At 35.0% G+C, this 70,104-nt stretch overlaps 1 protein-coding gene across 1 annotated transcript; it reads right to left on the minus strand.

The window, feature by feature from the left end:
- Nucleotides 1-19,625: 19,625 nt before the first annotated feature.
- Nucleotides 19,626-36,361, minus strand: prdm2a (PR domain containing 2, with ZNF domain a). Its single transcript, XM_030139568.1, has 4 exons — nucleotides 36,260-36,361; nucleotides 28,941-29,008; nucleotides 23,491-27,749; nucleotides 19,626-20,384 (listed from the first exon to the last, which is right to left on the minus strand). The coding sequence occupies exon 3, from the start codon at nucleotides 27,681-27,683 to the stop codon at nucleotides 23,508-23,510; it is 4,176 nt and encodes a 1,391-aa protein (XP_029995428.1). The 5' UTR covers nucleotides 27,684-27,749; nucleotides 28,941-29,008; nucleotides 36,260-36,361; the 3' UTR covers nucleotides 19,626-20,384; nucleotides 23,491-23,507.
- Nucleotides 36,362-70,104: the final 33,743 nt, after the last annotated feature.

Consider the following 70,104-nt stretch of genomic DNA (forward strand, 5'->3'; position numbering starts at 1 on the left):
TGTAGCCGAGACTTTTTTTTTTTTTTAATGAAAGCTGCGTTAATGTGCACCTTGGGGAAAAATATCATATTAGCCTTAGCTTACCAGTTTGGAAGTTATGACTTGGTTTTGGGGAGTCGGGAAATTGTTCTAGTTTATTACCTCCGCCAAGGAGGTTATGTTTTTGCCAGGGTTTGTTTGTTTGTTTGTCTGTTTGTTTGTTTGTCTGTCCGTTAGTGTGCAACATAACTCAAAAAGTTATGGACAGATTTTTATGAAATTTTCAGGGTTTGTTGGAAATGGGATAAGGAAGAAATGTTTAAATTTTGGTGGTGATCGGGGGTGGGGGGGCCCACGGGGGGGGCCCATTTCCAACAAACCCTGAAAATTTCATCAAAATCTGTCCATAACTTTTTGAGTTATGTTGCACACTAACAGACAGACAAACAGACAGACAAACAAACAAACAAACCCTGGCAAAAACATAACCTCCTTGGCGTGGGGGGGGGGGGGGGCACTGATCAGCCTTGGCGGAGGTCTGCGCTCTCCGAGTGCTTCTAGTTGTGTAGCTAATCTCAGGTCTCAGACTATGTTAGCTATGCTTTATCAACAACAAATCATTGAGATCAACATGTTGACTGCAGTCCTGTAGGCATGCAGGCTGAACTACAGACTAAACAGGTCTGTTTTTCTAGTATTTATGTCGATATTTTTGTCAGTGTTTCACAGTTGAATGTTCTTGTGTTACAATCTTTATCTTCAACAATATATACAGGGTGGGGAAACAAAATTTACAATGAACATTTAGTTGTTTTTTCTCAGCAGGCACTACGTCAATTGTTTTGAAACCAAACATATATTGATGTCATAATCATACCTAACACTATTATCCATACCTTTTCAGAAACTTTTGCCCATATGAGTAATCAGGAAAGCAAACGTCAAAGAGTGTGTGATTTGCTGAATGCACTCGTCACACCAAAGGAGATTTCAAAAATAGTTGGAGTGTCCATAAAGACTGTTTATAATGGAAAGAAGAGAATGACTATGAGCAAAACTATTACCAGAAAGTCTGGAAGATACTATTAAAGAAGAATGGGAGAAGTTGTCACCCGAATATTTGAGGAACACTTGCGCAAGTTTCAGGAAGCGTGTGAAGGCAGTTATTGAGAAAGAAGGAGGACACATACAGGGGTTGGACAAAATAATGGAAACACCTTCACCTCAAGATGATAATGCCCCAATTCATAAGCTAGAATTGTTAAAGAATGGCATGAGGAACATTCTAATGAAGTTGAGCATCTCGTATGGCCGGCACAGTCCCCAGACCTCAACATTATTGAGCATTTATGGTCAGTTTTAGAGATTCAAGTAAGACGTCGATTTCCACCGCCATCGTCTCTAAAAGAGTTGGAGGGTATTCTAACTGAAGAATGGCTTAAAATTCCTTTGGAAACAATTCACAAGCTGTATGAATCAATACCTCGGACACTTGCGCAAGTTTCAGGAAGCGTGTGAAGGCAGTTATTGAGAAAGAAGGAGGACACATAGAATAAAAACATTTTCTATTATGTCAATTTTCTTGTGGCAAATCAATTCTCATGACTTTCAATAAACTAATTGGTCAAACACTGTCTTTCAATCCCTGCCTCAAAATATTGTAAATTTTGCTTCCCCACCCTGTAGCCTGATAAAAAGCCAATGTTTTATTGCTTTTTAGAGCTGCAGCTGAATCGCGTGTCCTCCAAACCTCAGTATTATGATACATTTTGATAATAATTTGATGACACAAGAGAAACAGCAACTGCATCACTCATAGCGACACAATATACACAGCCATGTTGTTGTTGTTATCTATGGCTACTTTATTAATTTTACATTAAGCCACATATTGTGTTATTAAGGCCTGAAAAAAATTTGGCGCACACGTACTGCCCTTTTGTGACTTTGAGCCCCTGCCCCTTTGTAATCCTGTGCACGTCCCTGCCACACACTGACCGTTTCCACTTCCTGTTTGTAGTTAAAAGCTGGTATAAGCTCTTTTTCCCTGCAGACTGTTTGGTTTGTTGCTGCAGGAAAAGCACAGGTGTATCTGATCAGATTAACCACAGTTCTGCTCTGCTTTATTTGTCCCAGAAACGGAATCCGAGACAAAGCAGAAACGGGTAAGAGTGACAATATGGCTGCAGAAAAGGCTCCATTAGCAACGAAAACTAGGGTAATATTTAAATGCATCAATAACTTGTAAATGTTTGAGGTCTTTTCTTTCTCCACGGCGCCTATTCTTCTAAATAATTGGATAAATCTGAGACTTTCTTTCACAAACTTACCTTTGAAGGTATTTGCAGAATCCTGTTCTGCTCATCAGGATAAAAACTCTTCTATTTTCTGTCAGCAGGTGAAAATCCAATCCCCCGCAGTGAAACTTAAACACTTCTGACTATTAATAATTGTCTGTACAAGGCCTCGGAGGTAAAGTTTCCAGACATGCACTTTTTTTTTTTTTAATTCTTTTCCCAAAAACTAACTTTTAACAAATGAAACTCGTGACTGGAATTAGATTCTTGGTTTAACGTTGGACTGATGGAGGCTTTGTCTTGTCCTCCTTCATCCAGTGAACACAGGTGCGTTTGATTTCCTCATCAGCTCCACATGGTTCCTTTTCATGGTTTGAGTATTTTTTTTTTTTTTTTTCTTGGAACTTTTTAATTTTCAGCTTCTTACAAATACTTAATGGATTCATCCCTTAGTTTTTTTTTTTTTCCTGCTGTTTTATCTTATTTTCTGCAACTATTTAGTTTTGATGAGTTGTTTTTTGTCGTCAGGTCAGTGTTTATGATAGTTATTGTTTCAGAGTTAAGGTCTTAGTTTGATCATAATAGACCTTTTTTCAGTCGTATATGTGCTTTACCTGCTTCCACAACATTTATAAGTTCTTAACTCTTAGATGTATGAGTGTCTGGACCCTACACAAACCATACATTGTTTCTGTTTTTATATTTTAACTTGTTTTATTTGATTTTATTGCTTCTTAATGCTTTTATTAATTTTTATTGTGTTTTTAGTTTTCCATACAGCACTTTGGTCCACTGTGGTTGTTTTAAAATGCTTTATAAATAAAGTTGGATTGGATAAATGGGTCAAAAATGACTGTTACAATAATTAAAAAAAAAAAAAAAAGACTTAAAAACCTATGTGTTTTTATGCTGCATTTGTCATTCTGTCATCTTAAAAATAATCATTTGTATGGCATTATTCATCTAATAAAGATTCACAAATATCTTTTTTTTTTCCTTTCTGTGCAAAAAAAAATAGAACGGTGTACTTTGTTCCAATGATGTCCTGTGTAATATGTTATGAGACTGTTCTGAATAAAAATTTGAATAATAATAATAAAAAAAAAAAAAATCATTTGTATTATATTATATTTTGGTCCACAAAAGAATGATTTCATGTTTGAAATATTTATGTTTTTATTGTTTTTAAACCTTTGTGTTGGATGTTTGCAGGTGTAAACCATCTGCTCCATGCTGTCTACACCTCCTTTGGTTTTGCTGTAAAATGTAGAATAAATGAATATAGAATGAATCAAAGGTTCAGATGAAATTCCATTGAAAATGGATGCAGGTCATTTTGACCCACTGGTTTGATGACCATCTCATCTGAATGATCCATGCATGAGGAAATGGATCTGAAGGAGGGAATCTGGTCTGGTCTACGAAGGAAGGGGTGACCACAGAAGGATCTGTGAGACTGAAAGACGGACATTATCTGTGGATCGATACCAATCTTTTTGCACATTTTAGTTTTGGTTAAAATGTACTTAACCCTGTAAAGCCATCCATCCATCCATTATCTGCTGCTTATCCAGGGCCGGGTCACGGGGGTAACAGTCTAAGCAGGGATGCCCAGACTTCCCTCTCCCCAGACACCTCCTCCAGCTCTTCCAGGGGGACCCCGAGGCGTTCCCAGGCCAGCCGAGAGACATAGTCTCTCCAACGTGTCCTAGGTCTTCCCCAAGGCCTCCTCCTGGCGGGACATGCCCGGAACACCTCCCCAGGGAGGCGTCCAGGAGGCATCCGAAACAGATGCCACAAAAATACAAAAATACTCTTTATTTGAGCACCCAAATTACCATGTGAGCAGTTAATGAAAATTTTGAAATTTTTACCATATCTTCATATGTTTCAAGATGTTGTGCACAAAATTTTAGCTTTGGGATAGAACTGGTTCTATTTTTAATATTTTTTTTTACTGCATGACTATATTTTCTTCAAATTGAATACAAACGTAGGTGTAATGTGGGTGCTCAAATAGAGTATTTTTATGAAAAATTGAAATCGACCCATTTTATTCATTGCCTCACAGCAACACTTTTCATGTAAATGTAGTCTTTTTGCAGTATATCACAGGTGTCAAACATGTGGCCCATGGGCCAAATCCGGCCCGCCAAAAGGTCCAGTCCGGCCCCTGGGATGAATTTGTGAAATGCAAAAATTACACTAAGATGTTAACAATCCTTTTAGTTCAGCTTCCACATTCAGACTAATTCAATCTCAAGTGGGCAGGATTCAGTAAAATACGATCATAATAACATATAAATAATGACAACTCCTAATTTTTCTCTTTGTAAATATAAACATCATGTATTTACACTAAAACAAAGTATAATTTCGCAAAAAAATTTAAATAACCTCAACAAATTAAAAAAAAAAAAACAAAACTGAAATGTCTCAAGGAAAGTACAATTTTAACAAGATTCTGCCTGTTATTAAATGTTTTGTGTATTTTTTGTATTATAATGTAAATGTGTAAATGATAAACTGAGGCAGAATATTGTTAAAATTACTCTTTTTTTTCCAGTTTGTTCATGTTACTCACATTGTTTGAAAGGATAGTTTGTAGATGTAAACCTTTTCAGAATGTAAATTAACTTTTTTCGCTCTTAAACATCAAGAAAAGTTCGGAGTTGACGTTATTTATCTATTATTATGTTATTATTTTACTGGTTCGGCCCTCTGAAGATCAAATTTAGCTGAATGTGGCCCCTGAACTAAAATGAGTTTGACACCCCTGCAGTATATTGTTGCATCTTGACCATAAGAATCCATGTAAAAAAAAAAAAAAAAAAAAGAGGTCTGTACATTCATCCATTCTGGCACAGTGCAAGCCTGAAGAGAGAGGACGTTTTGAAGAACTAGCCTTTTGGCCTGATTTCAAGGCCTCATGGACCAAACATGAAGGCACCTACAATTATTTTGATGCAAAATATGGTCTTTTCAGGGGGATTTCACCCCAGACAGTAAGTTTCAGCAGTGGGGCTTGAATACCTAAGGAGATATAGCTCCTCAAAGTTGGCTGAAAAGCAAATTTGCAAAGTTTAAAAAAAAAAAAAAAACATTAATTTTCAAAGGGCTGTATCTCCTAAACTATTACAGATATGACGTTAAAAATTTGGATGTGTTCGTTCATCTGGTAGGTGAACAAGTATGATTTTTTTCAGAATTTTCTGAGGGGGTCATGTGGGGCACTTTCTGAAATCTGGTTGATTTGGGATGGAATGACCCAAAAGAAACAAAAAATTACATTTTTTACAGTATCATGATATATCGTACCATGATCCTAGTTTTGTGATTTGTATCGTATCACCAGATTCTTACCAGTACGCACCCCTAGTTCTGAATGGACGACATAAACCATCTAATGTGAATGTTCTCTCATCATCTACTTATGCATTTAGTTTGTTAATTTTAACTCGGCCTCAGTATGCGATTATATAACAGTGATTAATGTCCCTGAAGGGGCTTTTGTTAATGACAACTATTTTAAAGCTGGTTTCCCACGCTGTTAAAAGAGCAACAACAACTGACAAACACACATTATTTAAGGTTTAAAAGGAAAAATTAATTATTTAAGTACTGCATTTGAACCTGCTCCATTTATTTAAGTAGAACATATGAGCCTGTGTGCTGAAAGAAACCTACAGGATCGTCACAGCTGGGTTCAGTTTACCGATTCTGTTTTGTATCTTCTTTAATTCAACCTTCTGGACTTTTTTTTTTTTTTTTTTTTTTTTTTTAGAAACTTTAAACTGTGTGAACTAGGGGTGTAAGAAAATATCAGTTCTGCAATGTATCGTGATATTTCATTTCACAATACTGTATCGATATTAAAAAGTATTGTATTTAATCAAATGCAGATATAGTGGAGGTTCATTTTAGTTTTATTTTCTTTTTTGTTTATATTTTATTTATTATTATTTAACGCTATTTTTTAAAATAATGGTTATTTGAAACACCCTAAAAACACTTTTTACAGTCTCAGAGGCAGATGTTAGTTCCTTTGTTGGGATTGCACAAAAATAATGTTATGATATTAGTTATGAACTCATAGAATATGAACATTAGAGCAGGATATTAATCTGTAATGTCTGTAAAACATAATTTAAGTTTTAACACAGGAAAATTTTGTGATATAGCATTAGATCCTGTTGTGATCAAATAAAAATGTGTTTAGTATTTGTGCAGATTTCAAGTGTAATTAAATTCTTAAAGAAAACAATCATTTTTTAAAAAGAGAGACAAAAAAATTGACTTTTTAACAGTATCATGATATATTGTGATATATTGTATTGTGATCCTAGTATTGTGATTTGTATCATATTGCCATATTCTCGCCGATACACACCCCTAATGTGATCCTTACAGTGCTTTAGTTTATAGCATCTGGTCAGTTCTACACAGAGTTAACAACACAACCATTCATTTATGCAAAATATATCAAACTTTATATGTATTCAGATTTAAAAAAAAACGTTTTTCTGTGTGTCGCAGTGAAAACAAGATGTGCCTCCTTTAAACACATGCAGCAAAACAACTAAAAAAGATGTATTTATATTTCCCTGAGCTCTTCTTTTGCATAATTTATACTTAAACAGAACAAAACCAGAAAAATTTCAAAGGTTTTGTGCATCTAATTGTAATTTTCTTCAGACACTGTTTTATTCTAAGAATTTTTTTTTTTGTTTGTTTGTTTGTTTGTTTTTTTTTACTGTCCTCATTATCAATTCCTTAATTCTGGTAGTTTTTATTTTATTTCTCTGTTGCACTTTGAGATTTCCTAAATAAAAAGTGCTTTATTAACTCCTATTATCATTACAAACAGTATCTTTGCATGATGAATTTTTTGCGTCTGCATTGGAAATGTTGTTAAACTGGAAAAGAACAGTTCATAAAAAGCATGAGAATGTGTTTTTATTCATTATTTCTCAGATAGAATCCTCTTAGTCAAGTATTTCAGAGTTTAAACTGAGTAAAGTACGCCATCTGCTGGACGTTTTATTATTTTCTCGGATTAGTAGCTTGGATTTTCCCAACTGATGAGTCAAAAATGTTATTGAAGGACTTTTTGAGTGACCTTTACACGGTAATATACACTACAAATAAAAAGTTAAGGATAATTAATTTTTTTTTTTTTTTTTTTGGGTCATTTTTTGGGTCATTTTTGCCATTTGTAAGTAAAACTATGTCTGGTCATTAAAAAAACAATCAATTCAATTCACACAAAAAAAAGTAAAAAGCACTGGATTTTCTCAATTTATGAGTCAAAAATGTAATTGAGGGACTTTTTGAGTGACCTTTACAGGGTCACATACACTACTAACAAAAAGTTAAGGATATTTCTTTTTTTTTTTTTTTGTCATTTCTGCCATTTGTAAATAAAACTGGTCATTTAAAAAATATGTTTCAATTCAATTCACACACAAAAACATAAAAAGCACTGTGCAAGAATCCCAACTGACAAAAAAAAGCTCAAAAATTAAAAGTATTCTTAACTTTTTGTTTGTAGTGTAGTTGACATTTGTGCTGTTTTCTGGTCTAAAATGGACATAATCATAACACCACATGGCATTTTTACAGAAAGATACTTCTAAATATCATATATACAACTGAGTAAAATTGAAAGTTATTTATAAAGATATTGTAGTAACACTGTTGACATAAGAGTACGATAAATACACACTTGACTCACACACTACTTTATATTAAATCAGGAGGAAATGGCATGTGGAATAGGTCAGGTCACGTGATTTGGAGTTAACACACTTCCCATAAAAAAAAAAATACAAAAAAAAAAAGCACAGTTGTATTAAAGAACTTAGCAATACTTGTATTCCTAAAAAAAAAACAAAAAAAAAACACTACACTATTGGGCTGTTGGATGATTCTTTTTCAGTGGAAGGATCCTCTGCACCCACCTTTGTGCGATGGGTGCATGATCTACTTTTCTATAAAAAGTTGGAAAAGATTAAGTTTTCTGTTTGTTGACAAATTAATTTGTTTTTATCAACAATGGAATCCTTTTTTCTCTACCATCAACAGCAGTGTCCTGCTGTCTCCTGTCCTTCTGACGGAGAAATTTGTTGTTAGTTTACATTATATTAACTCTTAATCACACCTGAGCATTGTAAAGAGGAGCTGATAATATTATTTTGTTGTTTTTTTTCCTCTTTTTTGTGTTTAATAGGTTTGTAGGTCTGTTGTATATATATATATTTTTTTTTTTTTTTTTTTTTTTTGTATTTGTGTGGTTCTTGATGTCTACATATATGTTTATGTAAATGTATAATTTAAAATTAAAAAAAAAAAAAAAAAAAAGAAGGAATTAACACTTCCTTTAGAGGTGTTTTTATAATGGGTAACCTAGTTGAAAGTGATTTCTCAGACACAGATACAATTTGTTGTTCTCCATATAAAATTTGAAATATCGCCAAAAAATAAATAAGTCATGTTTGTCTCAACGTAATAAAAAGAGCACAATCAAAACAATTTTGAACTAGAAAAGCACTTGGAGAGCGCAGACCTCTGCCAAGGCTGATCAGTGCCCCCCCCCCCCCCCCCCGTGCGCCCCCCCCACGCCAAGGAGGTTATGTTTTTGCCAGGGTTTGTTTGTTTGTCTGTCTGTCCGTTAGTGTGCAACATAACTCAAAAAGTTATGGACAGATTTTGATGAAATTTTCTGGTCTGCGCCCCCCCCCGCGTGGGCCCCCCCACCCCCGATCACCACCAAAATTTAATAATTTCTTCCTTATCCCATTTCCAACAAACCCTGAAAATTTCATCCAAATCTGTCCATAACTTTTTGAGTTATGTTGCACACTAACGGACAGACAGACAGACAGACAAACAAACCCTGGCAAAAACATAACCTCCTTGGCGGAGGTAATAAGCTCATTTTATTATTGTTTAGCTAAATAGGAGGTGATTGTTATTAAATTGGCTATTTAGTTGACATTTTAGCAGATGTAGTCATTTATTATTTATTGTCCATTTATTAACAAGTAATTGTTTCTGTAAATAAACAATTATGGAATTTCTAAATTCATGATCATAATGAACATAAAAAACATTTTAATTTTTTTTTTTTTTTTTTTTTTTTTTTTTACTTTCCATAAAGATGTGTGCAAGATGTATATCCCATGGACCTCAAATGTCCCTTAATTATATATTGACCCACATACATTGTTACCTCCACTAGGAGGTATTGTGGTCACTTTGCTTTGTGTGTTTGCATGTTTGTTTGTTTATTTGTTTGTTAGCAACTTTAACCGTTTCATGCATACTGGTCACTACAGTGGACAGTTATTCTACAGCTGTTCTCTTGTATATTCATGGATTTTGTTGTTTCAGTTTCATATCAGCCAACACAGTGGACACTTATGCATCATCCCATACAGTGTAATTCATATCATTTCTGTAACTTTGCTCGTCTTGATAAACCTGATCTGCAGTAACATGCATTAGTGTAAATGAATTATTTGTTAGACAAAGTTTTTTGTTTGCATATCATCTTCATGACATGAGAAATAACTAGCATTAGAATATGTTAAAATGTGAGAAAACATCAGATTAGCAGCATTAAAATGTTTTTATTTAATTTGTTTGTTTGTTTTTTTTCTCACTTTCTGATATTGGGTTTTAAACACGTTTCTTTACTTGAAAAATTAAATGCATGGACATTTTTGCAACTCCATGACAAAAAAAACCAAACTCAAGCGCAATTTTTTTTTTCATGCCTAAGGAGGACTAAAAACACTCAAAAAAAATCTTGACAAAGGTTCTCACAATTTATGCATGAAAGGATTAAGGGAAAACTATTCCAACCATCTTTACCAAATTGTACCCACAGATAGGCCTAGGCCCTGGGACCAACCCATTAAATTTGGGCCAAGTAGGCCAAAGTTCAAGGTCACAGCAAGGTCACAAAATCTACAATTTTCCTATCTCTCATCATCAAGCAGTTTTCGAAAATTCCTAAAAAATTCAAAACGACTCCGATTAGCCTCCGATTTGATCCACCTGTAGCTTAGAACAATATCTTGTATCTGGCACAAAAATGTCCACATCCACTGTGGAATGTGGACTCTGTGGACATTTACATTTAACATTGAAAACCCCATTTACCACAAATTTTTCATTATAACTCAACAAATATTGATTGGAATTGAATATAATTTGACATACACATGACTGGTACCAAGCTTCAATTTTTTCTGCTGTATGGAACAACCTTGAAACTGTTTAATTTAAAAAGAAATAGTCGATTCACACATGCACACCGTTCGGAGTGCTTGGCGGAGGTTTGTGTTCTCTGAACACTTGTTCAAAAATTCACATACAGGGTGGGGAAGCAAAATTTACAATGAACATTTAGTTGTTTTTTCTCAGCAGGCACTACGTCAATTGTTTTGAAACCAAACATATATTGATGTCATAATCATACCTAACACTATTATCCATACCTTTTCAGAAACTTTTGCCCATATGAGTAATCAGGAAAGCAAACGTCAAAGAGTGTGTGATTTGCTGAATGCACTCGTCACACCAAAGGAGATTTCAAAAATAGTTGGAGTGTCCATAAAGACTGTTTAGAATGGAAAGAAGAGAATGACTATGAGCAAAACTATTACGAGAAAGTCTGGAAGATACTATTAAAGAAGAATGGGAGAAGTTGTCACCTGAATATTTGAGGAACACTTGCGCAAGTTTCAGGAAGCGTGTGAAGGCAGTTATTGAGAAAGAAGGAGGACACATAGAATAAAAACATTTTCTATTATGTACATTTTCTTGTGGCAAATAAATTCTCATGACTTTCAATAAATTAATTGGTCATACACTGTCTTTCAATCCTTGCCTCAAAATATTGTAAATTTTGCTTCCCCACCCTGTATCTCTGGCAAAATTTGTTAAATATTATCCATTTTTCTCTACTGTTAAGTTTTATTTAATGATTGTGCTTTTTTTAGATGCCTCAGTTTAGTTTGAAACCTACTTAAAATACATTTGTTATGCCTGACTACTCATGTTTCCATAAAAAATAAAAAAAATTTAAAAAAAAGTATGTATTTTATGCATTTTACCAGGGTACATAAACTTATGATCACACATGTACCTCTACTATTGTTTGTTTTTTGTTTGTTTATTTAGAATATAACATTAAAACCAAACCACAAAAAGATTTATATAAAAACAAAGGAAAACATTCAAAAAGGAGCGGGATGAATTAAACACCACTTACCTCTAATAATGAGATTATACAGAAAATAAAAATTTCACACAAGTTTCACATACAACTTTAACATTCTCCATTTATTTTAAACACTCGCTTGAAAAAACTTTAGTGCAAATCATACAGAGGAACCATTTAGAGATTGATAACATGATTTTAAATTATTAATAAATATACATGACAATTTTACACTTTGAAATGCTACAAGCACTTTTCACAGTTAAATAAGTCTCCCAAAATCGTCCTGTACATCCAACGTTTCGCGGTCTGTCTGAAGGAAATAATAACAACAATAATTTTTTATTTTTTTTTTTTTAAAAGCAGATCGGGGCTGAAAAAAGGCGAAAATGAGAAATGGATTTTTGCCCAGACGGACCGTCGCTCTCTCTTGTTTCAGATTTTAATGAATAAAACTGAACACGGCTGGAGTCTGTCATAATTAAATAACTACCCTGTGGCGCTTCAGTCTGACTGCATGAAAAATTTAAATCGACGACACAACGGACTGAATTAAGTAAGAACTTGCCGCTGACTGACGATTCCACCGTTCAATTCAGGCAAAAACCAGCAAAAAATTTAATTAAATTAAATAAAAACCTCCCTATAATCAATGTTACACCTTCCGTTTTTGTGATTTACAGTATACATGTTGGAGTTCATTACACACTTCGCACAATAAACCGACACAGAATCGAAGCAGGTGAAGCGCTCGTATGCTACAGATGATCTGAACGGACTGTACACCATCACACACGAGGGTCTAGAGGTGAACTGGACGAGTGGAAGAAGAGCGGGATGTCTCCAGTCGTCTGCTTTTGGATTTCAGTGCAAATAAATCACATTAACAGTGTTTACCCACAGTCATGTCAAAGGTTCAGCGTGGAGCATTCAGTGAAATCTAGGAGTGAGGTTTGTCCATTCTGGGCTTTTTACTGAAGTGGGATTTAGGGCTGGGCGATCTGGTCCAAATATTACATAGTTAGCCTCATAGCAGAAGTCCCCAAGTTATATTTTTGGCCAAATAAACAAGAATTTCTTTTTTAATGACACCATTTTTTTCCCATCCCTGTCAAAATACAGTTTCTCTTTTACTATTTTACAAAGGGAAAACTAATATTTTTTCACATTTTTATATTATTTCAACATAGTCTGTCCTTTAAATGAGTAATATTTTGCTTTTAACAAATTTAATAAAATTTGATTTGTCTTGATTAATGAACAAAGCAATACTGATGGTCAAATTGTTTTAAAACAGTGATATTTTGCTTTAAAAAAAAAAAAAAAAAAAAAAAGAATTATGCATTTTCAAACATTTCCCTGTGGTCTACATAAACTGTAAATGTTCTGCTTGGGTCTGAATTCTTCATTCATTCAACTCCACAGGTCCATCTTCAACCCTATTTCTGAGTAATGACACCAGAAAGGTGGTTTGGAGCGCTGGCCCTTTAAATGCAAATGAGCCACTTCAGGCCCCGCCCCCTCCAGGTTGTTGGCTGTGCTGCTCTGTCCAGTTCGACCAACAGCTGAACATTTTAGGTAACTGGCTCCAAGTTTGGACATATTTTCAGTACGGACTACAACTGCTGCACTGCAAAAATCAAAATGCTACCGAGTGTATTTTTCTCATTTCTAGTCAAAGTATCTCATCACACTTAAAATAAGACATAATCACCTAAAGAGTAACTTTTCAGTGAGATATAAGAACTGATTTTTATTATTGTGATTGCTGTGTTTTGTGTGTTTGTTTGCGTGTTTGTTTGTTTGCTTGTTTGTTTGCAACTTTACAGGAAAACTATTCCTACCATCTTTACCAAATTGTACCCACAGATAGGCCTAGGCCCTGGAACCAGCCCATCAAATTTTGGGCCCAGTAGGCCAAAGTTCAAGGTCACAGCAAGGTCACAAAATCTACAATTTTCCTATCTCTCATCATTGAGCAATTTTCGAAAATTCCTAAAAAATTCAAAACGACTCCAATTTGATACACCCGTAGCTTATAACAATATCTTGTATCTGGCAAAAAAATTGTCCACATCCACTGTGGAATGTGGACTCTGTGGACATTTACATTTATCAATGTTAAATTGCACACCGTTCGGGGTGCTTGGCGGAGGTTTGCCTTCTCTGAACACTTGTTATACAATATTCATTCATTTTCTGAACCCGCTTTATCCTCACTAGGGTCAAGGGGGTCGCTTGGAGCCTATCCCAGCTACATAGGGGCGAAGGCGGGTACACCCTGGACAAGTCGCCAGTTCATCACAGGGCTGAACATATAGAGACAAACAATCACTCACATTCACACCTATGGGCAATTTAGATTAACCAATTATGTCTTTGGATGGTGGGAGGAAGCCAGAGTACCCGGAGAGAACCCACGCAGACACGGGGAGAACATGCAAACTCCACACAGAAAGGTCCCACCCCCCGTCGACTGGTGTTGGAATCGAACCCAGGACCTTCTTGCTGTGAGGCACGAGTGCTAACCACTGCACCACCGTGTCGCATACAATAGATCTTGAAAATCTTTTTTCAAGAAACCTTCCCAAGATAATTTTCACCTATTCCATTGGCAGATTTTTTTTGCGTGAATTAAGCACAAAAATCTTGAATTAAGCAAAAAAAAAAAAAAAAACTTGAATTAAGCAAAAAAAAATAATCTTGAATTAAGAAAAAAAAATCTACCAATGGAACAAGTGAAAATTATCTCGGTAAGATTTCTTAAAATAATATTTTCAAGATCTATTGTCTAAAAATAAGTTCTTATATCTCGCTGAAAAGTTACTCTTTAGGTGATTATGTCTGATTTTAAGTGTGATGAGATATTTTGAGTAGAAATGAGGAAAAAATACACTTGGTAAGATTTAGACTTTTGCAGTTTTCCGCTGACAAACAATTATGCCATACACTGAGAAATGTTCGTCTGAAGTCTTGACCTTATATGTGCAAATGTCGTGACGTAACTAGTTATAAAACGTAACAAATTACGCAGGAATTAAAACAGGTTGTAGAAATCCGCTTGATTTTTGCCAAAACGAATATAAAGATAGCTTTGCAGCACCTGGAGGGTTCAAATTCAAACTGTATGAACTATTAGGGTCCAAATACACAAATAAATGAACCAAAGACTAATAAAAGTGGGTCTAGCAAAATATGACCCCTTTAAATACAAGAAAATGGCTAATTACTCCCACCTAGTGCCTAAAACACCTCTTACAGTTGCCACACCTGCAGTCTGTGAGTATAAATTAGCGTCTTCCTCTTTCTTCGTCAACGCCCTGAAGAAGGTACATGCGCACGACACGGCCCTAGGAATTAATCTACAGGCCCTCACGAAATAAAGGCTTTTTACATTTTCTAACCAAGTGACTGCCTGGATTTTTGTGTTTTCTCCAATATCCTGATGTTCTGATACAGATAATATCTAGATAAAGTAAACACTAGTTGACATTTTGAGGTACACACAGCTGCAGCGTTTCCATTATTACCTAGATTATGGCGGTATAAACAGATTATGGTGGTACGAAGTGTCCTGCCAGTGTTTTATAATGAATCAAAGGTTCGGAAGCCAAAACTGCAACTCGTTCTTCATAATTATTTCCACTGCAGCTGCAAAAACAACACATTACATAAACTCTACAGACTGTAGTGCAGACAGATGCTCAAATATCACTATAAACAGACCTGTGAGAGTGATATTAATGCAAAAAACTCTAGATCTCATTACATTTTGGAAAAAGTAGGTCAAAGTTCACATTTTTCTGATTTTTTTTTTTTTTTTTTTACATCTTTTTCCCCCATTTACCCATCAAATTTCTACAGCAGCAAAACTATTGGTTGAATTCATACCAAATTGCGTTTATAGATTACCAATGACCCAGAATAGATCTGATCACATTTTGGGAACAGTAGGTCAAAGTTCACATTTTTTATGAATTTTTCAAATCTTTTATTTTTTTCCATTTACTTATAATGGGTGAAATTTCAAATATCTGTAGTAGCAAAATTATTGCTTGAATTCACACCAAATTAGGTTTATAGATTGCCAGTGACCCACAGTAGATCTGATCATATTTTGGGAAAAGTAGGTCAAAGTTCACATTTTTTATGAATTTTTCAAATCTTTTTTTTTTTTTTTTCACATTTACTTATAATGGGTGAAATTTCAAATATCTGTAGTAGCAAAATTATTCCTTGAATTCATACCAAATTAGGTTTATAGATTGCCAGTGACCCACAGTAGATGTGATTACATTTTGGGAACAGTAGGTCAAAGTTCACATTTTTTATGAATTTTTCAAATCTTTTTTTTCCCCCCATTTACTTATAATGGGTGAAATTTCAAATGTCTGTAGCAGCAAAATTACTACTTCAGTCCATACCAAATTAGGTTTATAGATTGCCAGTGACCCACAGTAGATGTGATTACATTTTGGGAACAGTAGGTCAAAGTTCACATTTTTTATGAATTTTTCAAATCTTTTTTTTTTTTTTTTTTCCATTTCCTTATAATGGGTGAAATTTCAAATATCTGTAGTAGCAAAATTATTCCTTGAATTCATACCAAATTAGGTTTATAGATTGCCAGTGACCCACAGTAGATGTGATCATATTTTGGGAAAAGCAGGTCAACGTTAAAAATTTTTATGAATTTTTCAAATCTTTTTTTTTCCCCCCATTTACGTATAATGGGTGAAATTTCAAATGTCTGTAGCAGCAAAATTGCTGCTTCAATTCATACCAAATTAAGTTTATAGATTGCCAGTGACCCAGAATAGATGTGCTTACATTTCGGTAAAGGTAGATCAAAGTTCATATTTTTTATGAATTTTTTACATTTTTTTTTTTCTCCCATTTACTTATAATGGGCGAGAATTCACGTCTGTAAAAACATCAATTTTGTTTCAATTTACTTCAAACTTTGCACATATATAGAGGCAATTGATACACTGACATCAGCACACACATAAACATGATGACATCAGCTGGATTGATGCCAAAATAAGCGACAATATGTGCGAGGGGCGGGGCTTACTGTGTCTGGCACCACTTGTTTAGGATTTTAATCGGTTGTAAAGATTCCTTGTTTCTTATTTGTCAAACAGGCAAATAAAAAAAGATGTAAAGGTAAAGAAAAAAAAATCAACTTTTTTTTTTTTTTTTTTTAAATCACTGACGAAAAAGAAACAAGGAATCATTAGAGATTGGACTTGTAATTGATTGTTTTCTGGCAACATGAACCACAGACAAAACTTAACTTATGTTATGTATGATAATAGAAATGGATTCATAATTAATATATTAGATGAAGTAAACATGTAGCCGTTTTGGTTGAAGAACAGTCTCCAAAGAAACAATCATATTTTACAACTTAAGCATTTTTTTTTAATTCTAGAAAACCTCAATTAATGGATTTAATTGGATAAATCACCCAGCCCTATGTGACAGTAATGAACTTTATCCTGTTAAGTCAACGACTACACTTTAAAAATAAGAAGCCAAAGTCTATTTGGAGCAACTGTGGAAATGCACCAATGCAACATGGGTCACAAAACTTATAAACTATTGGAAGCCAAATTCTAAATATCACATATATTCTATTTTGGTTTCTCCTAAATGCTCCTAAATGTCACACACTGGACCTTTACGGTGATCTTAAAAGCTCTGATGTCAGCATTGTAATCACACACATCGATAACTGCACATGAACGTGTATTTTTTTCCCAGAAATATACCTCTAATTCAAAGAGACTATGGGAGCGAGGGTCGATCACCCAAAACAACTGTAACGTATGGAAAAACACTGATCTATGCTTATTCTTCATTAACTTTTTAAGTCATAATATACATTTGTTGGCACATAAAGAGCGTCATTTTTCAAACCTGGTCATACAAATACAGTACGTAGCCACGGAGCTGACCAAATTATGTACAATTACTTATCAATAGAAAAAAAGCTGCAGCATTATTTCTACCAAACGTTACATTCACATCATTGAGAACACTGATTTTCCCTAGTAGTAATGACAAGTGCTTTAATCGCGAACAATTTAGATCGGTAGCTTGTGGCTGATGTTAGGCTGTACTTCAGAACGGTGCTTTTGTTGAGACTGAAACGATCATGTGTAATTGGGTGCTTCTATGAAACTGGGTTCATTTCGGTGCCTGGCACATTTCAAGCTTTTTTTAGAAGAGAAATATACAGTCACGGAAAAAAAATTATTAGACCATCCCTTGTTTTCTTCAATTTCTTGTTCATTTTAATGCCTGGTACAACTAAAGGTACATTTGTTTGGACAAATATAATGATAACAACAAAAATAGCTCGTAGTAGTTTAATTTCAGAGGTGATATCTATTAATTTTCCATGGTTTTCTTGATAATAACCAAAATCACTTCAGTTCTTACATCAATATCTATAGTATTGTACTGACAAAAACAGTGCTTTTAGGCATTGCATGTTTTCTTTTTTTCTGTCTGTTTTAGTCACATGATACACACAGGAGTTAGCACTTGATTGTATAACTATTGTTTTTGATGAATTTTGATGGTCTAATAATTTTTTCCACGACTGTAGATATATTTCCCCCCAGGATGTACCTAATGATGACCTCAGATAAGTGCAAAAAAAAAAAATTATAATCTTGCTCTGAGCCATCCCAAAATTAATGAATTTTAATAAAATATTGGGGCCAAAAACTGGACAAGAAATGAGAAAAATATACTTAGTAAGATATAGATTTTTTGCCAGTGTGACACCTAGGTAGCTTTTCCTGTCCTAATATCTCATCACACTTAAAATAAGACATAATCACCTAAAGAGTAACTTTTCAGTGAGATATAAGAACTTATTTTTAGACAACAGATCTGGAAAATCTTACTTCTAGAAATCTTACCAAGATAATATTCACTTGTTCCATTAGGAGTTTTCTTTCTTAATTTTTTTTTTTTTTTTTTGCTTAATTCAAGATTGATTTTTTTGCTTAATCCAATTTTTTTGCTTAGTTTAAGCAAAAAAAAAAATCTGCCAACGGAGCAAGTGAAAATTATCTTGAAATTTATCTTGAAATTTTCAAGATCTACTGTCTAAAAATAAGTTCTTATATCTCACTGAAAAGTTACTCTTTAGGTGATTCTGTCTCATTTTAAATGTGATGAGATATTCTGACTAGAAATAAGAAAAATACACTTGGTAAGATTTTGATTTTTGCAGTGTAGTGCAATTGATCTGGACCACATGGCTGTAAATGGTCTTGTATAGACTATAAATAAAGACACTGTGTTTAATTTGTTGATCCTAGTGGTTTTTCTAATCCAGACATGTGGGTTTTTCATGAATCAGTCTCATTCCATGTTTTGTGTGTAATCTATCGTGTCCACTGGTGTTACATGCAGAACTTGACCATTTAAACGCATATAAATCATGAATGATTTTGCAACAGCGGTCATTTTTGTTAAACACTCTCCCTTGCATAATTAGTTCGATTCCCAAAATGTACCTGTGAGAGACTAAAGAGATATTCCCAAAAAATAGTAGCGCGTAATTTTCGTGTCCTTTTGACCGTGTTACACGCAGATTTTTGTATTAAATATAATGTGTGGAGGTTGGTGCACACCTAAAAAGTCTTCATGGGACAGGTGCATAGGAGCATTAGGTACAAGTGAAGAAGAAAAAAAAAGAAAAGAAAAATAAATAAATAAATAAATAAATAAAAAGGTATCCTGCACACTGTCCATTCAAAAAACTTTAATATATCCAATATTAAAGTTTTTTGCAAGCTGAAAGGACAGTGTGCAGGATACTTTTTTTCTCGATTAAAAATAATGTAAAACAATATATATATTTTTTTATATTAATAATAATAATAATAATAATAATATTATTATATAACAATAACAATAATAATAATAATAATAATTTATTATTTAAAAATGTGTTTTATCTACTTTAGATTAGTTATTAGATATGAAAAAAAAATAGTGGCGTGTAATTTTCGTGTCCTTTCGACAGTGTTACATGTGGATTGTTGTGTTAAATATAAAGTAAAATAATATAAAAATGTGTTTTATCTGAAAAATAGTTTCTCTTTTATCTCAGTAAGTATTTATTTTTAAAACAGACCCAAAGTGCTTCCAAACTTCCTTCATAACATTAGTCTACATCTGGTTTGAATATTTCTGTTTTTAGGGACCCGTTTCATTGAAGCACCCGGTTACGTTTTAACTGCCTTCCGTGTAATCGCATTGATTATTGACGAGCGGACCTGCGAAGCAAATTCAGATTCAGTGTTTTAAGGCCTAACTGCGTTAAGGTGAGCCATCCTACGTCGTGAAATCAAAGGTGAAATGGAGCTGGAGTTCTAGCTCAGGGCATGCATCGAAAAAGTCCAAACCAAAAAAGGCCACAGACAACAGATAAGGAAAAGTGCAAATACATGCTGAAAAATGATTGCCACCTGCTGCCGCCGTCGCCTCTAAATAACCGACCTGCTGGGTGAGAGATGAGAGCAGCCGTCCACGTCAATTTGTTTCTGTTCCTTTTTCCATTTTGTGACGCGTAACAGTCGGATTAACTTCAAAGTGCAAATCCAAGCCTCTGACAGAAAGTTTTTACCAAATGAGGAGGAAATCTACAAAAGTCCAAGCTACTACAAAAGCATTCGGATACTTGTTAATCACATCCACTCACTGCAGTCCTGGTTAGTCGTCACCGTCGTCTTCTCCGTCTTCAGTTCTGAATGTATAATACAGTAAATTCGATCGCTGCACAAGTCACGGTTTTCTCCCTTTAGCGTCGGTGAAGGTGAACGGTATTAGCAGCTCCGAACAGCGGGATCCTGCAAATGATGAGACGAAACATTCATTAGAGCCAAAAGATGAGGTTTCCTTTTCTCTGTTTGGGTTTGCGCATAAAGGACCGTCGCTAAACTCATTGCTTTTTCATTTTATGCACAATTACTGTTTTGCATAAATATTCCCATTCTGCTTTCATGAATCACTTTTGTTGATTGTGCTCTTATTTTTATGCCAGTCATCATAGATACAAAGCTCTACGCTGGATAGGACCGATAGAATTCTGTTATTTCTGTACGACAAAAAGACAACGACAGTAATTAAAACCTCGTCAAAATGTGCATGAATACATCCTGTACATAATAACATCACATTCCTAATCATAATCACATTTTTTTAATTATGTGACTATGAGTGTGCTGCTTTTATTTTAATGTAAAGCACAATGAAATGCCGGAATATAAATAAACTTGGCTTGTTTTCTATTTGGAGTCAAAAAAAATCTGCATTAACATGCAAGATTTCAAAAAATACTCCAAGGCACACTGTAGGATTTGTGTTAAAAATAAAATGCTTTTATTACTCCATGGCAATCATTTAAAATACAGCCAACGCATTTTGACCTCTGGTCTTCATCATGTTTTTTTTTCCTTTTTTCCAAGAAGACCCAGCAGCACTTCCGCTTTGTAGGTTTAGAGTTCACTTGGCTTGTTTTCTGTCAAAAAACTGCATAGTTTGCTACTCTTTTGTTCGCAGTTATCTTTTATAACTTGATTATCCAAATGCTAAATGTACATGTGCACTGTTAGGCTCCTTCAATTTATTATTATTATTATTATTATTATTATTATTATTATTATTATTACTACTACTACTGCTACTACTACTACTACGTGGGTATACATATATATGTATTTATATATAATTTTCCTTGTCTTATTTCCTAGAAGTGTGGTTGGCTATATTTACAAGCTCATTATTATTATTATTATTATTATTATTATTATTATTATTATTATTATTATCATCATTCCATTTACTTACTCATTTACTTTACTTATACTACCCATTTCTGCATGTGTGTGCTTCATGGACATGTCCACAATCATTTATACATGTAGATAAATGTGTGTGCGTGTAAGTACATTTAAATGTTTGTTTATATAGCCTATATAATCAAGCGTTACTGTTGTGCAAAAGTAGGATGACCATGAAAAGCATTGATTTTCACATATTACTCCTGTTTTGTGTTGCACTGGAAAGTCTATATTTATATGACGATATTCATGCACAGATTCACAAATTACCTTTTTTTTCTCTCTTTCTTTCTGTGAGCAATATTGACACCCCATTTAAAAAAAAGAGAGAGAGCGAGAGAGAGAGCAGTGTACTTTGTATCAATGATGTCCTGTGTAATGTGCTGTGAGACTGTTTTGAATAAAAATTTGAAAAAAAAAGCACATTTATGTGTTGTAAGAAGTTTGATTATTGTAGTAAAGAGGTGGAGTTACATTTACTAAACTACGGTATTTAAGAAGAGTTAAGATACTTCTATTCCACTATTTGACAGCTTTTAAGATGATATACCCGTCTTTTAAAGGCAGCATGTTGTCAAAAGTTAACTTTGTGTGTTCTGACGTCTTAGAAAACCACATGTCTACGTGTTGTTAATGCTTCCATCAAATAATGAGTTTTCCCTCCGAGTTACATGGTTGCGTTTCATTTCAACTTGGGGTTTTTATTCTTTCCTCCCACTTGAATCATTTCAGGATAAATCACATTTATCCGGTGTCACTTTGTATAAAACTGTAAATAAAATAATATGAACTGGCTCCAGCAGATCCAACAGTCATATGGTGGTTCAGTGTTAATAGTGGAGTATTATAATACGGGCCTGGCCAAGCGAAAGTGAACATCAGGGTCAATTTATTTTTTTCTGTAAAACAATATTTTTGATTAATCATATCTCTAGTTTCTAAAACTGTGTTTATTTAATTTTTACCTGAATTGCAACTGGATATATAAGAAAATATATGAGTATACAGTGTAAATTAAGAACAGTAAAGGTTATAAATGAATGTATACAGCAGAAATTCAGAATGTAAATAGCAATGTGTACATAAATGTTCAAAATATATACCTGTGTCTAATCTTATATTTCATAACAACCAAATACTATAATCATTTTTAATGTTATTTATTATAAACAAACAGCAGAAAGATGTGCATTAAATATAGTAATGAAACATATGTTGCCAAAGACTGACAATTTGATCAGTGTCTTAATCAAATCTTTAATTATTGTTCTGGTGCATCACACTGAACAAACACTGCACTCCATTACTATTTTGGATTCTCACTCAGTTACCATGAAGCATTTTGTAAGCGTTTTAGGTGGCAATGTAAACAGATTTAATACTTATAAAATAAACACATTCAGTACCATGATATTTACTGCAATATAAAATGATATGATGACATTAGTCTTTGTACTATAATGTTCATGTGTTAGACATCTGTACTTTTACTCAAGTAGCAGTTTTCATTGGAGACTTGCTTGTGATGGAACATTTTTACTTTGCTCTTATGATCATTTTACTAAATTTAAGGATTTTAAAGCTTCCTTCACCACTGTTTGACAGACTTTGTTTCTTTTTTTCTAAACACATTTTCATTCCATTATAAGTGTTTAACACACCAGCTGGTTTACAGGTTTACTCATCACTACAAAATATACGAGACAATGGATCACATTTTGCATAAATCTGTGCATTATACTACATTTACTGTTTTTTTCTTCTTTTTTTTTTTAAACAATGTAAATTCAATCTCCAATGGATTGAATTGGGTTTGGCTTTGAGATGCTTTTAAGAAACATAGTTGTTATACTTTTAGTACCTTATAAAATAATGGTGATGTTTTATACGTATGTTTTTATCAGTTTTAAGTTTGTTTTTAGTGCTGACTTTCATTGTGCTTATGTATATTAGTGTGGATGTACGGCTGCGATTTCCATTTTGTGTAACTTCTGCTGCTGTCTTGGCTAGGACACTCTTGAAAAAGAGGTTTTCAATTTCAATGAGCTTTTTTTTTTTCCTGGTTAAATAAAGGTTATAATAATAAAAAAATAAAAGTGTGTCCTGTCCATACCTGCTGCTCGGACTCCTTTACGCCTTGGTGCTCTGGTCTGTACTGCTGGTATCGGCTCCAGTTTTTTTGTCTTGGGCCTGGATCTTGGGCCGCTCGTCCTTCTGTGGTTCAGTCTGCTGGGGTTTTACCAGAGTAATTTTAATGGGGATTTCTTTAATGCCGTGGTGCACCCTGCTGTACTGACGCATTGCAGGGTTGAAAGTGCGAACGATAGGAAGTTCATTGAGACCGGGGGTGTCCTGTTTCGGCTGCCGGCTTTCTTTTATGATTATTTTGCTTCTTTTGCTTGAAAAGACGGTTTGCACGGGCAGGATGGCGGGCCTCTTAGCGGGGCCTGAAGTCTGGAGCCTGGTGTTGTGGTGAGGTGAGGTTTGACGCTTTTCGTCAGCGCGTGAAATACCTCTGTGCTGATGGCCGTCATTCTCCTTTGTCACAGATATAGCTCCTTCTTTCCTTTTCTTCACCTCCTTGGGTTTCTTGGGGCAAACGGCCATGTGTTTGGTTCTGCTGCGACGCATTGTGAACTCCCTGCTACAGTGTGGACAGACAAATATCTCCTGCTGCTCGTCCATCTGTGTGGGAGGGATTTTATTCGATGAAGGCACTGATTTGTTCCTCTGTGGCAAAGCCCTTTGAACCAACTTCTTCTTCCTTTTGTTGAGCACTTTGAACTTCATCTTTACTGGTGTTTCGTGGTTGGGTTTGGACCGGTTTGACTGACTGGCTCTGTTTGGAGAGTTAAGTCCGTTAGCGGAATTAGTAGTTGACAGCACGCCATTTTGAGATTTTGCAAAGTGGCGAAGAGGAATCGGATTCCTTTTGGGTGTGTACCGTCTTTTATCACTCGCGTTTGCGCAAGCCAGGATGTGTTTGTGCAGCTCTGGCATGTTATCAAAGCTTTTTCCACACTTGGTGCAGCGGATGGCTGTACTAAACGTTTGCGGGATGTTGTGGGTTGTGAAGTTTGTAGCTGATGCCACCGTGCCGGCAGGTGACCTGTTATGGTAAGGAAACGGAGGTGGCTTAAAACTGGGATAGTGTTGGTTAATGCCAAGGCGAACATCGGGCCCTTTGAGCTTTCCTCCGTCTGAAGCCATGATTTTGATTGTTGTAAACAGCTCCTCGGCGGCTGCATCGACCTCAGTTTCTTCCTTTTTCACCACAGCTTTTGTTTCCTCTGGCGGATTTGGCCCCAAGGGCTCCGTGTTGTCTTTTGATGGGTTGTTGTAGTTCTGAGGTCTTAGTTTGCCCTTTTCTTCCTCTGTGTGCGTGCACTGCTGCCCGGGATGTAATTCTTCCTGGTGCTGCTTCAGATTGCAAAGGTAGACAAATTCTTTTGTACACGCGCTGCAAACGTAAGTCTTGCCGACACCGTGGAGGTTTGATCGATGGTCAAGCAAAGCGGAGGGCTTGCCAAAGAGCAACAAGCAGAATTCACATTTGTAGGGCCATTCATCAGCATGGTCACCCACATGTTGGCCTAGCTCCTTCATTGAATGAAAAAGCTTATCACACACATTGCAGATGAAATTTTTGGTGAAACTCTGCTGTTGGGCTTCACTCGTCGTGTCATTTGAAGATTCTTCTTCTTTAGCTTTCTCAGATGGGGCTGAGGCGTCAGCCGGGACCTCAGATATGGGAAAAGAAGTGTCAGCAGCTTCCACCTCTTTTGTCACCGGCGGCTCTGCGGTAACAACAGGTTCTGGGCCGGGACCCGACTCACTCACTGCAGGACAATCAGATATGACGGAGGTGGAGGAGGCGGACAGCATTACTGATTCTGCAATGGACGACATGAGGATCGTGGGATCCACAGCTTGAGGGTTTGGTACTGATACAATCTGTTGCTGCTCTATGTGATTTACAACCATCTGTGTTGGAGCTGGAGGCTCAGCAGCGTTTTCTTGTAAGGTTATAGCAGCAGGGACGATGCTTCCTGGGGCTTCAAGAGCTATTGTGCATTCTATTAACACTGTGTTGCTGGTGATGTTGTAGGAGTTAAGAAGAGGATCATTTAATGTTACTGTGGGTGTGAACGGCACCTCGGACACCGGAGCAGATTCAACTACAGGCGGGTTGATAGCGATTGGATCAGTCAGAAACACGTGTCCAGGGAGATTTAGAGTCGGGTCAAGGGGTTGTGAAAGCGTGACAAGGTTTGTGGGGTTTGCGGCGGTAAATGCAGTAGTCAGTTCACACTCTGAGGAATTTAATCCATTTTCTGTGCAAATTACCAAAGGCTCAGGAGATATGTTTGGGGCTAATACCTGGATTGGCTGGTTTGAAGGGTTAGGAATAGGTGGTGGAGCCAAAACGGTGATTAATGACGGAGCAGCGGGGAGCATGGTGTGTGCAGCTGGGGAGGCGAATGCAATAGTGCAGGGTGAAGCTGGCTGCAAGGCAACTGGGGTAAGAGAGGTGGAGGATGGAGTCAGAGCAGCGGAAGGAAGTGCAAGTCCATAAACTAGCCCCTCTGCAACAGGCTCCACCGGGGTCATAATGTCCGAACTCGTGACTATAAAGTCTGTGACTAAAGGAGCTGCGAGATTCCCTAAACTTGTGTTTGGTTCACTGATGTTAAGATGCTTGTATTCATCCATTAAGGACTTCTCTGTCACGCAAGTGTCCGATGCTCCTTTCAAAAGTGTTTGCGAAACTACTTTTGATGTCGGGTCAGAGTCCTCCGGGCTTCTTTTTTGCAAACTCAAATCCAGCGCAGCATCAGCTAAAGCTCCGTCTTCGTTTCGTTTGACGGTGTTGGAAAGATCCAGTGGTTGCTGATTACAGGAGTTGCCGCCGGCCATCGTGGGCCAGCTTTCAGTCAAGACCTGATTCACTGCTGGTTCCTCGACAGATGGAGGTGTTTCTTCTTTGTCACTGGTTATTTGGTGAACGGGTGAGTTTTGTATGGTCTGAGCTTGTCCCGTACTTAAGTCACACTCTCCTGTATCGGGTGCTTGTGTTTCTTCATTATTTGTGACATTTTGTTGTGGGGAACCTGTTCTCCTTTTGAACCTTCCGGTTGCAGCAGGTAAGACAGACAAGGTGACGGGCGAACAGGACTTCTGGCCGTCCGTGATGAGGGCGAGTGCTGGTTTAAGGCCGTCCTGCTTCTCCAGGAGCTGCTTCAGCTTTGGCGATAAAAACACCGTCCTCTCTTTCTGCACGACTGTGGATTCTGTGTTCTGAGGAAGCAGGTTCTCGATTAAAGACGACACGAGTGAAGATGAAGAAGTGGAGGATACAACCACCTCAGACTCCAGTTCAGTTTTAATTTGCGGTAAAAGAGGTGGCGTTGCAGTTCTTCTCTTGGCCGACGCTTGGCCAGAAATGTCTTTGCTCACAGCTGAATCTGTATTTAAAACCTGGCTGATCTGGGCGGGGTCCAGAATCAGGGCATCCAGGCCGACTAAAGTAGACGACCCCGAATGAACCTCGGCCGTTTCACAGCTACTGACTGTACTTGTCGAGACGATTTTTCCGTCGATGTAAAAGCTGAGATTTTCTGAAATATTACTGGAGACGTCTAACATGTATTGTTCTGCTTGCTCTCCTTCCTTTTCCAGAACGGCTGCAGGTGTTGAACCACCGCCTAGCTGCATTTCCTGTTGAGATGCCGCGCTAAATGTTATCTGGGGGTTTTCCTCCTGGGGTAGCTGGTTTTCCTCTGTGTGCAGGTGCTGCTCATGAACCCGACGCTCGTGACGCCGTTTGTTGGTGTACGTACTAAATATTTTCTCGCAGTATTTGCAAGCATGATGCCCCTCCGCTGTTCCCGATGTATCTGGCTGAGCAGCGTCTTCTCCAGAGGTATCGACGCCAAGAGGGGACGAACTATCAGGCAGCCTGTCTACGTCTGTAGAATCTACGGGCCTTTTCTTCTCGCGCTGCGTCTGACCTGCACTTGAACCAGAGGAGATGCTGCTCTTATTGCTTTTGTATGAATGTGCCTTGTTGTTTGCCAAAGTGTGGATGTGCAAGTGTCGTTCCAAGCCTTGTTTGCTGGTAAAACGTCTCTCACAGTGCTGGCAAGGAAACCAGTCCCAGTGATTCTCTGTATCCTTGTCGTGAAGATCTGGGGAAACTGACTTAGTCGTGTCCGGCTCTGTATTAGTCTCCTCTTCTTCCTCCTCCTCCTCTATATCCTCAATGTCTCCATATTCCGATATGTAAGAGTGAGAAAATTCCTCCATGTTTTCCAGAGACTGTATTCACTTCAGTGACGGAGTCTGGCAAAGGGGCGTTCACAGTTGTCACACCTATGGAATGAATTAGGCAGGTCAGTGTCATTATTAAACCAAACACAAGCTAAAAAACAGTCATGAAGACAGTGGATTTATGTCTGAAAGGTGCGATTAAAGCTGTGTTTACAAAGCTTCGCATGATCTCTTTGATATAGCGCTCAATTTATGCATTAATTGCTTATTTTATGATCACTGCATATTTTTAGGCAATACCTGTTTGTTTTGCATGCATGTGTGTAGTGTGAGTGTGGAGTATGACTGGAGTAATTTATTCTTTAGTATTTATTGTTATTACACTTTTTGTTATGGGTCCCGTTTTTACCTTGTGCTTTAAAATTTTGTTGTATTTATTTGTAATGACAATAAAAGGAATCTCGATCAAACATCAAACTCAATCTAAGGACTGGCTTTCACTCTTTTTTTTTCCCCTGCAACTTAAAGGTTTTAATTTCTCGACTTCTCCCATTACGACCACCTCAGTTTGTCTTCATGTGAAGCACTCCTAGGAGCATTTAATATATGAAAGACGCTGAATATTGTTTTAGAAATATTAGCAGTAACTGGTAATATCAGACCAACTAGAAATCTACTTTTTATTTCAAGGGGCCATATTTTGCTAAACCCACTTTTATTAGTCTTTGGTTCATTTATTTGTGTATTTTTTTGACCCTAATAGTTCATAAAGTTTGAATTTGAACCCTCCAGGTGCTGCAAAGCTATCTTTATATCCATTCTGGCAAAAATCAAGTGGATTTCTACAACCCGTTTAAATTCCTGCTTAATTTGTTAAATTTTCTAAGTAGTTATGTCTTGACATTTGCACATATAAGGTCAATACTTCCGACGAACATTTCTCCGAGTACGACATAATTGTTTATCAGCAGCAGCGATTGGGTTAGGGTTAGGAGTTGAATTAATGAAGAATTCAGACCCAAGCATTGCATTTACAGTTCATGCAGATCACAGGGAAATGTTTTAAAATGCATAATTCCATTTAAAAAAGCAAAATATCACTCCTTTCAGACAAAATTATGACTTCTTTGACACAACTAAAACACCTTTCAGCTTAATACAGATGTTCGTGAGTGATGTCCACACTCTGAATACATACTGAGTTCCCTTTTTGACCTACTGTCTATTTGACATTACAAAGTACACATTATATATTGCATAAACTCAACAATGAACAAGTAAAAATGAACTCACCATTGTAGCAGTCAGTGCGGAATAAATGCGGTGCTTTGTTTGACGGATCAACACGAAGGCTTTTCCTCCTGCAGAGAGAAAAACATGCAACATTAAAAACACTTCAAATGGGTTTATGTCAAATAACTTTTTAACAACCAAGCAGCCGGAGGTACTAACTGATGACACTTGTGTGGCGTGGGAGTGAGCACTGTTTGCCATCTCTGGCTGCTGAGTAAGTCTTGGGTCACGCTACAGTGGTTGAGCATTTATTTGACATCTGTGACACGATATTGAAATGTGTTTGTGCAAGATCTTGGTGGTTTTATACTCATTATCTTCTGGAGGTTGTAATGAATACTTTTTACTGATTCCACCTGTAGCTTTCTTTATAAAGCACCAAAATGTCTGTGCTGATATGATAATAAGAAGACAGACATTTTGGCACTGATAATGAATTACTATTATTTATTTATTTTGCTGTTTAAAGGATAATGCATAAGATTAGATAAGATATATTTTATTGATCTGCCAAGGGGGAAATTCAAGTGTGTCCAGCAGCACAAGACAGTATGCATTAATACAATAGAAAAATAAAGAGATTAAAGATATAAACAAGTTTCTTAAAGTGGCTAAAGTGACAAAAAATAGCAATAATAATAATGATGATGATAAAGTAGCAAGCATCTAATTTGTACAGTAAAATCACAGGTGCTCTACCAATTATTTCCATATCAGTATGTTCCTATATATATATATACCCTTTTTAACCTTGTTATGGTTGTTTGCCCTCTATTCAATTCCTCATGCTCAGCTGCCAATTTTTAATTACTTTGGTGCATTTTTACATTGATCGCTTGCTAGAATAACATGATAGGCCCACCTTGTCTTGTGCAATCCTACTGCCATGTCTTTTTACTACAGATCTGAACACTGAAAGCATCATAATTTGATTATTTTAAAGTACTTCTGTTGTGTAACCATCTAGATTTAATGTGTAAGATTTTTACATTAATCCAGTTGAATTATTCCATCCCTGGCACAGTTTATAGGCACCCGTAAACACTTAGGAAAAAGGTAAACAAATGCTTTATAGCTTTGGTTTGTGTTTTATTCATGCAAAGGCAAACCGATTATGATACAAGCGAAATATTTCTAAAAAAAATAGTCAGAGTAAAACTGAAAATAAATGTTAAACACTACTCAGAGGCCTACACACAGACTTACAGAATCTGATTCTCATTACACAGATTTCTATATTTCCATGATTATGTTATTAATAGACTTAATAATAACATGATAGGCCCACCTTGTCTTGTGCAATCCTACTGCCATGTCTTTTTACAACAGATCTGAACACTTAAAGCGTCATAATTGGATTATTTTTATATATTTTAAAGTCTTTTTGTTGTGTAACCATCTAGATTTAATGTGCAAGATATTTCTATAAATCCAGTCAAATTATTCCATCCCTGGCGCAGTTTATAGGCACCTGTAAACACTTGGTAAAAAGGTAAACAAATGCTTTAGAGCTTTAGTTTGTGTTTTATTCATGCAAAGGCAAGCCGATTAGGATATATACCTACAGGTGGCGAAAAATTCCTAAAAATAGTCAAAGTAAAATCGAAAATAAATGTTAAACACTACTCAGAGGCCTACACAGACTTACAGAATCTGATTCTTATTATACAGATTTCTATATTTCCATGATTATGTTATTAACAGACTTTATAATAACATGATAGGCCCACCTTGTCTTGTGCAATCCTACTGCCATGTCTTTTTACTACAGATCTGAACACTTAAAGCATCATAATTGGATTATTTTTAAATATTTTAAAGTCTTTTTGTTGTGTAACCATCTAGATTTAATGTGCAAGATATTTCTATAAATCCAGTCAAATTATTCCATCCCTGGCGCAGTTTATAGGCACCTGTAAACACTTAGTAAAAAGGTAAACAAATGCTTTAGAGCTTTAGTTTGTGTTTTATTCATGCAAAGGCAAACCGATTATGATATAAGCGAAATATTTCTAAAAAAAATAGTCAGAGTAAAACCGAAAATAAATGTTAAACACTACTCAGAGGCCGACACAGACTTACAGAATCTGATTCTTATTATACAGATTTCTATATTTCCATGATTATATTATTAACAGACTTTATAATAACATGATAGGCTCACCTTGTCTTGTGCAATCCTACTGCCATGTCTTTTTACTACAGATCTGAACACTTAAAGCATCATAATTGGATTATTTTTAAATATTTTAAAGTCTTTTTGTTGTGTAACCATCTAGATTTAATGTGCAAGATATTTCTATAAATCCAGTCAAATTATTCCATCCCTGGCGCAGTTTATAGGCACCTGTAAACACTTGGTAAAAAGGTAAACAAATGCTTTAGAGCTTTAGTTTGTGTTTTATTCATGCAAAGGCAAGCCGATTAGGATATAAACCTACAGGTGGCGAAATATTCCTAAAAATAGTCAGAGTAAAATCGAAAATAAATGTTAAACACTACTCAGAGGCCCACACATATACTTACAGAATCTGATTCTCATTACACAGATTTCTATATTTCCATGATTATGTTATTAACAGACTTAATAATAACATGATAGGCCCACCTTGTCTTGTGCAATCCTACTGCCATGTCTTCTTACTACAGATCTGAACACTTAAAGCATCATAATTGGATTATTTTTATATATTTTAAAGTCTTTTTGTTGTGTAACCATCTAGATTTAATGTGCAAGATATTTCTATAAATCCAGTCAAATTATTCCATCCCTGGCGCAGTTTATAGGCACCTGTAAACACTTGGTAAAAAGGTAAACAAATGCTTTAGAGCTTTAGTTTGTGTTTTATTCATGCAAAGGCAAACCGATTATGATATAAGCGAAATATTTCTAAAAAAAAATTGTCAGAGTAAAACCGAAAATAAATGTTAAACACTACTCAGAGGCCTACACAGACTTACAGAATCTGATTCTTATTATACAGATTTCTATATTTCCATGATTATGTTATTAACAGACTTTATAATAACATGATAGGCTCACCTTGTCTTGTGCAATCCTACTGCCATGTCTTTTTACTACAGATCTGAACACTTAAAGCATCATAATTGGATTATTTTTAAATATTTTAAAGTCTTTTTGTTGTGTAACCATCTAGATTTAATGTGCAAGATATTTCTATAAATCCAGTCGAATTATTCCATCCCTGGCGCAGTTTATAGGCACCTGTAAACACTTGGTAAAAAGGTAAACAAATGCTTTAGAGCTTTAGTTTGTGTTTTATTTATGCAAAGGCAAGCCGATTAGGATATAAACCTACAGGTGGCGAAATATTCCTAAAAATAGTCAGAGTAAAATCGAAAATAAATGTTAAACACTACTCAGAGGCCCACACATATACTTACAGAATCTGATTCTCATTACACAGATTTCTATATTTCCATAATTATGTTATTAACAGACTTAATAATAACATGATAGGCCCACCTTGTCTTGTGCAATCCTACTGCCATGTCTTTTTACTACAGATCTGAACACTTAAAGCATCATAATTGGATTATTTTTAAATATTTTAAAGTCTTTTTGTTGTGTAACCATCTAGATTTAATGTGCAAGATATTTCTATAAATCCAGTCAAATTATTCCATCCCTGGCGCAGTTTATAGGCACCTGTAAACACTTGGTAAAAAGGTAAACAAATGCTTTAGAGCTTTAGTTTGTGTTTTATTCATGCAAAGGCAAACCGATTATGATATAAGCGAAATATTTCAAAAAAAAAAATAGTCAGAGTAAAACCGAAAATAAATGTTAAACACTACTCAGAGGCCGACACAGACTTACAGAATCTGATTAATATTATACAGATTTCTATATTTCTATGATTATGTTATTAACAGACTTTATAATAACATGATAGACTCACCTTGTCTTGTGCAATCCTACTGCCATGTCTTTTTACTACAGATCTGAACACTTAAAGCATCATAATTGGATTATTTTTAAATATTTTAAAGTCTTTTTGTTGTGTAAACATCTAGATTTAATGTGCAAGATATTTCTATAAATCCAGTCGAATTATTCCATCCCTGGCGCAGTTTATAGGCACCTGTAAACACTTAGTAAAAAGGTAAACAAATGCTTTAGAGCTTTAGTTTGTGTTTTATTCATGCAAAGGCAAGCCGATTAGGATACAAACCTACAGGTGGCGAAATATTCCTAAAAATAGTCAGAGTAAAATCGAAAATAAATGTTAAACACTACTCAGAGGCCCACACATATACTTACAGAATCTGATTCTCATTACACAGATTTCTATATTTCCATGATTATGTTATTAACAGACTTAATAATAACATGATAGGCTCACCTTGTCTTGTGCAATCCTACTGCCATGTCTTTTTACTACAGATCTGAACACTTAAAGCATCATAATTGGATTATTTTTAAATATTTTAAAGTCTTTTTGTTGTGTAACCATCTAGATTTAATGTGCAAGATATTTCTATAAATCCAGTCAAATTATTCCATCCCTGGCGCAGTTTATAGGCACCTGTAAACACTTAGTAAAAAGGTAAACAAATGCTTTAGAGCTTTAGTTTGTGTTTTATTCATGCAAAGGCAAACCGATTATGATATAAGCGAAATATTTCTAAAAAAAAATAGTCAGAGTAAAACCGAAAATAAATGTTAAACACTACTCAGAGGCCTACACAGACTTACAGAATCTGATTCTTATTATACAGATTTCTATATTTCCATGATTATATTATTAACAGACTTTATAATAACATGATAGGCTCACCTTGTCTTGTGCAATCCTACTGCCATGTCTTTTTACTACAGATCTGAACACTTAAAGCATCATAATTGGATTATTTTTAAATATTTTAAAGTCTTTTTGTTGTGTAACCATCTAGATTTAATGTGCAAGATATTTCTATAAATCCAGTCAAATTATTCCATCCCTGGCGCAGTTTATAGGCACCTGTAAACACTTGGTAAAAAGGTAAACAAATGCTTTAGAGCTTTAGTTTGTGTTTTATTCATGCAAAGGCAAGCCGATTAGGATATAAACCTACAGGTGGCGAAATATTCCTAAAAATAGTCAGAGTAAAATCGAAAATAAATGTTAAACACTACTCAGAGGCCCACACATATACTTACAGAATCTGATTCTCATTACACAGATTTCTATATTTCCATGATTATGTTATTAACAGACTTAATAATAACATGATAGGCCCACCTTGTCTTGTGCAATCCTACTGCCATGTCTTCTTACTACAGATCTGAACACTTAAAGCATCATAATTGGATTATTTTTATATATTTTAAAGTCTTTTTGTTGTGTAACCATCTAGATTTAATGTGCAAGATATTTCTATAAATCCAGTCAAATTATTCCATCCCTGGCGCAGTTTATAGGCACCTGTAAACACTTAGTAAAAAGGTAAACAAATGCTTTAGAGCTTTAGTTTGTGTTTTATTCATGCAAAGGCAAACCGATTATGATATAAGCGAAATATTTCTAAAAAAAAATTGTCAGAGTAAAACCGAAAATAAATGTTAAACACTACTCAGAGGCCTACACAGACTTACAGAATCTGATTCTTATTATACAGATTTCTATATTTCCATGATTATGTTATTAACAGACTTTATAATAACATGATAGGCTCACCTTGTCTTGTGCAATCCTACTGCCATGTCTTTTTACTACAGATCTGAACACTTAAAGCATCATAATTGGATTATTTTTAAATATTTTAAAGTCTTTTTGTTGTGTAACCATCTAGATTTAATGTGCAAGATATTTCTATAAATCCAGTCGAATTATTCCATCCCTGGTGCAGTTTATAGGCACCTGTAAACACTTGGTAAAAAGGTAAACAAATGCTTTAGAGCTTTAGTTTGTGTTTTATTTATGCAAAGGCAAGCCGATTAGGATACAAACCTACAGGTGGCGAAATATTCCTAAAAATAGTCAGAGTAAAATCGAAAATAAATGTTAAACACTACTCAGAGGCCCACACATATACTTACAGAATCTGATTCTCATTACACAGATTTCTATATTTCCATGATTATGTTATTAACAGACTTAATAATAACATGATAGGCCCACCTTGTCTTGTGCAATCCTACTGCCATGTCTTTTTACTACAGATCTGAACACTTAAAGCATCATAATTGGATTATTTTTAAATATTTTAAAGTCTTTTTGTTGTGTAACCATCTAGATTTAATGTGCAAGATATTTCTATAAATCCAGTCAAATTATTCCATCCCTGGCGCAGTTTATAGGCACCTGTAAACACTTGGTAAAAAGGTAAACAAATGCTTTAGAGCTTTAGTTTGTGTTTTATTCATGCAAAGGCAAGCCGATTAGGATACAAACCTACAGGTGGCGAAATATTCCTAAAAATAGTCAGAGTAAAATCGAAAATAAATGTTAAACACTACTCAGAGGCCTACACAGACTTACAGAATCTGATTAACATTATACAGATTTCTATATTTCTATGATTATGTTATTAACAGACTTTATAATAACATGATAGGCTCACCTTGTCTTGTGCAATCCTACTGCCATGTCTTTTTACTACAGATCTAAACACTTGGTAAAAAGGTAAACAAATGCTTTAGAGCTTTAGTTTGTGTTTTATTCATGCAAAGGCAAACCGATTAGGATATAAACCTACAGGTGGCGAAATATTCCTAAAAATAGTCAGAGTAAAATCGAAAATAAATGTTAAACACTACTCAGAGGCCTGCACAGACTTACAGAATCTGATTCTCATTACACAGATTTCTATATTTCCATGATTATGTTATTAATAGACTTTAATTATTGCACTTAATACGCATCTATTAAAAAAAAATCCTGCAGGATGATGTTATTATAATTCGGATTAGCTTCGTGGTGCGTTCAAATGCAGCTGCTTCACCTGGTCTGATGACGCTCCCCCGTCCTTGCACCATTGCTAACTGGTCGCACAACACGTCGTCACATTACTGTTTTGCTACAAAGACTGCTAGCTCCTCCACAGAAAGGTCATCCGGCGGCTCTAAAATAACTCCACCGAAGCCGTGTGGGTGTAAGGAAGTTGTTTGGATATGTAAACACTTAGAAAGAGTAGAAAATACACGAGTAGTTTCCAAATACGGAGTGAAAGAGCCGTTATCTGCGGTTAAAGTATTAATGATACACTGCTAGCCGCAATGCTAGCTCTAGCTACACGTAAAAATGAATGCCCGTTACAACCGATACGAACACCGATTAAAACACACGCGTGTACGTTACAGTTTCCGTACGTACCTGTGTTTGCAGCTGTGCCCTTAAAAGAGTTTTGATATATTCCTCTTGTGCAGATTGTGGACAGCTGTGTATGTTTTTTTTCCTTCCTTAATGCACTAACGAAGTTCCGGCGATCTGATTGGTCCGTGAGTGTGGATGTCAAATGTGGACCAATCAGAAACGCGTTTGCTAAAGCAGCTGTCACACTGGGACTAAAATGAGAACGTTAGCCCATCACTGTCAGAATAAACACAGGCTTTATTTTTGTTATATAAGTAGTTATGTGTTTGTCGAATAATTAGCATTTGTGGAGGACGTGTTAGGATATTTTACATGAGGAAAATGTCATATTGTAAAAATACTCTAAAAATGCAAAATAGAAAAAATAGATATTGAATTAAATTGAATTGAATTGAAAAATCTTTAGTATCTTTGCAACAGAAGTGTACATATCTGTAGGAACAGCCCAAAAAATTATCCACTATAAGAAAAAAAAAAAGAACAGCCCAAAACATTATCCACTATAAGAAAAAAAAAAAGAACAGCCCAAAAAATGATCCACTGTAAGGAAAAAAAAAAAAAAAAAAAAAAAAGAGATCAGCCCAAAAAATTATCCATATAAGATAAAAAGAGTAAAGCCCAAAAATGTATCCAAATAATAAAAAAGAGTAAAACCCAAAAAATGATCCACTGTAAGAAAAAAAAGAACATCCCAAAAAATTATCCATATAAGAAAAAAAAAGAGTCAAGCCCAAAAATTTATCAAAAGAAGAAAAAAGAGTAAAGCCCAAAAAAGTATCCACTATAAGAAAAAAAAGAGAACAGTCCAAAAAATTATCCACTATAAGAAAAAAAAGAGTAAAGCCCAAAAAATTATCCACTATAAGAAAAAAAGCGAACAGCCCAAAAAAATATCCTGTTGTCTTTTTTCTTATAGTGGATCATTTTTTGGGCTTTACTCTTTTTTTCTTATATGGATAATTTTTGGGGCTGTTCTCTTTTTTTCTTAAAGTGAATAATTTTTTGGGCTATTCTCTTTTTTTCTTATAGTGGAAAATTTTTTGGGCTGTTCTCTTTTTTTCTTATAGTGGAAAATTTTTGGGGCTGTTCTCTTTTTTTTTTTCTTATAGTGGATAAGTTTTTGGGCTGTTGCACCTCTAGGCCACCATACGTATCTCACATATCACCAAAATACTCAATCTCACATAGTACAATAAATACAATAAATACAGTAATATTTGCGTGGGTCAGTATTACTGGATTATTGGTTTAACCCTTTAAACCAGTGTTTTTCATCCTAGGGGTTGGGACCCCACGTGGGGTCGCCTGAAATTCAAATGGGGTCGCCTGAAATTTCTAGTAATTGATAAAAAATTACAAAAAAAAAAACCTTATTAATAAAAAATACATGGTGAGTTCAGAGAGACAATCACAATCCATAACAGACATGACAAACTGTGAGTCTGAAACTGAAGCACTGTGGTCTGTTTATCTGTCAAATGTTCATTGTGGTCAGTTTCAGATGCTGCAGCTCTTTCATAATTCATAGTTTGAGTTCTTGTTTGTTCAGTATTAATTGTCAGTCTTGTAAATCCAAGCTGGACTGACTGTACATATCCTGACCAAGGAAAATAAAATCCTCACTTTGTGCAGTAATCTACACCTGGATTTTCTGCCTCCATCCATAATAATATACATTACATAGACTAAATGTCGTCTAAAATTAACATTTATTTGCAACATAGTATAGCAAACTATTACATGATCAAAAACAAATTAATTTTAGCAAAAAAACATTTGGGGTCGCCAGAAATTTGTGATTTTAAAATGGGGTCATGAGACAAAAAAGGCTGGGAACCACTGCTTTAAACCTTAAGCCTAAAATGGTCCACCTGGACTTTTTTTCTTATTTTGACTCTAAAAAGGTTAGAAAATATGCTGTTTGCCCATTTATCCCGAGCATTGTTTTCCAGATCTTTCAAAACCTAGCAATCATTTACAATTTACTGCATGTTATAATACTGATAGAACGGCTTCTTCTCCAGATTTTAGTGCAGGCGTGAGTGAAATTACCAGAATGACCCAATAAAGCCCAATGTCTCAGGTTTCAGAAGCCACTGGAATTTTTCCAATTGCACAATCAGTGAAAGAGTTACAGCCATCCAAACTGTAAATGTGCAGGGTGTGTCAGCGCTGACACGTCAGGTTTTAAAGAGTTAATATTGTAGTACTGTATTAATCGCTGTGAGGGTGAAATCAAGTTATTTGGGACATTTTTTTTTTCTTAATGGGTCTTTATTTTGTGGGGATAAAGAAGAAATAAAATAGAATAAATAAGGTTTTTTGTATTTGTTTCTTGTATATAATGTTTTATGTCACTCAAAAGCCACTTAACAGACATGATACTGTACAAATGCCCTTTATAATCATTTAGAGACTAACAAATAAAGGGGAAAAAAATCACTGGTTACAGCAAAAAATGAATTATTAAATAAACAATGACTATTTGTAGTAGAATTGTGAAAGAGGAAAACATGGAGAGGCATATTAAAGATTTAATATGACCTGCCATGGATCCAGGATCTACTGATGTATGATTAAGATGGTGGAATGATAAAGGTATAACATTGGAAAACATTTGTATAAACCACTGAAGAACCAAAATAGGAGTTCAAAGTAGAAAGCAAAGTTTACCCTTAAAGGGATGTGGTTAAAGGGATATTTGTGATGGAAATGATGAAAATGACTTCAGTAATTTACTACAGCTATTTAATGTTATGGCGTGCCTCCTGTTGTGTTTTGTGTTGTAAAAATGCTTTTTTTTTTTTTTCTTTTTTTTTTAAATGTATGCACTGAATCTTTCTCTCTGGTATTATGAGAACAAAGTTATAACATCAAATGGGTTTTTCCAAGTTGTTGATTTTGTTGAACAGTTTGACTTACTGTCTATATATTTTAACAATATGGAAGAGTATTGAGGGAGTATATTGGGTATCAGGTAAAATGGGACAGAAACAGCAGGTTTATAACGAAGCAGAACATTTAGTTTAGGTAATTTTCAAAATTTTATGTAGTTTTATTCAGGTTTTACCACACTGTGCCCCTGACTCTACCTATATTATAATTTTTTTGTTGGTTTTATTCCTTTTCAATAATACAAATCTACAAAGTAAGTGGTAGTATCTAAATATAGAACAGTCAAAAATAACATGAACATTTGCTGGTTATAAAGTTCAGTGTCTGTGACCTTGAGACTAAAATTAGAAAACAACTGCATCGTTACCAGCATGAACATATGCCGTCTTTAATTACATAACCTGAATATATTTGTCTGTTATAAATCTACAAATGCAGATCAGAATAAAGATGAACCAGCTCTTAATGCATTGCATAGTTTGTGTAAAAAAAAAAAAAAAAAAAAAAAAACATTTCAGATCTGCTCTCCTGGAAGTGTTTTATGAGTAATGGCATTTTTATTAGTTACACAGGGAAAGTTTTGACATTCCAGTGCATGGTGTCAAACAGTGCAGTGGAATTTAACCTTTATTTAACCAGGAAAAAACTCAGTCAGATTAAAAATATAGTTTACAAGGATGTCTGGCCGAGACAGATGGACATTAGCAGCGTTAACAGGGATTGACAGCTCTAGAGTTACATTTAGTCATATATATAAAGAATATAACACAATAAAACACATGAAATACCAACATAATAAGGTAGGTATTTATCAAAATCCTCAGTATCAATGTATAAAAACCAATCAGATGAAATATCTGCAGCCAGATGACAGATGTTTTTGCATCAAGGTTTTCATTCAGGAGAAATAAGTTGAATCAAACCATAATTTGGCAAAAAATATACTGTATATACAGCTTTGGAAATGATTATGAAGTAGTAGTAGAAGTGAAAAGTCAATATTAGCGATAAATGTGACATTTGTGCGAAGCCATCAGGTATTTAAATAGTCCAATGTGACAAAAATTCACATTTTTGTTAGCTTTAATTAAACTATATTTATATTAACAATAACAAGAACCCACTTTTGCATAAAAAAAAAAAAAAAAGTAATTTCAAGGATGAAACATGAATAATCCATTATGAAGGGTTATTCTTTGACAAAAACTCATATTTTACCACCTTCAATTAATAAATGAGCTATACTTACATTAATGGCAACAAAAATCCACTTTTATCATCAAGATGTTACACATTTATTAATAAAACAATCTAGAAAAAAAAATAATTCCAAGGAAAAAATGTGGAAAAAGTCATGTTTTAGGCTTATGGCATGTGTTTCTCCTTAACCCTGTCATGCATGAATTATCAGAACTTTACTCAAGATTTTTTCCTGAGTGTTTTTATTCCTCTTTAGGCATTAAAAAAACAATGCGATTGAAAAGTTTCTTATGAACCTTTTTTTTTTTTTCTGAGTTCCACTCAGTTGGACACCATGTGATTCATTTTTGAAGCAAAGAAACATATATTTACTGATATACTGTGTGAAAACTATGAAATAAAAACATTTTTAATGCTGCTAATCTGATGTTTTCTCACATTTTAACATACTCTAATACTACTCAGTACTCACTTCATAGAGATATAATATGCAAAAAAAAAAAAAAAAAAAAATCTTTTTTTGTTTAAAAAAAAACAACAAGCTGTTAATAGCAGTCTAATAACAATAACAAGCAACCGATTTACACTGAAACATGTTACTGCAGATCAGGTTTATCAAGAGCAGCAAAGTTACAGGAACTGTATGAATAGCAGTGTATTATGGGATGGTGCATAAGCGTGCACTGTTTTGGCTGATATGGAACTAAAAAAACAAAACCCATGAATATACAAGAGAACAGCTGCAGAATAGCTGTCCACTTTTCTTTGAAAAAAAAAAAAAAAAAAAAAAAAAAAAAAAATATATATATATATATATATATGTATATGTGTGTGTATATATATATATATATATATATATATATATATATATATATGTATATATGTATATATGTATATATATTTTTTATTTATTTATTTTTTTAATAAAAAAATTAAATTAAAATTAAAAAAATAAATAACTAAAAAACAAATAAAATTAATAAAGTTAGAAAATTAAAAATTAATAATAAAAAATAATAATAATAATAAAAATAGCTGTCCACTGTAGTCACCACTATGTATGAAAGGGTTAAATCCATAAATCTTTTAATTTTCTCATCTTGCAGTGCATTCAGTTGACCGCTAGAGGACGCCATGTCTCAATAGAAGCCTCCATTTTCACCCTTAAACTTTCAGTATGCATTTTCTAAGCCACTTTAAACTTATTTTAGTGTTTTAACAACAATAGTAGGCATTGTATAGCAGATATTAGACATTTTTTTAAGTATTTTATTATATTTTTAATAATACATACACACACTTTAAATAATTATTTGATTTTATTGCAGGAAAAAAATAATTATCTATTAAATATAAGTCATATACCCACACATTTATCTGATTTACTGTCATCATTTATGTTTCTCGAGCTGAAAAAACAGATGTCGGGCTGAGATTTATGATGTGTGTTTAACAATGTGTACGTACTCTGTTTTCCCCAACAATGGTCAATAGAATCACAAGGCAGTGGCTCATATAAATCACACACCTACTCTGATAGCGGTCTACCCCCTAGTTTCACATGGAATTATTTCAACCCACAGAATCATGCAAACAGAAAAGACGGTCTTCGAATGGGACATGTAGGAGTGTAGCGGACCCTCCATGTGCATTGGTGACATCGTGTAGCACATGGGTGGTGTTCTCATGGCACTTGTATGGTACAGCATGTCTCTGCTTTGTAATGTTGCATGTGGGTTAAGCCCTGTTTCATTGTCAAAATGCATACCATGATGACAATGAAAAATCACTCGCTCATATTTCATACTTCATACGTGCATATTTTCCACCTCCAGAAGCTCTTAGCTCTTTAATGTACATGATAATGGAAATAAAACCGTGTATAAATCCAACATTGCAAGTAAAAGCTCTGACTAAGTAAAAATATTGAGTGTAATCAGTGACATGAAATAAAGGGATATTTAATATTATACAGCTGATTTGAAGTTCGATATGTATTTTTAAAAAATTATAAAGTCATATTGATAAGCTGATAGTCTGGATATTTGATGCAGTAGACCATGGGTGTCAAAATTAAGTAAAATTAAGCTCAGGGGCCAAATAATAATATAATAATTTATAAATGATAACTACACATTTTTCTTGGTGATTTAGTGCAAAAAGTAAAAGTGCAATTTTAATAGTATTATGAGTATGAGTATTACAACTGATAGATCACAGTGGATCTACAAAGATAAGATAAGATAAGATAAGATAAGATAAGATAAGATAAGATAAGATAAGATAAGATAAGATAAGATAAGATAAGATAAAACTGGGCAAGACAAGATAAGATAAGATCAGTTAAGGTAAGATAAAACTAGACAAAATAAGATAAGCTTAGATAAGATAAGATAAAACTGGACAAGATAAGATCAAATAAGGTAAGATAAAACTAGACAAGATAAGATAAGCTTAGATTAGATAAGATAAAACTGGACAAGATAAGATAAGGTAAGATAAGATAAGATAAGATAAGATAAGATAAGATAAGATAAGATAAGATAAGATAAGGTAAGATAAGATACGATAAGATAAGATAAGATAAGATAAGATAAAACTGGACAAGATAAGATAAGGTAAGATAAGATAAGATAAGATAAGATAAGATAAGATAAGATAAGATAAGATAAGATAAAACTGGACAAGATAAGATAAGATAAGATAAGGTAAGATAAGATAAGATAAGATAAGATAAGATAAAACTGGACAAGATAAGATAAGATAAGGTAAGATAAGATAAGATAAGATAAGATAAGATAAGATAAGATAAGATAAAACTGGAAAAAACAAGACAAGATAAGATCAGAGAAAATAAGATAAAACTGGAAAAGACAAGATCAGATAAGATAAGTTAAAACAAGACAAGACAAGATGAGCACCTTGAGGGTTCAAATTCAAACTTTATGAACTATTAGGGTTCAAATACACAAATAAATGAACCAAAGACTAATAAAAATGGGTTTAGTGAAATATGACCCCTTTAAGGGATTAAATTAGACAGGAAGAAGATGGAAAACTGCAATCTGAAAAGTAATGAAAGCTGTCAGACAAATGTATTGGAGTAAAAAGTACAATATTTGCCTCAGATGCAGTGCAGTAGAAGTAGAAAGTTGCATAAAATGTAAATAATGAAATAAAGCACAAGTATTTCGATGCGCTCCACATCTGCAAACATACACATGCATACATAAACTGTAAATGCTCTGCTTGGGTCTGAATTCTTCATTCATTCAACTCCACAGGTCCATCTTCAACCCTATTTCTGACTAATGACACCAGGAAGGTGGTTTGGAGCGCTGGCCCTTTAAATGCAAATGAGCTACTTCAGGCCCCACCCCCTCCAGGTTGTTGGCTGTGCTGTTCTGTCCCGCTCCTCTGTGCTTGGAGAAATGTTCGTTGGAAGTCTTTGTCGTCACGTAACTAGTTATAGATGCAAAAAATTAAGAAGGAATTAAAACAGGTGGTAGAAATCCACTTGATTTTTGCCTAAATGAATATAAAGCAGCACCTGGAGGGTTCAAATTCAAACTGTATGAACTATTAGGGTCCTGAAATACACAAATACATGTACCACAGACTAATAAAAGTGGGTTTAGCAAAATATGAGCCCATTAAAGTAGGAGGTGGATGAGATGGAAGACCTGAGAGGAGAACAGGGTTTGTGTCCAGTTTATATTCATGTTTTTTTCTGTTTATTTTTCCAGTTTTAGTCCAGACCCCTTTTCCTGACAGGAATCATGTTATTTATATGACTAAACATAACCAAACCACTGACAGTACAAGAACCCACAGTACATGACTCCAGTGATGGATATGATGAGCGATTTATAGACAAACAACAATCAGGCGAAAGTGCAAAGTAAGAAAAAAACAGGGTCAAAAGTACAAGCAAAGCGAACAAACACCAGGATCCAAACACAAGGAAAAAACAGCAGTATTTTATCAGTGAAGCAAATAGGATGAACAAGAGAACATGAGGGAGAGGGGAGTATATAGACCACAGGCGATTTCTCACAGACTACAAGGGAAGCTCGGCTTCCCCTAAAATTACTCAAATTAAATGGTTAAATATGTTCGGTTGTGTTGACATTTCATTGACTACAAATGTGTTAGAACACGTTCATCTCACAGACGAGTTCGTTCAGAATCAGCTTTATCACAAATCAACAGACTGGATGTTGTTCACTTCTCCTCCATTCCCGTGTCTCTGTTTTCTCATTCGATCTCTGCTCAGTGCATTTGTCCGTAGACGCTCAGCGTCCATGCACTTCAATGGGACTGAGTGGAACAGTTTTTTTCATTGCCTCAAAACTGGACGGTAATTGGATAAATGCCACGATGTTGTCCCGCCCCCGGATGCCAGGTGTCTCTGGGGGTGAATGGAGCTGTGGGCGGAGCTCGGCCTTGCTGGACATCAGGCTTCCACGTGCTGATTGGAGGATCAGTCGAAAGGCTGAATCCGGTTTGATTGACTTCTAGTTTGAGATCTACTCCTTCACTGACACAGTTCAGTTTAATACCGTCGCACATTCTGCTGTGAAATTGAGAGAGAAACCACTACGAAATGACTTGTTCATTTCTTGCACTGTAAATAAAACACACTCATTGTACTTCCTTGTTTCAATTTAACATAATTTCAACATTTTCTTTTTTCAGTTACATAATTTAATCATTTCTTGTTTGAATTTACAGGATGGGGAAGCAAAATTTACAATATTTTGAGGCAGGGATTGAAAGACAGTGTATGACCAATTAGTTTATTGAAAGTCATGAGAGTTTATTTGCCACAAGAAAATGTACATAATAGAAAATGTTTTTATTCTATGTGTCCTCCTTCTTTCTCAATAACTGCCTTCACACGCTTCCTGAAACTTGCGCAAGTGTTCCTCAAATATTGGGGTGACAACTTCTCCCATTCTTCTTTAATAGTATCTTCCAGACTTTCTCGTAATAGTTTTGCTCATAGTCATTCTCTTCTTTCCATTATAAACAGTCTTTATGGACACTCCAACTATTTTTGAAATCTCCTTTGGTGTGACGAGTGTATTCAGCAAATCACACACTCTTTGACGTTTGCTTTCCTGATTACTCATATGGGCAAAAGTTTCTGAAAAGGTATGGATAATAGTGTTAGGTATGATTATGACATCAATATATGTTTGGTTTCAAAACAACTGACGTAGTGCCTGCTGAGAAAAAACAACTAAATGTTCATTGTAAATTTTGCTTCCCCACCCTGTGATACCATTTTGTAGATAGTTAAATCAGTCATACTGTTGGCTAGGTCGGAGTGAACTAGCTATCTAGCAAAGTGCACACGATGGCAGACAATGCTAATGGAACGGAGGGCCGAATTTATGTTTAAATAACTTGACAATTTTTTTTTGATGTAAGCCGAAAATGAGCTTCCCCTGTCTGAAAGACGAGCAGCCGCCACTGATATAGACCATGTTGATGTTGGTAAACAGAGACGATGTATTTTGTGGGCGGGGCCTAACTGGTGGCAGAAAGTAGTCGCTTTTCCATTGACCAAAGGGCCAGCGCTCCAAACCACCTTTCTGGTGTCATTACTCAGAAGTAGGGTTGAAGACGGACCTGTGGAGTTGAATTAATGAAGAATTCAGACCCAAGCAGAGCATTTGCAGTTTACGTAGACCACAGGGAAATGTTTTAAAATGAAGAATTCCATTTTTTAAAAAAAAGCAAAATACCACTCCTTTAATTCACATCATTTCCTGTGTTCATTCTGTTCATTCCTCTGTATTCAATCAGCTGTTCTGTGTCTCTGAGTTCATAAAACACATCCAGTTCATTCCACCTCCTTACATGTGATGATAAAGAGCAGAGGATAAAAAGGATAAAGTTGATTCAATTCACTCCACTGCATCTGCCAAACTGGAGCTTTAGGAATTCCCCTGATATAGAATAAAGCTTTTATAAGATGTTTCAGTTTTTCCACATTTCATATTTTATTTGTCAGCTGTTTATCTGTTCTGTCCAGTTCAGGTGGAGTTGAATAAAATAACAAATTACATCAACGCACAGCTCCGCATGAAGTAAACCCATGCACCAGGAGAATAAACGGTATTTAAGACATTTAAAATCATGATCCACTGCAGGTTCAACACATGAATCACTAAATTTAGCCCCTTCTGAACCCCAATATGTGCCTCACTAAAAAATTAAATGACAGTAAACAAACAAACAAGCTCCTCCGATCCCAGAAATTAGTTTTCTGACATCATAATATTAAACCCCGCCCCCTCCATGTTGTTCTATTGGACCAAACACCAAAAAAAAAAAACATTAAGTACATCAATTTTTTTTCTGTTCCTAAAGTGATTTTAGGCTTTTTTACACAAGTTTCATGATGATGTTTGTGTTCAAATTATCATATTTTTAATCAGTTTCTTTTTAATAGCTTCTTCAATCATATAGAACTGAATGATTGACAGCAGTATTGACCAATCAGGGGCTTGAAACCACTTACATGCATCTGCAAAGCAAACAGGTGGGTGTCACTATATATACAACCTGTGGTTTTCACTGGGTCACCAAAATGTGCTGATACTGAAGTGTTATATACATATTACTATAGAATATTATATTATTACAGTTTTGTCATGCTATATGTAAGAAAACAATGCATTAAACTCTAAAGCAGGCATGTCAAACTCATTTTAGTTCAGGGGGCCACATTCGGCTAAATTTGATCTGAAGTGGGCCGGACCAGTAAAATAAAAATATAATAATATATAAATAATGTGAACTCCAAACTTTTCTGTATGTTTTAGAGCGAAAAAAGTCAAATTACATTATGAAAAGGTTTACATCTCCAAACTATCCTTTCAGACAATGTGAACAACATGAAAAAACTGAAAAAATAAGTGTAATTTTAACAATATTCTGCCTCAGTTTAACATTTGCACATGTACATTATAACTTACAGATCACAGTGGATCTACAAACACACAAAATATTCAGTAACAGGCAGAATATTGTTAAAATTGCATCTACTTCTCTTAAGACATTTCAGGTTGTTCATATTTGTTCAGGTTATTCACATTTTTTTTTGAGAAATTATACTTTGTTTTTGCGTAAACACATGAAAATATTTACATTTACAAAGAGAACAATTTGGAGTTGTCATTATTTATATCAGGGGTGTCAAACATGCGGCCCGGGGGTCAAATACCAAAGGGTCCAGTTCAGCCCCTGGGATGTTTTTGCCAAGAGCAAAAATTCCACAGTCTTGAACTGAATTAAGCAAAAAATTTTTAGCTTGAATTAAGGAAAAAATCTTGAATTAAGCCAAAAAAAAAAAAATCCTCAATTAAGTAAAAAAAATCTTCAGTTAAGCCAAAAAAAATCTTCAGCTAAGTAAAGAAAAAAATCTTAAATCAAGCCGGAAAAAAATCTCAAATTTAGCAAAAAATCTTGAATTAGGCCAAAAAAATCTTCAGTTAAGTAAAAAAAATCTTCAGTTAAGTAAAAAAAATCTTGAATTAAGCCAAAAAAAAAAAAAAAAAAATCTTCAATTAAGTTAAAAAAAAATCTTGAATTAAGCAAAAAAAAAAAAAAAAAAATTTCAATTAAGTTAAAAAAAAAAAAAATCTTGAATTAAGCAAAAAAAAAAAAAAAAATCTTCAATTAAGTTAAAAAAAAAATCTTCAGTTAAGCCAAAAAAAATTTCTTCAATTAAGTAAAAAAAAAAAAACATCTTGAATTAAGCCAAAAAAAATCTTCAATTAAGTAAAAAAAAATCTTCAATTAAGCAAAAAAAAATCCTCAATTAAGTAAAAAAAAATAATCTTGAATTAAGCCAAAAAAAAAAAAAAAATCTTCAATTAAGTAAAAAATATCTTGAATTTAGCAAAAAAAAAAAAAAAAAAAAAAAAAAAAAAAAAAACTTCAATTAAGTAAAAAAAATCTTGAATTAAGCCAAAAAAATTTTTTCTTTGTTTTAGTGCAAAAAATAACACCGAATTATGAAAATATTTACATTTACAAACTATCCTGTAACAATAAAATGGGAATAACCTGAACAAATATGAACAACCTGAAATATCTAAAGAAAATTCAGCCCAATTTGAACTATTTTCTGCCTGTTCCTAAGTGTTAGTGTCTTTGTAGACATGATAACTTGATGAATAATACTATTAAAATTGCACTAAATTTTCTTATGTTTTTTAATTTAAATTTCTTTTTTTTTCAGGGTTTTTTTTTTTTGGGGGGGGGGGGGGGGATAGTTTATAAAAGTATTTTCATAATTTAATGGGGGTTTTTTTTACACTAAAACAAAGACAAAAATTTGGAGTTGTCATTATTTATAGATTATTATGTTATTATTTTTCTGGTCCGGCCCACTTCAGATATGGCCCCTGAACTAAAATGAGTTTGACACCCCTGATTTATATGTTATTATGATCATATTTTACTGGTCCTGCCCACTTGAGATTGAACTGGTCTGAATGTGGAACCTGAACTTAAAGGACTGTTAATATCTTAGTGTAATTTTTGCATTTCACAAATGCATCCCATGGGCCGGATTGGACCCTTTGGCGGGCCGGATTTGGCCCCCGGGCCGCATGTTTGACACCTGTGCTCTAAAGTATCTTCTTCTGAAATGAAAATGAGTAACATAAAATGAAAATATTACATAAAGTATGTTGAATTGAAGTCGTACTTAAGGAAATGCAGTCCCTCAAACAAGTTTATGAAAAGCAAACAGGAGTCACACAGTTAATTTAGTGACAAGTGGCCTGTGATGGTGTTTATTTATAACTGGTCACGGTCACTGTGGATATGCTGTGGGCTCCGGCGTGTCTTTCACAGTTGATGGCAATTGCAGCTGTGGAATTATGACGAGCAGCTCACGATTGGACTTTCTGGTGAGACACATACGTCAAATCATCGAATAAGCAGGTGCTGACCGCCTGGAAGCCATGTCCAACACATGTCGGACAGCAAAGAGGAACGGGCAAAAGCCAAAAAAGCCCAGCACGCCGCTTCACACGAAAGAACAAACTGTACTCTTCTTCTGTGCATTGTGGATTTGACAAGTAGAGCTGCAGGAGCGACTTCAGGAAGAGGAAATGTTTGCAACGGCACCATGTTGATTCTTTTCTCTGCAAACTTTCTCAGTCAGCATGTTGTGTTGAGGTCCTGCAGCCACATATGTTTAAAGTTACAGTATGAACCAGAGCGGAAACACAATCTGCCCCTTGCCCCCCAGATAAAAATAGGGCAGCTCATTACCCTGCCAAATCTAAGGTCAACATGGATGCAACTGGATTAGCCATAGATGACCCCGCTACTGCATGTTGACAGGCATGCGAACACACATTTCTTTGGCTTTGATGGAACATTCATAAAGAGAGTAGAATGGGATTGTTATTAAACGCTTCGAGAGTAAATAAAAAAAAATTTAAAAAAACATGGAGGATTTACAATTTCTGCAACCTAATGTTATGATTTCAAGTTTATGATCTATTAGACAGGTGTCAAACATGCAGCCCGGGGGCCAAATCCAGCCCGCCAAAGGGTCCAGTCTGGCCCCTGGGATGAATTTGTGAAATGCAAAAATTACACCAAAGATATTAATCATTTTAGTTCAGGTTCCCAATTTAATCTCAAGTGGGTCAGATCAGTAAAATATTATCGTAATAACCTATAAATACTCACAACTCCAAATTTTTCTCTTTGTAAACGTCAAAATTTTCATGTTATTTTACTGTATTTACACTAAAACAAACTATCATTTCATAAAAACACGAATAATTCAAGATTTTTTGCTAAATTTGAGACTTTTTTCAGCTTAATTGAAGATTTTTTTTTTTTTTTACTTAATTGAATATGTTTTTTGGCTTAACTGAAGATTTTTTTTACTTAATTGAGGTTTTTTTTTTTTTTGGCTTAATTCAAGATTTTTTCCTTAATTCAAGCTAAAAATTTTTTTTGCTTAATTCAATTCAAGACTGAGGAATTTTTGCACTTGGCAAAAACATCCCAGGGGCTGAACTGGACCCTTTGGTGGGCCGCATTTGACCCCCGGGCTGCATGTTTGACACCCCTGATATAAATAATGACAACTCCAAATTGTTCTCTTTGTAAATGTAAATATTTTCATGTATTTACACTAAAACAAACTATCATTTCATAAAAACGCGAATAACCTGAACAAATATGAACATTTTGAAATGTCTGACGTGCAAGTTTTCCCATATTCTGCCTCTTATTAAATGTTTTGTGTATTTGTAGATCCACTGTGATCTGTAAGTTGTAATTTACATGTGTAAATGATAAACTGAGACATAATATCGTTAAAATTGCACTTAAGTTTTCTTAAGAAATTTCAGTTTGTTCATGACATTCACATTATTTTAAAGGATAGTTGATAAATGTAAAAATTTTGATCGCATAATTTTACTGTTTTCACTCTAAAACATAGAGGTAAGTTTGGAGTTGACATTATTTATATATTATTATGTTATTATTTCACTTCAGATCAAACTTGGCTTAATGTGGCCCCTGAACTAAAATGAGTTTGACAGCCCTGCTCTATTACAAGTAGAACCTGACTGATAAGGGGATTTTTGGGGCCGATACCAATAGTGGGGGCTAAAAAAAAAGCCAATATCCTATATATCGGCCGATATCCGACATATCAGCCGATATCTGATATATTGGCCAATGACCGATGTATTAGTCGATATATGAAATAAAAACAATGACAAATACAGGATATAATAGTTGTATGTTAGATAATGGTGGACAGGAGGGAGAAGATGTGAGTCTATATCTAATAAGTAGTGACATAAAAATTGTTTGGTACATCATTTTTGAAAATGTAAGTGACAATTAATATACAGTATTAATACCCGGACGCACCTGTAGAATGAAACTGTGAGGTACACAGGAAGTGCACAGATAAGGGTGGGGGGTGAATAGTTTGTAAGAATGGGAGTGGTGGTGGTGGTGGGGGGGGGGGGCGCGGTCTGTGATTGTCAAAGTGAAAGTGAAATTGAGCACGCTTTACTATTCTTCTAATTCTCTGGGCAGCACAGACACACAGGGGCAGAAGAGCAGAACCTCCGCACAGCAAAAAAGTTCATCATACATCGGTTACATATTGATCAGTGTTGATTAATTGGTGAAACGCTGTAATTAGCTGATTAATCGGCCTGTAATTACAAGAGTCCCCAAACTATTTAGATGCACTTTTATAATGTTTTTACAATAGAATAGAATAGAACAGAATAGAATAGAATAGAATAGAATAGAATAGAATAGAATAGAATAGAATAGAATAGAATAGAATAGAATAGAATAGAATAGAACAGAATAGCCTTTATTGTCATTGCACAGAAGTTACAACGAAATTGTGGTGGGGCCACTCTGCACCATGTAATGATAAAAATACAGAACAAATAACAGTATATGTTTAAATAAATAAATAAATAAATAACAGTGGGATAAAAAAGATGAAGACTAAAATTTTAAAATACAGTGTGCAAAGTTAAGAGCAGTGAGCAAGGGTTGTAGAGGTGTACAGACTGAGCCCAATGGGTCATATCTGATGAACATTTTGCACCAGTTATTTAAATGTATTGATAGGATTAATGGATCAACAGGAATGAAACAGTTCAGATCAGTGATCAGATGGATGTCTGGGTCTTTATGGGTTAAATATGCAGTTATCTCCGCGTCTTGTAGGTCTAGTCAAAATGAAAGCTCGTCTTATTGTTTTTGAGACCAAACAGGAAACAGAGCGACTGTGACAAAAGACAGGAACAATGTGCGCCCCACATTAAATGGGTCTCACTTGGGGCTGCATATGTTGTGGCAGTGGGCGCTGGTTTGTGCTTTGACTCTGTGCACAATGAAACATTCTTGGCCATGAACATATAGGACAAGGGGACAAAGACGGAAAGAGGGAGAGGTGGTCCACAACGCATCTGTGTATCAGCCTCATCAGCGAGCAGGACTTTGGTATGGAACAATAAGGGCCTCTTATAGAAGAAGTGTGCCACACAGCCAAGACAAAGCCTCGCCTGTGATCGGACAACATGTCATGTCACTGGGACAAATAAAATTTTATTGCCACATGTCGTGGGACGCCAGCTGTGCAGGGAAGAACATGTAAATGTGGACACGCCGGAGCACAAACTGTGCAGCGCTGCATGCCTCTGTACAGCAGCAAACACGAATGTAGCACACTGGGCTGTGGAGCTATGGACTGATTAGTGCGTGTACACAAAGCTCGGTAAACACACATGTGCCGTCAGGGATCACCGGTCCTCCTCGCACATTTAGAGATGCACCCTGACCCCCATAAAGTAACACACCATATGCATAGATACTGTACACACAAGTTCACATACCACGCACACACCATCAATCCTTCTCATCTTTCACTGTCTCCACGGCCACACACACACACACACACACACACACACACACACACACACACACACACACACACACACTCATACCAGCAAATTCAGCATCATCCATACATAACGTGTCTGACCACACACACAAATACGCCCTCGCCCCTCGGGCCCAGCTGTCTGCACCACTCAAAGCCTCGAGGCCTGCAGGCGGACATTTTTCTTGTGACATCACAGACTCCTGCACTGATACGAGGCGCTCTTCACATGCACGCAATCCAACAGTCCAACAGTCCAACAGTCCAACAGGCTGGAGATCCCATCGCCGTAGGCAGAATGGCATCCTATTGACTCATGCACTGATACATACTGGAATTATACCTGTTACACACAGTGTTGGGAATAACGGCGTTAAAAATAGCGGCATTACTAGCACCGTTATTGTTTTCCAGTAACAGGTGATCTAATGAATTACTGTTTGAAATGTTACAACGCTGTTACCGTTATCAACAGTGAAATGTGGCGCGTCACTATCAGAGGTGATTTCTCACAGACTGCAAGAGAAGCTCAGCTTCCCCTAAAATTATGAAAATGAAATGGTTAAATATGTTCGGTTGTGTTGACATTTCATTGACTACAAATGTGTTAGAACACGTTCATCTCACAGACGAGTTTGTTCAGAATCAGCTTTATCACAAATCAACAGACTCGATGTCGTTCACTTCTCCTCCGTTGTGCTGTTTTCTCATTCGATCTCTGCTCAGTGCATTTGTCCGTAGACGTTCAGCGTCCATGCACTTCAATGGGACTGAGTGGAACAGTTTTTTTCATTGCCTCAAAACTGGACGGTAATTGGATAAATGCCACAATGTTGTCCCGCACCCGGACGCTCGGCATCTCTGGGGGTGAATGGAGCTGTGGGCGGAGCTTGGCCAGGCCGGACGCCGGGCTTCCACGTGCTGATTGGAGGATCAGTCGAAAGGCTGAATCCGTTTTGATTGACAGCTAGTTTGAGATCTCCTCCTTCACTGACACAGTTCAGTTTAATACTGTCGTGCATTCTGCTGTGAAATCGAGAGAAACCACTACGAAATTACTTGTTCATTTCTTGCACTGTAAATACACAAATATACAAATCACAAGGAACAGAGGGCCGAATTTATGTTGAAATAACTTGACAGTTTTTTTGATGTACACCGACAATGAGCCTCCCCTCTGAAAGACGAGCAGCCGCCACTGCACTGATATCTAACAGCTGTTATCCGTTCTGACTCACTCAGCCAGGCACAAGAGATGTGACGTTTGTGGACGAGTCGAGTCTTTTGAACGGCTCTTTTCAGTGAACGATAAGAACCGATTCATTGCGAGCCATTCGTTACTGAGCCGTTCTTATTTTCAAATCACCCACACTGCCTTCATGCTTCACCTGTGTGTCCATGAGTCTGAGTTGTCCACGCTGCCTTCACCTGAACGACTAATGACATCTACGAGTTTGAGTTGTCTGCAGCACACCCCATGCACTTAAACGCAGTTACATGCGCAGTTAATTTGGGGGAGGAGTTATCAGTGACAGTCTGACTGACTGGACTGAAGACATGTACCGCTGTATCAGGGAGGAGCAACTGAAAAAAGTGGAGATGTGGGATTAACTGGAGGAGCATCTTCTTCCTATAAATGCAGATATGCACTTATGTGGTGGAAAAGCCAGGCCCATGTGGACCCCAGCCTCACCACAGTCACAGTATTCAGTACCTGTCTGCTCTTCTACTCTATGAAACTGGCCATGAAACACACTCAAAAATCTGTCTCCTTTCACGTACTTGAAGGTTTTTCAAAAAAGTAACGCAATAATTACTTTCCCTGGTAACTAATTACATTTATGAAGGAGTAATTCCGTTACTAATTCAATTATTTTTTGAAAAGTAACTAGTAACTATAACTAATTACTTTTTAAAAGTAATTTGCCCAACACTGGTTACACAAGCACAGAGAAACACATTCAACTGGAAGGAATGGAATGAAATACAGGAGGAGAAATGTAAGGTCTGTACTGAAATATTTAGAATAGAATAGAATAGAATAGAATAGAGAACAATAGAATAGAATAGAATAGAATAGAATAGAATAGAATAGAATAGAATAGAATAGAGAACAGTAGAATAGAATAGAATAGAATAGAATAGAGAACAGTAGAATAGAATAGAATAGAATAGAATACAATAGAATACAATAGAATACAATAGAATAGAATAGAGAACAGTAGAATAGAATAGAATAGAATAGAATAGAATAGAATAGAGAACAGTAGAATAGAATAGAATAGAATAGAATAGAATAGAATAGGATAAATCCTACTGTCACTATCTATCTATCTATCTGTCTATCTGTCTATCTATCTATCTATCTATCTATCTATCTATCTATCTATCTATCTATCTATCTATCTATCTATCTATCTATCTATCTATCTATCTATCTATCTATCTATCTATCTATCTATCTATTTCAGATAAAATACTTATTCCTGCTTTAGTAACTGATGTGGCTCTGAACAGATAAAATAAATAAAATAACTCTAATTGAGAAAACGTTGTAACTTGTTGTGTGTTTGTCGGATCAGCCGACTTTAAAACATCATTAAATACTTAATCCTTGTTAATGAGCAGCAGGGAATATGGAAGTTTTCATTGTTCGTGCCGGCTTTTATTTTTTTTCCCACTTTTTTACTGTTTTTATTTAATTACAACGGCTGCACAAATATTCACTCTATAACTCTTTGCCCGTCTGAAACAAATTGTTGGAATTAATCTGATGCCTGGCATTTGTTTTAAAGCCCTACATTTACAAACCCTCGCTGTGCTATTGTTGTACAATCTGGGCCTTATTTCCACCGTGAGGATTACTGTTTGCTGAGTTAGCACCGACAGGATTCCTACAAATTAAAAATGATGACCAAATTAAGAGTCCATGAGCCTTCTCTGAGGAATATATATATCACAAACAGACAGTTCACAGTCACAGGCTTAAGTATTTATGACTTGTTGGCCACTAAACAGGCAAAAAAAAAAAAAAAAGTACCCACACATTCTTCTTCTTGTGAATGAAAATACAGTGGTCTGGTTTTATTTAGAGGAAGATACTGCCTCATCCATCTGTTTGCCAGAGCCGGGAGAAGCTCCTTCCTTTTTGAGCCAGACTTTAAGTCACCTCAGGAAAAGGAACGGAGACTGTGTTTAGTGACTGAAAAAACAAACATATGATCTGTTCAGCAGGATGGAGTTTACACCGAGTTACAGATGTGTGCAGTGTTTACAACGACACCAGAGCCTCCACTCATACTTATATAGAACAGTAGGGTTAGGACGGTTAACCCTTTGTCCGGCAAGTGACTATTTTTGGTCATTTCCACAAACATTACAAGACACTGACAGCAACAGTTACAATGAGTCATCAGTCTCAGGTCCAATGTGGTCTACAGCTCAGGTGTTAAACATGCGGCCCGGGGGCCAAATCGGGCCCGGCAAAAGGTCCAATCCGGCCCACGGGATGAATTTGTGAAAAACAAAAATTACACTTTAGATATTAACAATCGATGCTATCAAAATCATTTCAATTCAGGTTCCACATACAGACACATACAGTCCAGTTAGATTTCAAGTGGTTCAGACCAGTAAAATATTCTCATAATAACCTATAAATAATGACAACCCCACATTTTCTCTTTGTTTTTTTTTTGGTATAAAAAAAGTAAAATTACATGAAAATGTTTACATTACCAAACTATACTTTTATTTTAAAAAAATGTGAATAACCTGAACTGTTCTGTCCTCTGTCACACAGCGTGATTTGACAGGCAGCTAAACTCCTTCCCAATCAACAAGACGTAGGTTCAGAGGTTCGGACTGTTGTTTTATTGTCAGAAAGGGTAAAACTAAAAAAGGAGAAATACATCTTACATCAGTGTCATGTAAGTTTACAACTCATTCTAAATAGCTAATGGCTAAACAGAAGCTACAATTCAATGCAGCTAACACTAGCAGACCAAAACCCATTTAACCGTACACACTCCTCTGTATAAAAACAAAAATGCACATCACTCAATGTCTTATCAAACTTGTAATCATAAGAAACATACCGAAGATGCTGCATACGGAACGGAATCAAGAACAGAAGCAGAAAAATCATGAAACCGCTGCACATTACGTCCTCTTCAATTAATGTAATAAAGACGTCCTCACCACCAGGGGGAGACAACGTGCAGAATAACTTTTGCAGAACACAACATGAACAAATATGAACAAATGGAAATGTCTTCAGAAAAGTTAATGCAATTTAACTAATATTCTGTCTGTTACTAAATGTTTTGTGCGATTGTAATGCACATGTGTAAATGAAAAACTGATAAACCGAGGCAGAATACTGTTAAAATTGCACTTGTTTTTCTTAAGACAATTCAAAATGCTCATGTTGTTCAGATTTTTAAAGAAACTTTGTAGATGTAAACCTGATCAGAATAGAATTTTACTTTTTTCACTGTTACTATTTTACTGGTCCAGCCCACATGAGATCAGATTGGGCTGAATGTGGCCCCTGAACTACACTGAACAAAAATATAAATGCACGACTTTTGTTTTTGCTCCCATTTTTCATGAGCTGAACTCAAAGATCTAAAACTTTTTCTGTGTACACACAAGGTTTATTTCTCTCAAATATTGTTCACAAATCTGTCTAAATTTGTGTTAGTGAACACTTCTCCTTTGCTGAGATAATCCATCCACCTCACAGGTGTGGCATATCAAGATGCTGATTAGACAGCAGGATTATTGCACAGGTGTGCCTTAGGCTGGCCACAATAAAAGGCCACTCCAAAATGTGCAGTTTTATCACACAGCACAATACCACAGATGTCACAAGTTTTGACTGTGCAAGGAAAATGGTGGTCACACTAAATACTGACTGGTTTTCTGACCCCCCTGGACCACCCAATACAGTAAAACTGCACATTTTAGAGTGGCCTTTTATTGTGGCCAGCCTAAATCACACCTGTGCAATAATCCTGCTGTCTAATCAGCATCTTGATATGCCACACCTGTGAGGTGGATGGATTATCTCAGCAAAGGACAAAGGAGAAGTGCTCACTAACACAGATTTAGACAAATTTATGAACAATATTTGAGAGAAATAAGCCTTGCGTGTACACAGAAAAAGTTTTAGATCTTTCAGTTCAGCTCATGAAAAATGGGAGCAAAAACAAAAGTCGTGCATTTATATTTTTGTTCAGTGTAAAATGAGTTTGACACCCCTGGTATACAAGGTCTGTAAGGTCCACCTCTGCATGAACAGTGAGTGTATATCTTCTTATTCTTTGTCTTATAATACATGATTAAAACTGTTTTAAGAATGACTAAAACTAAGACTAAATAAAATGCGATTATTCTCATATTACATCTATGTGTCTAATTATTCTTATATCATCACCTTCCTAAAATAATTTTGACAAGAATGACTTTTTTTGCCTAAACAATCAAATATGCAATTTCTCATTAATTTCTTTTTTTTTTTTTTTTCTGGAAAAATCTGAAAAAAAAAAAGGCAAAAGGCAATTATTTTAGAAAGGTGACAATATCATTATAGATGCTTAACCCTTTAATTCCTGATGTGTCTGTGTTGAGTGTTCTGAATGTATGATTTATTTCAAATATTCATAAAAATTAAACTGTTTGCTCAATAGGAAAACTCAGATGTTGAAAGTATGTTTCAGTTCTGTTTCATGCTAGCAAAAGTGATGTTATGTGACGTTATGTACAGATCCTACCTACAATCCCCCCGGTCCGACAGATTGACCACATACAAGTGACAGAGCTGATTTCATGTGCTGTTTTTTTTTTTTTATGATTGTACTGGTGTTTCACTGTTCTCTTTTCTCTTTATTGATTTATCTTGTCTCTTAGCTGTCTTAATTCTCTCTTTTTAATTAATGTCCTGTAATATATTGCTTTTTTTTAGGGTGGCTATTGTCATCAGGCCGGGAACTACAGCAGGATACTAGTCATGTTGGCTAAAGCTGCCCTTTTTACTGTTATTGATACAGTTAATTAAATGGGATTTTCCACGATATGATAAACTAAACTAAACTGATGTTTCTACACTGTAAGCCCGGAAGCTGTGTTTACTAAAATGCTTTAATTACAATGTACTTAAATGTTTGAAGTTTTTTGACATTACTGTAAAATCTTAAGTATATTCTACTAATTTGTAGACATAGTTGAAAGTACGAAAAAGTTTAAGTTGAATGGATTTAAATCACTAAGTTTTTGTCATGACCACACCTTTTTATCTGTGCATTGCATTGTGGGTATTGGGCATGTTGTTGAAAATGTGTTATTTTTCTGTGCAGGGGTTCAGCGGGGTTGTGGCGTTAATGTTAATTTGGACTTAATGTGTGTATGGCAGTGTTTACTGGCCTTTTTGTGTTTGTTTTTGTATTTTTGTAGAGCTGCACCGTGAGTCAGAGCCATAGGACGAACAATAGCTTTCCTGTTCATCCAAGGTTGGTTTTATTCAATGTAAGTCTCAATGCTTTGCCAAATTAAAAGCATTTTTTGTACTGGCAAATATATTGAGCTAATGTCCACCCACACTACAATATATAAAACTGAATAACTATACAAAGCACTTCTTATTGCAAAAGACTTTAAGTTAAATCAACTTGGAATTGAGTAAAGTAAACTGATGATGTTAAGTCTAATGATTATATAAAGCACAGGTGTCAAACATGCGGCCCGGGGGCCAAATCCGGCCCGCCAACGAGTCCAGTCCAGCCTTTGGGATGAATTTGTGAAATGGAAAAATTACACTAAGACATTAACAATCCTTTAAGTTCAGGTTCTACATTCAGACCAATTCAATCTCAAGTGGGCAGGATTCAGTAAAATACTATCATAATAACATAGAAATAATGACAACTCCAAATTTTTCTGTCTGTAAATGTAAATATTTTCATGTATTTACACGAAAACAAAGTATAATTTTGCAAAAAAAATGTGAATAACCTGAACAAATATGAACAACCTGAAATGCCTTAAGAGTTTTTTGTTTGTTTGTTTGTTTTTTTTTCTAATTTTAACAGTATTCTGTCTGTTACTAAATGTTTTATGTGTTTGTAGATCCACTGTGATCTGTAAGTTATAATGTACATGTAGAAATGATAAACTGAGGCAGAATATTGTTAAAATTACACGTATTTTTTTTTAGTTTGTTCATGTTATTCACATCTTTTAAAAGGATCGTTTGTAGACCTTTTCATAATGTAAATTTACTTTGTTCACTCTAAAACAGAGAAAAGTTTGGAGTTGACATTATTTCTATATTATTATGTTATTATTTTATTGGTTTGGCCCACTGCAGATCAAATTTAGCTGAATGTGGCCCCTGAACTAAAATGACTTTGACACCCCTGATATAAAGCAATTGACACTGCAACAAATTTTAAGTTAAATTAACTTGACATTTAGTTTGTTGTCCTTAAAATAGCAATTCTATTCAAATCAAGCATTTAAGTTTAACCCTTTCATGCACGAATTATGAGAACCTTAGTAAAAAAAAAATTTCCTGAGTGTTTTTATTCCTCTTTAGGCATGAAAAAAACAATGCGATTGAAAATTTTCCTCTGAAAAATAAATAAAAATAAATAAATAAATAAAATAAAAAATATTTTAAAAATACATTAAAAAAAAAAAAAAAAAAAAAAAAAAATTCTTATGAACCTATTTTTCATGAAGTTGCAAAAATGTCCACTCACCTGGACACCACACATATAATTTTTGATGCACAGAAACATGTATTTACTGATAAATTGTGTGAAAACTATGGGGAGGGCTTGTGATTCTGGGGTTTTATGCTCAGGAGAGATCTACATGATGTTACCAATTCATGTCAGAAAAGATATGTAATGTCTTAAAACATTAATAAAGATATGTGTAAAAAAAAACAAAAAAAAAAAACAATGAAAAGAACAAAAAAATCCATGAATATACCAGAGAACAACTGTAGAATAGCTGTCCACTGTAGTGACCAGTATGCATGAAAGGGTTAATACACTCAAGTTTTCATTTGTCATTACTTAAATTTTTTAAGGCGACGAGTTAGCTCAGATTTTTTAAGTAAAGTCAACTTATCCGGTCTTACAGTGTACAGGGTGGGGAAGCAAAATTTACAATGAACATTTAGTTGTTTTTTCTCAGCAGGCACTACGTCAATTGTTTTGAAACCAAACATATATTGATGTCATAATCATACCTAACACTATTATCCATACCTTTTCAGAAACTTTTGCCCATATGAGTAATCAGGAAAGCAAACGTCAAAGAGTGTGTGATTTGCTGAATGCACTCGTCACACCAAAGGAGATTTCAAAAATAGTTGGAGTGTCCATAAAGACTGTTTAGAATGGAAAGAAGAGAATGACTATGAGCAAAACTATTACGAGAAAGTCTGGAAGATACTATTAAAGAAGAATGGGAGAAGTTGTCACCCGAATATCTGAGGAACACTTGCGCAAGTTTCAGGAAGCGTGTGAAGGCAGTTATTGAGAAAGAAGGAGGACACATAGAACTAGAAGCACTCGGAGAGCGCAGACCTCCGCCAAGGCTGATCAGTGGCCCCCCCCGTGGGCCCCCCCACGCCAAGGAGGTTATGTTTTTGCCAGGGTTTGTTTGTCTGTCTGTCTGTTTGTCTGTCCGTTAGTGTGCAACATAACTCAAAAAGTTATGGACAGATTTTGATGAAATTTTCTGGTCTGTGCCCCCCCCCCCCCCCGTGGGCCCCCCCACCCCCGATCACCACCAAAATTTAATCATTTCTTCCTTATCCCATTTCCAACAAACTCTGAAAATTTCATCAAAATCTGTCCATAACTTTTTGAGTTATGTTGCACACTAACGGACAGACAAACAAACTAGAAGCACTCGGAGAGCACAGACCTCCGCCAAGGCTGATCAGTGGCCCCCCCCCCGTGGGCCCCCCACGCCAAGGAGGTTATGTTTTTGCCAGGGTTTGTTTGTTTGTCTGTCTGTCTGTTTGTCTGTCCGTTAGTGTGCAACATAACTCAAAAAGTTATGGACAGATTTGGATGAAATTTTCAGGGTTTGTTGGAAATGGGCCCCCCCACCCCCGATCACCACCAAAATTTAATTATTTCTTCCTTATCCCATCTCCAACAAACCCTGAAAATTTCATCCAAATCTGTCCACAACTTTTTGAGTTATGTTGCACACTAACGGACAGACAAACAAACAAACAAACCCTGGCAAAAACATAACCTCCTTGGCGGAGGTAATAAAAACAAACATTTTCTATTTTGTCAATTTTCTTGTGGCAAATAAATTCTCATGACTTTCAATAAACTAATTGGTCATACACTGTCTTTCAATCTCTGCCTCAAAATGTTGTAAATTTTGCTTCCCCACCCTGTACAGTACACTGAACTAACTTCATCGAACCCCTTCTAAATGCTTAAATACTGTACAAGACTGTCTGTTCTTTATCCTCCGACCATGTGTGTCACGACTCGGGCTGAAACTCTCTTTGTGAATCATGTTTTTTATGGGGTGTTTTAATAGTTGCTTCTGCTAGGACATTTTCCTGGAGCAAAACTGTTATGATAAGTCTGACATTTAGCTGCACAGCGGGCACAGCGTTGGTAACTTAGACTTCTCTTTTTTGAGTCCCAGAGTGTGAAAGCGTGCGTAAATGCACATGATCGCCGCAGGGCCCACCCAGGAAGTGACCCCACCCCGAAGCCATGTACAGAATTCCCCCTATCCTGAAGTGAAGGGGAGAGCGGGCGCTGCACAGCCACGGCCCATAGCCTCCCCATCTGCCCCCTCTCAAAAGACCTCATTGTTCCCTGCAGTCTGAAGCCGGAGAGTGAGCTAAAGAGAGTTATGAAGCTGTGCCGGTGGGGCAGAGATGGGGTGGTGGGCTCTGGGCCGCTGCCTAAAACCACAAGGAAGAAGAAGGAGCCAGACACAGAGCATCTCTGTGCGACTCACAGCCTCCTGTTGGAGCCCTGCCTCAGCTTAACAGCGCCCTATGAAAAACTCAACAACATGACATAAAAAATACACCTAACTGTCAGAGGGCTCAACTGACTTAACGGTTTTGGGCCATATGGTCGTCCATATTTGGTGCTGTTTGCCTGCGCTCTGAAAAGGGGCTGTTTTTTTTTTTTTTTTTTTGCAGCGTTCCTCGAACAGGCCAATCAGAGCGGGCATCCGGCCGCTGCCCCTGAGCAAACTGCTTATGTGTATGATGCATTTGGAAATAAGTGTCATGAGGTTTTTAACTGTCATAAGGATTACAGTGACGCTTAAGAATGTGGGGAGCTTTACGTGTTGCCGTGGAAACCGAGGTTATAATAGTTTTGGATTTTTCATTATAGTTTAGTTTTATTTAGTTTTGACTTTTTTTTTTCTCTAATTCAGTTAGTTTTAATTAGTTTTTCGAGCAGGTTTGCTAGTTTTTATTAGTTGTCATTTTTTTCTGAATGCTTAGTTTTAGTTTAGTTTTAGTATTAATTTTAGTTTTGTCGTATCTTTTATCTTTTCTGCTAAACTAATTTTCTTTCAGGTTCCACATTCAGCCCAATTTTTTTTTTTTTTCTTTTTATCAATGCCATGAAATGTGAATACAATCAGAAGTCTTTATGCACAATACTGTACAGGTAGCACTTTTAGAGTAGTTTCTTTAGCAATTGTCTCTTAGAGTGTATATACTAACCTTTTTGTCAACCTGGTACTAACCCACTTTTGTGTTGTGTGTAAGCTGCTGAATACTTGAATTTCCCCCCAGGGATCAATAAAGTATCTATCTATCTATCTATCTATCTATCTATCTATCTATCTATCTATCTATCTATCTATCTATCTATCTATCTATCTATCTATCTATCTATCTATCTATCTATCTATCTATCTATCTATCTATCTATCTATCTATCTATCTATCTATTTGATCTCCAGTGGGCCGGACCGGTAAAATAATAGCAAAATAACCTATAAATATTGACAACTCCAAATTTTTGTCTTTGTTTTAGTGCAAAAAAACCCAATTAAATTATGAAAATACTTACTTTTCTAAACTATCCAAACAAAAAAAAGATGTGAATAACTGGAAAAACTGAAATTTCTTAAGAAAAATAAGTACAATTTTAACAATATTATGCCCTAACTTATCATGTATACATGTGCATTTGGAAATAAGTGTTATGAGGTTTTTAACTGTCACAAGGATTACAGTGATGCTGAAGAATGTGGGGAGCTTTACGTGTTGCCGTGGAAACCGAGGTTATAATAGTTTTGGATTTTTCATTATAGTTTAGTTTTATTTAGTTTTGACTTTTTTTTTCTCTAATTCAGTTAGTTTTAATTAGTTTTTCGAGCAGGTTTGCTAGTTTTTATTAGTTGTCATTTTTTTCTGAATGCTTAGTTTTAGTTTAGTTTTAGTATTAATTTTAGTTTTGTCGTATCTTTTATCTTTTCTGCCAAACTAATTTTCTTGCAGGTTCCCTATTCAGCCCAATTTGATCTCAAATGGACTGGACCGGTAAAATAATAGCATAATAAATAATGACAACTCCAAATTTTTGTCTTTGTTTTTGTGCAAAAAAACCCAATTAAATTATGAAAATACTTACTTTTATAAACTATCCAAACAAAAAAAGATGTGAATACCTGGAAAAACTGAAATTTCTTAAGAAAAATAAGTGCAATTTTAACAATGTTATGTCCCAACTTATCATGTATACATGTGCATTTGGAAATAAGTGTCATGAGGTTTTTCACTGTCAACAAGGATTAAGAATATGTGGAGCTTTACGTGTTGCCATGGAAACAAAGGTTATAATAGTTTTGGATTTTTCATTATAGTTTAGACTTTTTTTTCTCTAATTCAGTTAGTTTTAATGAGTTTTTAGAGCAGGTTTGCGAGTTTTTGTTCATTTTAATTTTTTTCTAAATGCCAACGAGAAAGGCAGAAGAAACGTCTTTCAAGTGAGTGGCACATTAGTCGCTTTTCCATTGGACATCTGCGCAAAACTTTACCGATATTTACTAAATGTCGAAAAAACAGAAGTGCGTAACATCTGTTTTTCCATTAAATCACAAATGCAATGATTTGTTTATTTATTATCGCAAAATGACATGAGAAGTCATTCCATAAATATGGCGACGAACGTAAATATGGTGTTGATTTACAGATATATTCATTATTATTATATATTACCCCTCTATCTCGTACTAAATTAAAAAAAAAAAGATTGGGTTTCCTGCAAGGCTGTAATAGTTTTGGATTTTTCATTATAGTTTAGTTTTATTTAGTTTTGTCTCTTTTTCTCTAATTCAGTTCGTTTTAATTAGTTTTTAGAGCAGGTTTGCGAGTTTTTATTCATTTTTTCATTTTTTCTAAATGCTTAACGAGAAAGGCAGAAGAAATGTCTTTCAAGTGAGTGGCACATTAGTTGCTTTTCCATTGGACATCTGCGCAAAACTTTACCGATATTTACTAAATGTCGAAAAAACAGAAGTGCGTAATATCGATTTTTCCATTAAATCACAAATGCAATGATTTGTTTATTTATTATTGCAAAATGACACGAGAAGTCATTCCATAAATATGGCGACGAACATAAATATGGTGTTGAAATTATCTATTCTGATAGGAATTGGAGACGACAATCGACAAATACTAGCGAAAACGACACGGATATGAAACAAAAAAGAGAGCTTGAAAGCCAACACTGGAGGAGAGAGTCTTTGTGGTGTGTTTTCAGTTTTTTATTGAAACAGTATGAACAAAACACTGCAATTAAATGAAAGGTTCAAACAAAGTCCGATGGCACAAATTAAAGACCTAGAGGGGATAATATGAAGCGAAGCAGAATCCGAATATCTCATATTATTTATCGCGCGATATTTATCTTTCATGTTATTTGCACTACTTCTCATGTTATTTGCACGACTTAAATCAAGGGTTTAAAACTCATTTTCTTTCAGGTTCCACATTCAGGCCGATTTGATCTCCAGTGGGCCGGAGCGGTAAAATAATAGCATAATAACCTATAAATAATGACAACTCCAAATTTTTGTTTTTGTTTTAGTGCAAAAAACCCCAATTAAATTATGAAAATACTTAAGTTTATAAACTATCCAAATAAAAAAAGATGTGAATAACTGGAAAAACTGAAATTTCTTAAGAAAAATAAGTACAATTTTAACAATATTATGCGTCAAATTACCATGTATACATGTGCATTTGGAAATAAGTATCAGGAGGTTTTTTTAACTGTCACAAGGATTACAGTGACGCTTAAGAATTATGGGGAGCTTTACATGTTGCCATGGAAGCCAAGGTTATAATAGTTTTGGATTTTTCATTATAGTTTAGTTTTATTTAGTTTCAACTTTTTTTTTTCTCTAATTCAGTTAGTTTTAATTAGTTTTTAGAGCAGGTTTGCTCGTTTTTATTAGTTGTCATTTTTTTCTAAATGCTTAGTTTTAGTTTAGTTTTAGCATTAATTTTAGTTTTGTCGTATCTTTTATCCTTTCTATCAAACTCATTTTCTTTCAGGTTCCACATTCAGGCCGATTTGATCTCCAGTGGGCCGGACCGGTAAAATAATAGCATAATAACCTATAAATAATGACAACTCCAAATTTTTGTTTTTGTTTTAGTGCAAAAAACCCCAATTAAATTATGAAAATACTTAAGTTTATAAACTATCCAAATAAAAAAAGATGTGAATAACTGGAAAAACTGAAATTTCTTAAGAAAAATAAGTACAATTTTAACAATATTATGCCTCAACTTATCATGTATACATGTGCATTTGGAAAATCAGTATCATTAGGCTTTTAACTGTCAACAAGGATTACAGTGACGCTTAAGAATGTGTTGCCGTGGAAACTATCTAATCTAATTGATAGGAATTGGAGACGACAATCGACAAATACTAGCGAAAACGACATGGATATGAAACAAAAAAGAGAGCTTTAAAGCCAACACTGGAGGAGAGAGTCTTTGTGGTGTGTTTTCAGTTTTTTATTGAAACAGTCTGAACAAAACACTGCAATTAAATGAAAGGTTCAAACAAAGTCCGATGGCACAAATTAAAGACCTAGAGGTGATAATATGAAGCGAAGCAGAAGGGAGGAAACAAACACATGTCGCTGCAAACGTTTTGCAGTGTCTAAAGCCTTTTTCATTAAAAATTACATCACTCATTCAGTGAGCAGCAAAACAGAATCCGAATATCTCATATTATTTATCCCACGATATTTATCTTTCATGTTATTTGCACTACTTAAATCAAGGGTCTCAAACTCATTGTCTTTCAGGTTCCACATTCTCCAGTGGGCCGGAGCGGTAAAATAATAGCATAATAACCTATAAATAATGACAACTCCAAATTTTTGTTGTAGTGCAAAAAAAAAAAAAAAATTAAATTATGAAAATACTTACTTCTATAAACTATCCAAACAAAAAAAGATGTGAAAACTGGAAAAACTGAAATTTCTTAAGGAAAAATAAATGCAATTTTAACAGTGTTATGCCTCAACTTCTCATGTATACATGTGCATTTGGAAATTAGTGTCATGACGTTTTTAAACTGTCACAAGGATTAAGAATGTGTGGATCTTTACATGTTGCCATGGAAACCATCTAATCTAATTGATAGGAATCGGAGACGACAATTGACAAATACTAGCGAAAACGACACGGATATGAAACAGAAAAGCCAACACTGGAGAAGAGAGTCTTTGTGGTGTGTTTTCAGTTTTTTATTGAAACAGTCTGAACAAAACACTGCAATTAAATGAAAGGTTCAAACAAACTCCGATGGCACAAATTAAAGACCTAGAGGTGATAATATGAAGCGAAGCAGAATCCGAATATCTCATATTATTTATCCCACGATATTTATCTTTCATGTTATTTGCACTACTTAAATCAAGGGTCTCAGACTCATTGTCTTTCAGGTTCCACATTCTCCAGTGGGCCGGAGCGGTAAAATAATAGCATAATAACCTATAAATAATGACAACTCCAAATTTTTGTTTTTGTTTTACTGCAAAAAAACCCAATTAAATTATGAAAATACTTACATTTATAAACTATCCAAATAAAAAAGATGTGAATAACTGGAAAAACTGAAATTTCTTAACAAAAATAAGTGCAATTTTAACAGTGTTATGCCTCAACTTCTCATGTATACATGTGCATTTGGAAATAAGTGTCATGAGGTTTTTAAACTGTCACAAGGATTAAGAATGTGTGGAGCTTCACGTGTCACCATGGAAACCATCTAATCTAATTGATAGGAATTGGAGACGACAATCGACAAATACTAGCGAAAACGACGCGGATACGAAACAAAAAAGAGAGCTTTAAAGCCAACACTGGAGAAGAGAGTCTTTGTGGTGTGTTTTCAGTTTTTTATTGAAACAGTCTGAACAAAACACTGCAATTAAATAAAAGGTTCAAACAAACTCCGATGGCACAAATTAAAGACCTAGAGGTGATAATATGAAGCGAAGCAGAATCCGAAAATCTCATATTATTTATCCCACGATATTTATCTTTCATGTTATTTGCACTACTTAAATCAAGGGTCTCAGACTCATTGTCTTTCAGGTTCCACATTCTCCAGTGGGCCGGAGCGGTAAAATAATAGCATAATAACCTATAAATAATGACAACTCCAAATTTTTGTTTTTGTTTTACTGCAAAAAAACCCAATTAAATTATGAAAATACTTACGTTTATAAACTATCCAAACAAAAAAAGATGTGAATAACTGGAAAAACTGAAATTTCTTAAGGAAAAATAAGTGCAATTTTAACAGTGTTATGCCTCAACTTCTCATGTATACATGTGCATTTGGAAATTAGTGTCATGACGTTTTTAAACTGTCACAAGGATTAAGAATGTGTGGATCTTTACATGTTGCCATGGAAACCATCTAATCTAATTGATAGGAATCGGAGACGACAATTGACAAATACTAGCGAAAACGACACGGATATGAAACAGAAAAGCCAACACTGGAGAAGAGAGTCTTTGTGGTGTGTTTTCAGTTTTTTATTGAAACAGTATGAACAAAACACTGCAATTAAATGAAAGGTTCAAACAAACTCCGATGGCACAAATTAAAGACCTAGAGGTGATAATATGAAGCGAAGCAGAATCCGAATATCTCATATTATTTATCCCGCGATATTTATCTTTCATGTTATTTGCACTACTTAAATCAAGGGTCTCAGACTCATTGTCTTTCAGGTTCCACATTCAGCCCGATTTGATCTCAAGAGGGCTGGACCAGTAAAATAATAGCATAATAACCTATAAATAATGACAACTCCAAATTTTTGTTTTTGTTTTAGTGCAAAAAACCCCAATTAAATTATGAAAATACTTAAGTTTATAAACTATCCAAATAAAAAAAGATGTGAATAACTGGAAAAACTGAAATTTCGTAAGAAAAATAAGTGCAATTTTAACAGTGTTATGCCTCAACTTCTCATGTATACATGTGCATTTGGAAATTAGTGTCATGAGGTTTTTAACTGTCAACAAGGATTAAGAATGTGTGGAGCTTTACGTGTTACCATGGAAACCATCTAATCTAATTGATAGGAATCGGAGACGACAATCGACAAATACTAGCGAAAACGACACGGATACGAAACAAAAAAGAGAGCTTTAAAGCCAACACTGGAGAAGAGAGTCTTTGTGGTGTGTTTTCAGTTTTTTATTGAAACAGTCTGAACAAAACACTGCAATTAAATAAAAGGTTCAAACAAACTCCGATGGCACAAATTAAAGACCTAGAGGTGATAATATGAAGCGAAGCAGAATCCGAATATCTCATATTATTTATCCCACGATATTTATCTTTCATGTTATTTGCACTACTTAAATCAAGGGTCTCAGACTCATTGTCTTTCAGGTTCCACATTCTCCAGTGGGCCGGAGCGGTAAAATAATAGCATAATAACCTATAAATAATGACAACTCCAAATTTTGTTTTTGTTTTACTGCAAAAAAACCCAATTAAATTATGAAAATACTTACGTTTATAAACTATCCAAACAAAAAAAGATGTGAATAACTGGAAAAACTGAAATTTCTTAAGAAAAATAAGTGCAATTTTAACAGTGTTATGCCTCAACTTCTCATGTATACATGTGCATTTGGAAATTAGTGTCATGACGTTTTTAAACTGTCACAAGGATTAAGAATGTGTGGATCTTTACATGT

Source organism: Sphaeramia orbicularis, chromosome 7, assembly GCF_902148855.1.
Source record: "Sphaeramia orbicularis chromosome 7, fSphaOr1.1, whole genome shotgun sequence".
Lineage (NCBI taxonomy): Eukaryota > Metazoa > Chordata > Actinopteri > Kurtiformes > Apogonidae > Sphaeramia > Sphaeramia orbicularis.

Coding starts and splice junctions, on each gene's coding strand:
- prdm2a (XM_030139568.1), bottom strand. CDS start 27,683: ATGGAGGAATTTTCTCACTCTTACATATCGGAATATGGAGACATTGAG.